General features: G+C 41.0%; 1 protein-coding gene and 1 long non-coding RNA gene across 2 annotated transcripts; one reads left to right on the top strand and one right to left on the bottom strand.

Moving 5' to 3' along the window:
• Nucleotides 1-17595: 17595 nt before the first annotated feature.
• On the bottom strand, nt 17596-70547 carry f8 (coagulation factor VIII, procoagulant component). The gene is made up of 25 exons (XM_055643841.1): nt 70228-70547; nt 69584-69687; nt 64220-64342; nt 61555-61767; nt 60647-60829; nt 58890-59111; nt 56678-56942; nt 55399-55579; nt 52870-52951; nt 49997-50208; nt 48752-48902; nt 46596-46805; nt 43793-44981; nt 41803-41971; nt 40675-40914; nt 40197-40425; nt 36739-36921; nt 35901-36017; nt 33360-33431; nt 30426-30511; nt 27317-27472; nt 24999-25143; nt 20456-20601; nt 20081-20263; nt 17596-17879 (listed from the first exon to the last, which is right to left on the bottom strand). The coding sequence occupies exons 1-25, from the start codon at nt 70377-70379 to the stop codon at nt 17724-17726; spliced, it is 5169 nt and encodes a 1722-aa protein (XP_055499816.1). The 5' UTR covers nt 70380-70547; the 3' UTR covers nt 17596-17723.
• Nucleotides 22252-56671, top strand: LOC129702201 (uncharacterized). Its single transcript, XR_008724342.1, has 3 exons — nt 22252-22500; nt 44896-45008; nt 56122-56671. It is a non-coding gene; the product is annotated as an uncharacterized LOC129702201 (long non-coding RNA).
• Nucleotides 70548-72089: the final 1542 nt, after the last annotated feature.

Genomic DNA, 72089 nt, shown 5'->3' with positions numbered 1-72089 from the left:
TGCTTTATATTCATTCAAAGAATGTGGTAGCTAATTACCTACCACTCGTTCTGATTGAAATGAGTGGCTTCCTAGAGCTAAGCATCAAATGACCAGCAGTGAGATGTGTCATGCAATCTGTTTTAGTAATATAGCAGGAGTGGTTGATTAGAGATGCAAGAACTGCAGATGCTGGAATCCTGAACATAAAACAAAGTGCTGGGTGGATTTAGAGGGTGAGGCAGCATTTTTGGAGAATGGACAGTGTAGCTGGCAGGATATATTAGCTTGTGAGATTGGATAGATGCTAATGGGCCTGTCCCACTTAGGCGACATTTTAGGCAACTGCAAGAGACTATGCAGTCGCCACATGTTCGCGGGAGGTTGCGGGGTAGTCACCTTCATGGTCGTGAGGAGTTCCCGCATTCTGGGAACTAGTCACGGCCTCATTATGGTCGCCGCAAATTTTTCAACAAGTTGAAGAATGAAGCTGCAATGGAGAGTAGCGAGAATTCTCGTGCTGTAGGTGGGTCGACAGGAGGCCCTAGTGGGAGGATATAGGTCTCGTAGGTTGTAGCCGGTGCTGACCAGTGAATTTCATTTGCTCATTGGGAAAAAAAAGGTAAGCAGTAGTTTTCAGAACCAAGGATAACCAACCGGTAATGTTAAATGTCCGCCAAGCTTCACAGCCGTGTATCTCTGGCTTCTTAAAAGTTGTCTCCACTCCTTATGTGACCCTTCCAATACACTGTGCTTTCACTGCCTTAATTACAGCGCCAACCTTCCTGTTCATCGCGGTGTGTGTCTGTATCACATTGGCTTTGCGCCGTGTGAATTTCACTCAGACAGCACTCCCCCCGCTTGCCCTGTTCCCTGCCTGCATAATGGGCTGGTGAAGGAAGCTGTGTGTGTGTGTGCGTGCGTGCGTGCGTGTGTGTGTCCTGAAAAATCGCCTAAGTGGGACAGGCCCATAAGTGTGCGAAGGTTTACTGAGCAAATGAATCACGTAAATGAGTCCTGATTGATAGCATTTGTTAGTGGCTGTTGTTCACAAGTTATAGGAATAGAATTAGGCCATTCAGCCCATCGAGTCTACTCCGCCATTCAATCATGGCTGATCTGTGCCACCTAATCCAATTTTCTTGCCTTATCCCCATTAACCTTGACACACGGTCTAATCAAGAACTTGTCTATCTTTGCCTTAAAAATATCACATTGATATCCTGTAAATCTTGTACATAAATGTGATGATTTGTTAGGAACAGTGAACTGCGATGTATAAATGTCCCTGTATAATATCTGCAAATTATATCAATTAATTGTATTTGGGGGCAAATAGTCACCATATGTTATTTATTTTGATATTTAATTTTTTGAATTTGTTCCCCAGCTGCCTTGATGGGATTTGAACTGATTAACAGTGTAGACCAGGGATCTGAAAAAATAATCGATTTGTAAAGCATGATTTCCTTATTATAAATTAATGTTGCTTCTGCCCAAGATAATTATTGTTTTTCAAGCGGCCTGTTACCATGTCCTGAATAACAGATTCTAACTATTTACTTACCACAAATGTCAGGCTAACTGATTTACAGTTTCCTGTTTTCTCCCTCCCAGTTTTTCCAAATAATATGGTTTACATTAGCTGTCATTCTATATGTGGGATTCCTTGTAGAATGCTTGAAAAATTAGAAATGTGACCCACAACTCCATGGTCAACTCCTTTAGATCCTTTGAAGTGTCATCTTTCAGTTCCATCTTGTAGCATATCAAAAACCATGTACACCATTTTCAATTTTGTTGCGTGGACTATTCTGGAACCGGGGGGGTAACTAAATAAGCTGGGGTAACAGAACTAAGCATAAATTTGCTTGGGTCATAGGGAATGCCAAAGGAGTTTCCTCACAAAAGGATCGAGGAATGATGCATTAGCATTATTGACTGTGCAATATATTGGAGCGTTTGACGGCACTGGAGCTGAGAAGGATAAAAGGGGACTTTATTTAAACTTTTCGAATAGTTAAAGGCCTGGATGGAGTGGGTGTGGAGAGGATATTTCCACTAGTGGGAGAGTCTAGGACCAGAGGGCACAGCCTCAGAATAAAATAATGTATTTTTAGAAAGATGAGGAAGAATTTCTTTATTCAGAGGGTGGTGAATCTGTGGAATTCATTGCCACAGATGGCTGTGGAGGCCGTCAATTAATATTTCGAAGGCAGAGATTGACAGAATCTTGATTAGTAAGGATGTTAGGGGTTATGGAGAGGTCAGAAGAATGGGGTTGAGAGGGAAAGATAGATCAGTCATAATTGCATGGCAGAGTAGCCTTGATGTGTCGAATGGCCTAATTCTGCTCCTATAACATGAAATTATATTTATGGTATTTTGCAATTAACTGTTTGCACTATAAATATTTTATTGAAAGACATCTCTTTAAACATCTCTATTTCTGTCCTGTTCTTGAATTACCAACCACTTTGGTATTTTGTTCAGCATGACGGATCTGTTTCTTTCCGTGTTGTTCCATGTGAAACATCTCTCAAGCACTTGGCCACCTTATTCAATCTGTGACACCTGGCTTGAGCAATGTGTCACTTCTGATATGTATCATGTACAATGAGCGTCTCTGTTTTCAGAAGCAGTGATAAATGATAATGAACTGACGACGATTTCACTTCATCTGTCACTGGTGAGGAACGTCACAAAAAAATCTGAAACCAATAAAGGGCATTTGATTAGGCTAAGTAAATGAAAAAGAAACAAACATGAGTTGCCGAGAATGATAAAGCGATTAATAAATTTATGATCACACTCAGGGGATTTTGCAGAGTTGATCGAATGCCAATTATTTTGGGACAGAGAGAGAATCTGGAATGTAAATTATCCTGGATTTTGCTCAACTGTGTCTGTAATACAACCAAATCTGCAATGATATAAGAAAAGGATGCTGCTCGTTCTCTTTAAGGTGAGAGGTACATTAATTAAACTAGGAATACATTTCAAAGGAAAGCTAATAATAAATGGCTTATCTTGAAAAATGTTTTTTAAAAAAACAGGTGTTTACTGCAGTATCTTTCTGACTTGCGCAGCCCAAGGTAAAGTGACAATTCTTTTCATGATGGCTTTAGATTAAATGACTGTGAACAAAAACAACCAATGTTCAAACAATCTTGGGTGGATTTAATTATGGCATTTCTCACTAGAGAAATTGGTAGGTTGTCTGCAATTTTTTTTCAGTTTTCATCAATTTAAAGGGCAGGCACCATCAAACACAGCTTAACTTTGTTCGTAGGATACTTTGTTCAATTAAAATTTCTTCCCCTTATCAAAACACACATACAGTGTACATTGAGTGTTCTAACAGAGCCATTGTTATTTGACATTTATCCAGAACTTTCAGGAAATTAATTAATATATAAGAAAATCAATTATTTTACATTGAAAGGATAAATTATAAATGGTCTTGTGCTCATTACTTACGTAAGGCAGCAGAGAAACATAATAAGGGCAACGACAGCAGGAATAGAGTATAGGACCGCCCGAGGTACTTTAAATTTGGAATTACCAAACATATTCATTCTGAATTTTCCGGCTTTAAAACCTATTTCTCGTTTTGTTCTGTGAAATGCTACAATTGAAGAAATTACAGGGATACACAGCTGTTATATCAAGAAAAATTGCCTGTCTCCATATTCAAAGCAAACATTTTCTATGTTGTAACAACTGCAGAAATACTTAAACATCTAGTATTTGAAGATATGCTGATGAGTTTTTTAAATACAAGGCTTTCTTGGTAGATTGTCCTTTTAAAAGTTGGATGGCACAGAAGTTGGTGAATCAGAAAACTGTCTGTTACATCACATATTTTACGTGTACAATGGAAGTACTTTGAATTGGGCCATCAACAGGAAATATTTTTTTATCAGTACAGTATATTAATGCTTAACTGTCCTTTGTTCAGCAGGTACCAGGTTTCGGGTAAGATAATAGAATTGTTGAAAGGGATAAAACTCAAAGCCTTGTTGTGTCGAGAGAAGGACAGAGGGAAGAAGACGGGTCTGAACCATTGTCACTTTAGGTACCTTCATCAGTGGTTTAATATTCCAATAGGATTGTCAACAACTTTCACGGTGTCTTTTAGTTGTCCGGGAAAATGGTTCAAGTGAAGTGAGAGATGGGTAATATGCACAGACCCATAAATGCTTAAGAAAAAGATGCAAAATATCTCAGAAATCTTCTGAGTGCTCTGATTGCTGCAGCTGGCCTTATTGATCACACATTAAGATAGAAAAGATTAGTTGGGAAATATATATCTATTGACAATGAAGGAGAAATGAATCAGGATTGAGTAAGATAAACTCTAAGGGTCTTAACACTTTTTCTTTCCTCAGATACTGCTTGTCTTCCAACATATTCAGATTTTATTTCAACTGGTGGCTGGAATCAATATTAGGCAGAGTGCTAAATACCCACTAACCACAGACCTGTGGCCTTAATAAGGATGAACAATTATGAAATAAAGTGCATTCTAATCAACGATGAAACTGTGGAAACTCTCCAAATATTCAGATTATACTAGACTGGTGCTCACATGTTTATTTAAAGTTGCATGCAAAAGCTACACCACATTGAAATAAAAACAGAACACTCAGCAGGTCAAGTGATATCTAAGGAAAAAATAGAATAAATGCTTCAGGTCAAAAACTCTTAGAGATTATCATTGATAGTCACAAAATGCCAGAGTAACTCAGCAGGTCAGGCAGCATCTCTTGGGGAAATTGATAGGTGATGTTTAGGTTCAGGATCCTTCTTCAGATTGAACCTGATTTGTTTCTTCATCATTGCTTTTGGATGTGTATTTCCCAAAATATATTTTCTTCCTGAATGCATGGACAGTGAGGCCTCGTGTAGAGTTCAATGCAATCATAAGGATTCTAAGATAGACCATACTGTCAGAGAACTGGATTAAAAAAAGAATGTTCCCACACAGTTAAATTATTTGTTAAATAACTCAAATGAGTGACAAAGTCGATTATCCTCTGTAACAGAAGGTAAGTGGGACAGGCCTGCCTTTTACTTTCCCCGTCTAAAGTTTATTCAGTGCATCTCATTTGTGACTTCCCAAAACCAGGAAACCTGTTCTGCAACAAAATTAAAGCACAACTGATCAACCTAGGCTAACCTTCAATATCATTCCACAGGAACAATGGGTAATGGAAAACCCATTGAATGAACTGAGGTGGCATAGGTTATAGTCATCAATTAAACATTCTGATCATTTTATAATATAGCCACTAGAGTAGAGAGTACTGCTATTAATCTATTAATTTTACTTTGGAGTCATGTGAGTGACTACGTGAAGAAGACCCCGGTCGTCCGCATGCGCGTCATTACGACGCTCGCATGGCGAATCACCGGACTGGCAGGCACGTCGCTCCTGCCAGCGGTAAGTTTAAACTTCAGGTAAGTCTGTATTTCTTATCTGTTTTTTGATTTTTTGCAGGAACCTCTTGTTACAGAGGTTTCCTGACGGTTTTTCGCGAAGGCCGACGAGGGAATCCAGCTATGGGCTGTGGGGAAACCCGGGTCCGACCGCAGAAGCGGGTAGCTGGCGAATGTCGGGTTCGCGATCCTAGTCACTGACAAGACAGTCAGTGACTTCCAGACGCTGGGGTTCCCGGGGAGGGGAAATCCAGCACCAATGCGGCGCCCAGACCGCAGTGGTCCCCAGGGTATGGGGTAAAACCGACCAGAACGGTCAGCCCTGGTGCCGGGAGGGTTTCCCCACCGGTAATGTATAAACATTTGGAGATTGGCCAGGATGGAGCTCCTAAGGGAGAGGATACTCCATCTAGATACACTAGCAGGAGTTGTGTCAGCGTGGGCGTATGGGAGAACCCGCGCCAGCAGCGCCTTGGACAGGGCTGCTTCATGTGGATGCCAAGGCTGTGGCAGCACCGGCCTATAGGAGAGCACGCACCCGCAGTGCCTTGGATAGGACTGCTTCATGTTCATGTCAAATCTGTGGCAGCACCGGCCTATGAGAGAGCCCACGCCAGCAGCGCCTTGGACAGGGCTGCTTACTGTTGATGCCAAGGCTGTGGCAGCACCAGCCTATGGGACAGGCCGCGCCAGCAGTGCCTTGTAACAGGGCTGCTTAATGTATGGCAGCAGCACCTGTAGAAGGGGCTGCATAATGTGTCCTTCATGGAGGAGGTGAGCTTACCGAGGTAGTTTTGTTCTGACCCTGAAGTTGGAGGTATTGCAGAGCAGCATACCTCAAGGCATGGAAGCCGCCGGGTCAGTATTAGTCTGACGCCGAGTCTATGCCAGCGCCGGCCTATTGGAGAGGCCGCGCCAGCAGCGCCTTGTAGCAGGGCTGCTTAATGTCTCCCTCATGGAGGAGGAGAGCATGCCGGGTCATTGTACATCTGACGCCGAGTCTAAGGGTATAGCCGTGGAGCATACCCCAAGGGATGAAGGGCACGTGTCAGAGGTACCATTCCTGGCAGCAAGGTTTGCCATCCCAACACAATGCAGTGAACACCGCTATCAAGGGGACATTAGAGCCAGCCGTCGAATCTTCTATTCAGGTAAGACCTATTCCACAAGCAAAACCTGGAGGACGAAACACAAGCTGTTGGACCAACGACGAGCAAAGCTTCATAGTTTCGGCGACAACGCACCCCACGTCTTCATCGGCAGTAAGCGGTTCACTGAAGCTGGTGGCAGCATGAAAGCTGGACAGAGGTTCCACGCACTCTACCAGTTCTACTCAACAACTAAGGGACCACTTACAAGTTGGTAAGATTTACACTTGGTTGTACAATGCACAAATGATTAAGACATTGTCATCTACTTAGAGGCATCTAACAATGTCAAACTGGACAATACTAGCATTCCAAGCAGGTTGGAATTGGGCCAGAATTGTGTTGAGGCAGGCTCAGTATTTGGCCAGGGTTGCCTTCGAGACAGGCTCGGAAATATGGGCAGAATTGCCTTTTGAGACAAGGCTCAGAATTATGGCCAGAGTTGTCTTTTTAGACAGGTTAGAATTATCAGATAGGCTCAGTATTATGGCCAAGATTGTCTTGCAGGACAGGCTCAGAAATTGGGCCAGAGTTGTCGTTCAAGGCTGGCATGAAATGATGGCAGGCGTGGCCTGTTCATTATGAAAGATGGCTGACTAACAACTGATGTCATAGGGTGTTCCCATTTACAGTGACCATCGGAGATATTTGGAGGAGGCATTGCTATGATGAGGCAATAATAACAGTATGATGACAGTAAAGCATTTAAAGCGGACTACTCAGAGTTCAAAACCACTTGTTATGTCTTGTCTGGATGATATTTTAACGCTGTATTTTGCTAAAAGCCACTGTTTCAGTCTCAAACGATATTTGAGCAATTGGGCTCCTCTATTCAGTTAAAATTAAGTCGTTATCAAATAGACTTGTTGGTCATTGGGATTTACCTGTAGTTATTAATTAGCCTATGACTCCGCCCTGGGCAACAGATTGGAGTTAATAGAAATCTATAACAGCCTTGTTGTTATAAAGCAGGTTTTCTATTCATTAAGACTAATTGGCAATATAATAGATGCGATTCAGCTGTGCAAATGGGAGAACTGACATGCTAAATGGCAAACTCTAAAGTGCCATGGAGGTCATTGATAACACACCTATGCTATTACCAACTGCCCCAGTGGTTTGGTCAGTAAATATTTCAGTTATATTGCAAAATGATGCTAATGGCCCTAACGTGGGTAATTGCGAATGTCATCTCTAGTTTGGAGGTGGAGGAGAATTGCATGAGTTACCAATTCTTCAGTATTGGTATCAGCTATCTATAGACCCTACGTGCATTCTATGGGTTAAAGAGTGATTGAGCGAATATGCATAATCTGCATGCTCAACTTCAGGTTGACACACCATGATGGTGGCATATGTTAGTCACGTAGGTGCAATCAAGTAAAAGGAGCCTGTAATAGTTACCTAATCTCATTTGTCACTGGAGTATCATCAAGTACAGGTCAATGACAACACAGAATGGGTGTTGGGTCACGCAGTGTTTATGAAATTCTGGTTTAATGGAACACCGAATATCGATATGTTGTTTTCATGCTTATTCACAGGTTGCAAAAATATGTGGTATAACAGTGGCGAAAGATACATTCTCGCTACAAGCAGGAGGAAAGGTCTTTTATGTCTTCCTCCATTTTGCTTCATCAGTCGGGTCTTCAAATAAAGTCATCAAGAGCCCACTTTAGGTTTTCCTACTGTCTGATTAGCCTTTGCAGCTTTGATTCCCGATTTGTCGGGAATAATAATACAACCTCATACGGTTATTCTAAATGTAAACTTTGCTGGTTCAGCCTGTGGCTCGGGAAATCAGCCATTGCATGATAAAATCAATTTATGTTCTGCAGATTCTCAATAGACTGCCCTACGGCTTGGGTTGTCACACTTATCCTTGTATGTGTTCAGAGTGCTGGGATAGCACCAAAAAAGCAGTACATTTCTTCAGGAGATGGGAAGCGTTTGTTTAATGCTCATGTTACATTTAAAACGGTACAGATTACTGACGTCTTGGAGTTCATTTTAAATGGTCTTTTGACAATAATTGAGTGATAGGGCCATTAACTGTGCCAACGGGTCTTCCATCATATTTGCTGCAGCAAACGAGACCCACTTTGTCGGGTTCAACCCGGATATTGAGTTTGTAAAGGATATCATTAACACAAGTTCTCTCTAACTGAACTCACTGTGGAATGATCAGAGACTGAGGCCTGGCTTCCTCGGCGCTTGTGACACGCCGGCTCTGACATGCTGGCTGTTCCCCCGCTGCTTTTCGGCCGAGGATTGAAGATCCGATGTTTGGCTTGAGGCAGCATGACAGAGCCGGGCTGGGCACCAGCGGTTGGGGAAAAATGTTGGCGTTTTTCGAGCAGAGCCGGGCGTCAGCAGCTGTTATGGTCGCTGGCCAGCAGGAGGCGACAAAATGAGTGAGTGGGGGGGGGGGGGGTTCTCCCCATATCCCCTGACTGCTATCTTTAAGAGCTCTATCTAGTTCTCTCTTTAAAGTATCCAGAGAACTGGCCTCTGGTGGCGGAGAATTCCACAGACTCACAACTCACTGTGTGAAAAAGTGTTTCCTCATCTCTGTTCTAATGGCTTACTCCTTATTCTTAAACTGTCGCCCCTGGTTCATGACTTCTCCAACATCACGAACATGTTTCCTGCCTCTAGCGTGTCTAAACCCTTTATAATCTTATATGGTTCAATAAGATTGCCTCTCATCCTTCTAAATTCCAGAGTATACAAGCCCAGCCGCTCCATTCTCTCAGCATACGACAGTCCCGCCATCCCGGGAATTAACCTTGTAAACCTAGGCTGCACTCTCTCAATAGCAAGAATGTCCTTCCTCAAATTAGGGGACCAAAACTGCACACAATACTCCATGTGTGGTCACTAGGGCACTGTACAACTGCAGTAGGACCTCTTTGCTCCTATACTCAACTCCTCTTGTTTATGAAGGCCAACATACCATTCGCTTTCTGCCTGCAGTACCTGCATGTTTACTTTCATTGACTGATGAACAAGGACCCCCAGATCCCGTTGTACTTCCCCTTTTCCCAACTTGACACCATTTAGATAATAATCTGCCTTCCTGTTTTTGCTACCAAAGTGGATAAGCTCACATTTATCCATATTAAACTGCATCTGCCATGCATCTGCCCACTCACCCAACCTGTCCAAGTCACCCTGCTTTCTCATAGCATCCTTCTCACAGTTCACACTGCCACCCAGCTTTGTGTCATTGCAAATTTGCTAATGTTACTTTGAATCCCTTCATCTAAATCATTGATGTACATTGTAAATAGCTGCGATCCCAGCACCGAGCCTTGAGGTACCCCACTAGTCACTGCCTGCCATTCTGAAAGGGACCCGTTAATCCCTACTCTTTGTTTCCTGTCTGCCGACCAATTTTCTATCCATGTTAGCACTCTACCCACAATACCATGTGTCCTAATTTTGCCCACTAATCTCCCATGTGGGACCTTATCAAACGCTTTCTGAAAGTCCATGTACAATACATCCACTGGCTCTCCCTTGTCCATTTTCCTAGTTACATCCTCAAACAAATCCAGAAGGATAGTCAAGCATGATTTCCCCTTCGTAAATCCATGCTGACTCGGACCGATCCTGTTACTGCTATCCAAATGTGCCGCTATTTCATCTTTTATGATTGACTCCAGCATCTTCCCCATCACTGATGTCAGGCTAACTAGTCTATAATTCCCTGTTATCCCTCTCCCACCTTTCTTAAAAAGTGGGATAACATTAGCTACCCTCCAATCCACAGAAACTGATCCTGAATCTATAGAACATTGGAAAATGATCACCAATGCATCCACGATTTCTAGAGCCACTTAAGTACCCTGGGATGCAGACCATCAGGCCTTGGGGATGTATCAGCCTTCAGTCTACCCAACACCATTTCCTGTCTAATGTGGATTTCCTTCAGTTCCTCCGTCACCCCAGATCCTCCAGTCACTACTATATCAGGAAGATTGTTTGTCCTCCTTAGTGAAGATGGATCCAAAGTACCTGTTCAACTCATCTACCATTTTCCTTGTTCCCCATAATAAATTCACTTTTTTTAGTCTTCAAGGGTCCAACGTTGGTCTTAACAAATGTTTTCCTCTTCACATACCTAAAGAAGCTTTTACTATCCTCCTTTATATTCTTGGCTAGCTTACCTTCGTACCTCATCTTTTCCCCCCGTATTGCCTTTTTAGTTATCTTCTGTTGCTCTTTAAATATTACCCAATCCTCTTGCTTCACGCTCATCTTAGCTTTGTTGTACTACTTCTCTTTTCTTTTTATACTGTCCCTGACATCCCTTATCAGCCACGGTCGCCTCGAGACTGAGATATTTAATTCTGTGTGTATCCGAGCCACAAAGTAATTAAAAACAAATACCTCAGTTTTCATATATTTTCTTTGCCATTTTGTGATTGGTGCCTGACATGTCTGTTTTCATAAGAGCGATGCCAATGTGGATTCTAATATCAGTCAACAGAAAGCAATTATTCTCCATACCAACATGCCTTCCTGTTTAGTACAAGGAAGAACTTGTTTAAGTTATACTAAGTTATTTAAACACTTTGCTTTAAATATTAGTTTGTTACCTCCCATTGTCACTCACTGTCAAATAATTTTACTGCTGCAGGTATTCTATGAACCACATCAAATGAATAGGAACTAACCTGTTATTAGTGGATTCTTTGCAACATGTGCATATCGTCTTGCTGCACCCGAAATTGTACTCTATTCTGCAGGCATTGTTTATCAAGGTAACAAAAGCAGCTAATTAGTACTACCATTCTCACATATGAAGATAGAGAAATAAGAATGTCTTAACTTACTTTTATTTTTTACATTTATTCCCAAAAAGTTTTGCAATCTTTTTCTAAAGGAAGTGATGTAATTTGAGGCTGGAAATAAAACATTGAAATGTTAATTGACTTATTCTCGATGCACAGATGTAAATAATAGCAATTACATTGGCATTTCTCTGTGGGCAGATCTACATAATATACTCCTGAATAAATTATAATTTTATAAGTTGCCATAATTTAGGGTGGGGTTTGCTATTACTTCCTACAAACCATGGTGGCTTGAATCAATGGCCGAGTTAGCTAATCTTAGGCATTTGGTGCTAAGAGTATCCAGCAATAAAGCCAAGGCGAGGTTCTTTGGTGGATGTTGACAAATATTGGCTCAACTGGGAATTCTCTGTGAGCTTTCACTTGGAAGTAAAGCATTGCTATTGATGCCACAGTTCTTTAGTTAACAATGTTGCTTTCCTGATGATAAAATCCTTCTGTTATGTATAGGATAAGATATTTGGAAAATCAGGGGTTGATTGGGGAAATTCAGCATAGTTTTGCGCATAGGAGGTGGTGTCCCATGAATTTGATTAAGCTTATGAAGAAGTAACCATCCTGATGAAGACAGGATCCCAGATATAATCTATATGGACTTCAGTAAGGCTTTTGATAAGATTCCATATGGTATACTTTCCTGGAAGTTTAGGTTGCATGGGATCCAGGGAGAGGTAGCTAACTGGATACCAAATTGACTTCATGATAGGAATTGGAGGGTGGTGGTGGATGGTAGCTTTTCAGAATGGAGACCTGTTGCTCGTGGTGCATTTCAGGAATCGGTGCTGGGCCCATTGCAGTTTGTAATCTTTATCAATGATTTGGATAAGAATGTAAAACATGCTTGCAGGTGACACTAAAATAGGTCGTATCATTGGCAGTGAAGATTGTTATCACAAATTACAGCGTGATGTTGATCAGCTGGGCAAATGGCTGAGGATTGACTAATGGAGTTTAATTCAGATAAGTGTGAGGTGTTGCATTTTCGGAAGTCAAACCAGGGCAGGACCATCACAGTGAATGGCCGGGACATTCACAGTGAATGGCAGGGACCTGGGGAGGTATAGTAGAGCAGAGTGAACTAGGGGTACAAGTACACCATTTTCTGATAGAGTATGAAGAAACCTTTCAGTATGTTGGCCTCCATCAGTTAGTGAATTTAGTATAGGTTGGAATGTTATGGTACAGTTGTACAAGACACTGGTGAAGCACATTTGTTTAGTTTTGATTACCATGCTATAGGAAAGATGCCATTAAGCTGGAAAGAGTGCAGAGAAGATTCATGAGAATGTTGACAGGACTCGAGGGCCTAAGCTACAGGGAGAGGTTGAGGTGTATTAAATCATGATGGGAATAAATAGGCGGTATTCAGAATCTTTTTCCCAGGGTAAGGGAATCAAGAACTAGAGGGCATAGTTTGAAGGTCATAAGGAATAGATTTAATAGGAACCTGGGGAGCATCTTTTTCACACAGATGTGGTAGTTATGGTAGTTATAAGGAACAAGATACAAACGGTAGTGGTTGATACAGATAAAAATCATTAAAAGATATTTGGACAGATACATGGATACGAAAGGTTTAGAGGGTTTATGGACCCAACACAAGTAAATAGGTCTAGCTTAGATGGGGCATCTTTGTCAGCATGGATAAGTTGGGCCAAATGGCCTTTTTCTGTGCTGTATGACTAACTATAAAGCAAAAGTACCATTAAAATACCATGTGATTTGCACATGAGAAAGAACTTAATTGACCCCTTGATTCTCCTGCATCTCTCAATAAGTTCGAGGCTGATCCAATCCTACTTTCTGCCCACTTAGGAAATGTAACAAGGTTTAATGATTATCATCAAAACAAATGTTTGTTAGTTGGTGAAAACAACTGTGGATGATTCATGCACAAATGACTTTTTATAATTACAAGCTTTAGTTCTACAATTTACTTACATTTATATTCATTTGCAGGCAAATGATACAACTTGATATCCAGACCAATTCTCCCTAAAAATACTTGATGACGAAGGGGAATATTACTAGTCTTATAATGAGTGGTTTCTGACTCCTGGTCCACTGCCTGTTTGGACTGCTGCTGCATCTTGAGCACTCTCTCTCCCTCAATGGTATATTGAGTTTATTCACGTACTCCATGCATCCTTAACAGAGCTTAATATTTAAATGAGCATAGAAGATAGGCACAAAATGCTGGAGTAACTCAGTAACTGGGACAGGCAGCATCTCTGGATAGAAGGAATGGGTGACTTTTCAGGTCGAGACCCTTCTTCAGACTGTCAGGGGAGAGAGAATTGCAGAGATAAGGAATTGTAAGAGATCAAAAGAGATGCAGATCAAGGAAAATGTAGAATGAGACCATTGTGTTTTTTGGAACCCTACTAATATGCGTTTTATTACAAGCAGGCTACAATTGCATGAAAATAGTTGGCAAACACGTATATTTACTAATATTGTTAACAGTATTTTGCAGATCATATTAATATAAATATCTGTAGTCCACTGTAGATTCTTCTCCGTGGATTGTCACCTTGTCGTGGTGATCTACACATTTTGTTTGTTAATTGTAGGCTTACATGATGCAATTTTATATTAAAACTAGACCAAGTGCAGACCCGTTGGGTCTGCTCCCCCAATGGTGTGATCCCCCAACCCAATATTCCACCATGCACCCGTCTCCTCCAACGGAACTGAACCCGTTCCCAAATGTAAGATTCCAGCACTCCCCTGCCTCCCTCAGCAGTGGATTAAAAAAAAAAAATCCAATTTCACCTCCCCTGCCTGCTGCAGCAGTTCCAATTGCAATACCAATTGGCCCTCCCCCTCCTGTTGAAGCACTTGCTGTGATATCCCATTGAGGTGAAAAGTTCAGAGTGTTCCTGTCTTGCAACTTCGTTTTGAAGTGTGTTGGAAGCTGATAGGAAGCAGCAGCGAGTCAAAAGGCAGAAAGGCAGCCGGACACCAGGCGGCAGGTGGCAGCCACACAGTTTTAATATATAACTAGGCCAAGTGCAGACCCGTTGGGCCTGCTCCCCCAATGGTGTGATTCCCCCAACCTAATATTCCACCATGCACCCGTCTCCTCCAATGGAACTGAAGCCGTTGCCAAATGTAAGTTTCCAGCACTCCCCTGCCTCCCTCAATTGCACCTCCCCTGCCTGCTGCAGCAGTGAAAAGTTCAGTGTTCCTGTCTTGCAACTTTGTTTCGAAGTGTGTTGGAAGCTGATAGGAAGGAGCAGCCGTCAACGAATCAAAAGGCAGGAAGGGATCCGTACTGCAGGCAGACGTCGGATGGATTTGAGTTTTATATATATACTAGACCAAGTGCAGACCCGTTGGGTCTGCTCCCCCAATGGTGTGATTCCCCCAACCCAATATTCCACCATGTACCAGTCTCCTCCAATGGAACTGAAGCCGTTGCCAAATGTAAGTTTCCAGCACTCCCCTGCCTCCCTCAATTGCACCTACCCTGCCTGCTGCAGCAGTGAAAAGTTCAGTGTTCCTGTCTTGCAACTTTGTTTCGAAGCTGATAGGAAGGAGCAGCCGTCAACGAATCAAAAGGCAGGAAGGGATCCGTACTGCAGGCGGATGCTTAGATGTGTTTGGTCCATTAACTCGCATGTACTTTTTAAGCACACATTTTGATTACTTTCCATTCTACCATAGAGATATAAAGTCTATAATAGACTTTATTTATATTTCTACGATTCTACAGACCTTGACTGGAACCTGGGGCTCACCAAAATTGTTCCCAATTGGGCCCCGCACCTCCTAAGTCCGGCCCTGTGTCTGTGCATCAGTCTCCCCACGTTAAACAAAGTCACACACTGGCGCCCTCCAGTCCTGGAGACACCCATGGTCAGCCATGACCGAAGGGGGCCTAAGACTGCAGATTGAAAATGTACTGTATGTCATTGTCCACACAAGAGACTACAGATGGTGTAATCTGTAGCCACAAAAAACCTGCTGGAGGAACTCAATAGGTGGGGCAGCATCTGTGAATCGAAAGGAATGGTGGCATTTCTGTTGGACCCCTGCATCAGGACTGGGGTTGGGTTTTGATCTGAAATATCAACCATTCCTTTCCATCCTCAGCTGCTGCTCATCCCACTGTTCCTCCAACAGATAGTTTATTGCTCAATATGTAACTGCTCTTCGCTTCCGTACTTTTTCTTCACTGATATTGACTCATTTGCTTTGATTCCTGTAGGGTTTATTTAAACGCACTCCTTACTCAAAATGATTAACATGCGAATTATCAGCTGGAATGGGTGGGACAAGTTGAATGCTCTGTGATGATGTTATAGTTCCAAACATATTACAACATGTCTTTTCAAAATGAGAACTGTACTGCGTGGGATTTATCTGAGATAGTCTCAGACCTAGACTATACTCAACCAGATTAATGTCATGTGCATTTCTGCTATAATTCTGCACAATTATATGAACAAAGAACATTTGTTGTATCAAGAATAGTCAGGATTGTCATGTGCACTGATATTACCTGCAGCAGTTTAACAGGTATGTAAAGGCAATACACATAGATAATATAGAATAAGCACCAAAAAAAAAGAATACATTAACAACTATTATACGTGCAAAAACCCAAAACCCTTAGTGAAACCAAAGACAGTCCATGGAAGTTCATTGTTAAGGTTAGTGTTGAGTCGTGTTCAAGGAGCCTGATGGTTGTTGGCAAGTAGGTATTTTTTAACTTGGCGGTCACCGTTCTGTGATATGAGAGATGTGGGTCTTTCATGATATCGGCTGCCTTTTTGTGGCAGTGCCGTTTAGCCCTTTGAGGTGGGGAGATCGGTACCATAGACAGGGCAGTGTCTGTCATTCTCTGTAATCTCGATTTGCTGAACCAGACTATAATTTAAACAGTCAATATGCTCATGTTGACATGTCAGTAACATTTGGATTAAATGGGCCATGTCCCTGCACTAAACGTACGGACGTGAAATAAAATACATGCATAGATCTATCTTACTGAATTTAGTGATGATTGAGCATCTAAAATCTAAACTATATTTGGTTTCCATTTATTCAATAATCTTAAGAAACGAAAACAGTGACTTAATATATTGCTACCATTTAAAAGTTTCATGCGCACTTCTCCTGAATCGGTCACATTTCAGAGATTATTTCTGTGTTATTACAGCACGTTTCTGTTACATCGGCCGATTTCTTATCAATGTTACCTATGATCCGCAGGTCCTGTGCCTCAGGAGGCATTTTCTTCCCTTGCAGGAGAGCACCAATGTCATTGGCGTCTGGAAGTGCCTGGACCTGATGGTCAACGAGCTGTAGGGTCAGAAGAACCTTCTCACATTTTAAACAGGACGTGCTTACTGCTGACACTGAAGAAAATCCAATGTTAAAGACCCACATCATAGATAGACGAGCAAATCCGACAGATGTAACTGCATGCTGGTGGCGTTGGGCAAATGGGCACCTCCACATCAGTTCGCGCAGTTTTTAAACACAAGTGAAATAAATGTTTTCCTGTCCCTTTACAGTTTCTATCAACGGCGGTAATTTAAAAAACGATGTTATTTTGCATTATTCGGAGGCAAAGAGTGTGTTCTTTGCTCGCTTCCTTGATGGAGGGACTGGTGTGGGTGATATTTCGTTATCGCTACACGGTTACTGTTGCGACCAACTATAGGCTCGTCACAAAGGGGCGAAGTGTCCAATCGGGCGGAGAGTCCTCACGAGGGGCATTAGTTTAGTTTAGTTTACTTTAGAGATACGACGCGAATCCCACCTGCCCCTCAGGAATATTAAAGAATGTGAAACAAAACATTTGGATGCTGTATGAATCAACGCCTATGAGGATTGGGAAGGAGGAGGGGATACACGTGGAATATATGGCTCATTGAGGCTGAAGAAGGCACGATATCATCAGACAGGTTACCCTTGAGAAATGTAGAAGCAGCAACCCAGTCTCAAATCTCTGTCATACTTTATTGTGCTTGCTTCTTTAAATAACACACATTTTAATGAAGGAGGGATTTTGCAAAGTCTGTGTATGTGTATAATTTTTTTATCTTTGTGATTGTTACTTAAGGTTTAACCAGTGCTCCAAATACTTATATATTTACTCTATTGCCAACAATATTTCATAATTATCAATATCAAAGCAATGGATGACCCTGATCAATACCAAATGGACAAAGTACCACATATAATGAGGTGAAGCACAAGAAGCGAGGCAGAATTCAGAAGCTTAGTTATTTATTATTATATTTTATTCAAATCAATTTTAATACATTTAATTTTGTTTTTAAAATCTCTGCTCAGTATCACATCCTAATATCTCAATTCGCAGGGCAATGTTTTTTCGCCAAGCTTGCGGAATAACTCTTAAAAACTGAGCAAATATGGGAGGATCGAAGGTGTTCTGAACTTGGGTATTACTGTCCACGTTTCCTATAAATACCTGAAAATAAACAATTCAGATATAGATCAGCATCTGGTCAAAACAAATATGATCAACATTCAGGAGACATATAAAGAAGAACCTTGTCTTCCATTAATAGCCTCTTTATAGCACCTTCAGTTATTTTGTTTTCTTGTCTTCTTTCCCTCATGAAAGATAGACACAAAATGGTGGAGTAACTCAGCGGGACAGGCAGCATCTCTAGATAGAAGAAATGGGTGACATTTTGGGTCGAGACTCTTCTTGACCCGAAATGTCACCCATTCCTTCTATCCAGAGATGCTGCCTGTCCTGCTGAGTTACTCCTCCATTTTGTGTCTATCATCGGTGTAAACCAACATCTGAAGTTCCTTCCTACACATTCTCTTCCTCACTATTCTGTTCATGTGGTGAAAGGCATAAGATTGATATCCAACTTAGTACTTCCTTGCACAGGGCTGATTTGTTACAGCAAAGAATTTTAGACAACACAGTTCTCCTAGGCTCAGAGAATTCTCTTAGGTCACTGTACTTTATGTGCAATGTGACGAAAAAAGAAAAAAAAGCAATATTACAGCATCAAGGTTTAGATTGGGATGCACAAAAAATAGTTTTGTTGTATAGTCAGAACCAGGGACCCATGAGATTAATTCGAGACACTAGACATTACATTTGCTGGAATCTTGAGCAAAAAAACCCCAAAGTGCTGGAGAAACTCAGCAGGCCAGGCAGTATCTTTGAAGGGAAATGGACTGATAACCCTTCTTCAGACTGGTGGAAGGAGTACGGAGTACTTCAAAAGATTGAAGAACGGAGTACTTCAAAAGATTGAAGAAGGGTCCCGACCAGAAACATCATCTATTGATGTTCATAGATGCTGCCAGGCTTGTTGAGATCCTCCTTACATGTCAGGAAAAGAGAGAACAATTCAACAGTAGATGCTACGATGATACAGTGATAACATTGGTATATGCATCCAGATTAGAGGAGCTGATTCAGATTGAATAATGCTATTTTGTATCACTCTGTACTCAGTCCCATTCCAAAGTCTCTGTGATCAATGAAACGTACAGCAGTAAAAGTCATTATGGAACCTTATTTATATTTACTGAAGAAGTGATTAAATGACCCGCAAACAGAGAAATGGCAAAATTGTCTGTTACTGTTTATTTTTGGGTGAGAGGTTTGTTTCCACGTATTAAGTTGGGCTAATTTCTACCTTTACTGTGTGATGGACGAGGGGGAATAAATGGAAAAAAAACCCGATCCAGTTCATAAAATAATGTGATAGGAGCAAAAATAGGCCATTCGGTCCATCAAGTCTACTCCATCATTCAATCATGGCTTATCTAAACCTCCCCCTCAACCCCATTCTCCTTTCTCCCCATAACCCCTGACACCCGTACTAATCAAGAATCTATATCTGCCTTAAAAATATCCATTGACTTGGGCCTCCATAGCCTTCTGTGACATTGAATTCACAGATTCACCATCTTCTGACAAATTAAATTCCTCCTCATCTCCTTCCCAAAGGAACGTCCCTTTATTCTGAGGCTGTGACCTCTGGACCTAGACTCTCCCACTATCTACTCAATCCAAGCCTTTCACTGTTCACTTGGGTTTGTCAGCGTGCTGATGTAATAAGGTACATTTTAAAATAATAACTAGACCAAGTAGGACCTGTTGTGTCCCTGTCACACGGGAGGCCTCCAATGCAAACCGGTCCTCCAACACAATATTTGACCACTATCCCATAGCCCTCATGGGAGGCCTGGTCCGCTAATACAACCCGTTCCCCAACGCAATATTCCAACACTCACCCATTTCCCCAACGCAACCCGTTCCCCCCCAACACAATATCGCACCACTCACCCATAGCCCCCAACTGCCGCTCATTTTGCCTTCATTTTAAACTTTAAAAAAAAATGCAATTGCACTTGCTAGCTAGCAGAACTCAGTGTACTGGGATAGCAACATTGTTGCGAGCAGGGCTACAATCCCATTGTGACGTCATAGCTGTAAGCACAGGGAAGCCATTTTTCTCAAATTTGGATTTTGTAAATTTGAAAATGTTACTAACGTAAAATATAAAATCAATCTTAACGTGTGCTGATGTAATAAGGCACAATTTTTAATAATAATGGTGATTGTCAATTATCCTCGCATTACAGTACATTTTAATTGCTTGCTTTGTAGTGTCTCATTACAATTTCACAATTTACCTTATTCTTCATGCCTTGGCCATCTTTAATTATAGTCCAGCTGTTACGATTATCGCTGTATGAGATGATATACTCCTTCACAAACATTGCCTGTTTCATGTGGCTGGCACCCTGGGTTATAATCCCCGTAATCTTTTTTCTGTGTAGAAAGTTAATCTGGAACCATTCATGTGGATTGTTTCTCTGTGTAGAGAATGTAGAACTTTAATTTCACAATTTGTCTTGTTATTGAAATTCTGAAACTTAACAAAATTAATCAAAACTAAATATTAAAGGCAGAAATATCATCCTTCTATACTATACTGGAATCATGTGATTCCAGTTTCTTACTATTTTATGAATGAGTAATTCATTTCAGCCACTACTTTTTCATACCTTTGGGACCCATGCATTAGTGAACCCTTTCTGGTTGAGACGAGCCAGTGATGGGGTCCAGGCACTCAAGCTGACCCAGAATGTGGAGGCACTGAGTTGATGATCTTTGATTATCCTATTCTCCATTCCAAGTGGCAAAGAGCAGCCTGAGGAACATAAATAAAAACTGAAATACAATATTGTGTTCAGGAGAAAACTAGGTATAATCTGTTGAAACCTGCTACTCAAATGCTCATTTTAGAAATCCAGGTCAAAACTAGTCAACTAAATCAAGAAAAAAGATGTAAACCAGCATCTGCAGTTTCTTCCTTAACATAATCATGTGGACTACAAAGAGATGGTTAATATCTTGGAGAAATCTTACTATGTCCATTTTTTGTGAAGTAAGAAAACTTGTAGGAAAGGTATTCTGGTCATATTTTTCTTTCTTCATGCAATTAATATCAACCATTCAACATTATAATCATCTTTTTTTTTCTCATCTTCAACTATTCTTCACAACTAATGAAAATATCTGTCGGGCTAGTATTTTAAAGAGAGCTACTATGCAATCTACAGGAAAGACCGAGTTTCCTATTGAAAATTACTAACTTTGCTGTGCTATTTGGAGAAATAAAGTCAATGGATACTATAAACCAATCCAAATCTTACAACATAGTAAAGAACTAACAACTTCCTATATTTGCAGACACAAGGAACTGCAGATGATGGTTAAAAAAGAAGACAAAACATAGATATAGAAAATAGGTGCAGGAGTAGGCCATTCGGCCCTTCGAGCCTGCACCGCCATTCAATATGATCATGGCTGATCATCCAACTCAGTATCCCATCCCTGCCTTCTCTCCATACCCCCTGATCCCTTTGGCCACAAGGGCCACATCTAACTCCCTCTTAAATATAGCCAATGAACTGGCCTCAATTACCTTCTGTGGCAGAGAATTCCACAGATTCACCACTCTCTGTGTAAAAAATGATTTTCTCATCTCGATCCTAAAAGACTTCCCTCTTATCCGTAAACTGTGACCCCTAGTTCTGGACATCCCCAATATCGGGAATAATCTTCCTGCATCTAGCCTGTCCAACCCCTTAAGAATTTTGTAAGTTTCTATAAGATACCCCCTCAATCTTCTAATTCTAGCGTGTACAAGCCGAGTCTATCCAGTCTTTCTTCATATAAAAAGTGCTGGATTAACTCAGCAGGTCAGGAAGCATCTTTGGGGAACATGGATAAGTGATGTTTCAGGTCAGAATCCTTCTTCAGACTGATTGTAATAGGGGGAGGGGTGGGGGAGCTGGAAGAGAGGTGGGGATGGGATAAAGCCTGGCATTGATAGGTGGATATGGGCAAGGGTTGTTTTTTATCGATAGATGATTGGACAAAGGCTAGAGATGAAAAGTAAAAAAGTGTAAGATAAGGATAGAAGCGTGAAAAGTAATGCCAGGTGAAGGGATATAGGTGGAAGAAGACGGAGGGGTGGGGATAGGGGGAAGGGAAAGAGAGAAATTAGTGAAGGAGGTGGGGGAAATCATTAGAACAAAGAACAGATTCAGTACTCTCCCTTCCAGCTATATCCCCCCTACCACAGTCTGAAGAAGGGTCCTGGCCCAAAATGGTGCCTAGATACATTTCTTCCTGTTTTTGTCGTAAATAATGATGTTTATGTAACTAGTGAAGCCAGTTGGTTTATGTTAATGTAACCCACACCCTAGTTTGTGTTTAGCACTGGTCTTTGTTTCTGTCAATACCATTTTACTCAGTCCAGAAGAATCGTTGAAACAACAAAAGATTACCAGCCATAGCTATTCCTCAGGTTTACAGGTGTCATTTTTCTTCCTTGATGAGTCGGTTTGAGGTGATCAATTTGAAAACACTTGAATTTACAACATTGCAAAACTGCAGCGTGATGCAGTTCCAACACGACATATTGCTAGAGCCAAGTATTACATTTACTAATAATAGCTTGTTGAAAGAAGAAATGCCGCAACGCCTGGCCTCTAGGCTTAGCTTTGTCATACGCAAAGCCGTGTCGAAAAGAACCAGTCAGGTAGGAAAAAAACACTTGAGTTTCACAAGCTACTGCTCTTTATGTGCTGAGACATGCCGTCTAGCGTATGACTATTGATTTAACTGCCTCTCTGACTTAACCCTTCCTTGTTAGTTATAGAATATAGAACAGGACAGCACAGGGACATTATTAGACTTTTCTTCTTTGAAAAGGCTATTCGTGTTGTTGGAAGTTTAATGCTTGGGAAACATAATGTAACATGTTGGTGCAGCAAAATTTGGCCCAAAACGTCTGCGCTGAACATGATGCCAAGTTAAACTAATTTTCTCCGCCGGTGATCCATTACCGTCCATTCCCCTCATATCCATGTGCCTATCCAAACGTTTCTCCTCATATCTGCCTCCACCACCACTCCTGACAGCAACTTCCAGGCACCCACCACTCTGTGTAAAAAACAAATACCCTGTAGATCTCCTCTAAACTTTGCCCCTCTCTTTACCACTCCATCTACTTGTGTTGCAACTTTCAGGGAGCAATGGACTTGGACTCTGTGATTCCCCTGTACTTTAATGCTGTTAAGCGTCTTGCCAATAATTGTATACTTATCACTAGAGCCAGGATGTTTAGGCGCCAAAAATCTCTGAAATAGGCAGGCAAAAAGGCATAATAAAAGTACAAAAAATGTACAAAAAAGGCATCTATTCACAAAAAAGCCATAAAAAGGCATTTGTTTCCACCACCAAAATATGGTTAAAAATGATCATTATAAAGGTATACCACATTAAATGACCGAGTTGCCTGGTTACACATTACTACCAGCATTATTTCAAATTATCTGGTGTTAAACTATGTCGTCTGTCAGACAGAATATGCTACAGTTGTGAAAAACTTATTTTTACCCCAGCTGAGGTCACTGGTGCATACCTGAAACAAACTACAAACTCTACATTCATGTCAATATCTTGTGCAAGAACAGGTCCCAGCACAGGTCCTTGCAGAATTTCACAGATCACAGACCTCTAGCCTGCAATGCACCCTTCTACACACAACCCTTTGTCTTCCATGAGTAAGCCAGTTCTGAATCCAAACAACAAGGTTACCATGGATCCCATGCATCTTAAACTTCTGGATCAGCCTACCATGAGGAACTTTATCAAATGCTGTACTAAAATACATGTAGGAACATCCACTGCTCTATCCTCAATGATCACATTCGTAACCTCAACAAATTCAATCATGTTCCTAAGATGATCTGCCATGGATGAAACCATGCTGTTTGTCCCTAATTAGCCCATTATCTTCCAAACGAGAGAAAATCCTATCCCGAAGAATCTTCTCCAATCCAATCTTCAACAACCCCAACACCACCTTCTTGATCTCAAGAAACGTTGTGGGGGAGGGGGGGTGTGGGCGAAGGGCGGTGTGGGGAGGGGGATGTGGGGGGGGGGTGTGTGGGGGAGGGGGGTGTGTGGGGGAGGAGGGGACGAGTGTGGGGGGGGAGGGACTCCACTCAGCGGCCACCGGCCGCAGCACCACACTGCACCACCCAGCTCCACTCAGCGACTTCCACGACTCCACACAGCGGATTCCCCGACTCCACACAGTGAATTCCCCGACTCCACACAGCGGATTCCCCACCTCCACTCTTGCGAACCCAATCAGCGAGGCTCACGGACTCAGCCCCGCCTCCGGGGGTTTTATTCTCCTCGCCTCGGTGATTGACAGTGGGTGCCGGAAGGGGCGTACCTTCATGGTGACTGACAGGCAAGAAGACCAATCTGCTGATCTCACAATTTTTTAAACCTTCATAACTTTTATAATCGATTGGAACAAACTTTGCGTGTGGAGCAAAGGAGAACGGTGAGTATGGTGGCGAAAAAATCCTAGCGATATAGGGTACCGTTTATGTGCAAATTTGAAAACAACGCAAACCGGAAGAGGACAAGATGAGAGTTTCAGTAATGGTATAGATATAGATGAAATGTCTGATTCCAATCACCAATGACATTTTGTGACCACTTTTGACTGTTTGAGTTGTTTTGCCTGCTTGAGTTGTTTTCAACTTGCTTAAAATTCCACAAAGGGCCTGCCTGATTTCATCTTTCTAAACCTTGCAAACGTTTCCATTATCTTTTTGACCTAATTTTCGACCTTTTTGGTCATCCAAGATTTCCTTATCCATCCATATTTTCCTCCTTACAATACCATGCCAGTCCTGAATCCTGACTTGCTGGCCTTCAAATGACTCCCCCATTTCAGATATGGATTTGCCCAATAATAACTGATCTCAATTTACCCTCCCTAGCTCCTGCCTGATAATGTAATCTGCCTTGCCACAATTTAGTACCTTCTCCAAAGTCCAGACTTTTCCTAATACATAACTATCTTAAAATCTATGGAGTTGTGATCACTCTTCTCAAAATGATCTTCCACAAAAACACTGGACACTTGGTCAGCATAACCTTTAAGTACATGGCCTGACACTAGCCAGACATGTTCCTCATATTTTCAATCATAATGTTTCTTAAGGAACTCACTCTGCAGATCACAACCCAGCAACTCCATTCGTAATGCCAGAGAGCTCACGCCAGGTTTTGGGTATACTCTGATATACTGGGCGACAATTGGTGGATTGAAATAATTCTTCATCTGTCCTGTTCCATCAGTGTTTCCTTTAAATATCTGAAATTTAAAAAAAAATCAGGATGTTAAAATTGCACGTAAGACACATTTAGGATTCTTGCTTGTGGCACAGAGCACAGCCAGTAGAAATACTTTCTCTCAGCTCCAGTGACCTGGGTTTGATCCAAACCTCCGATGCTGCCTGTGTGGGGTTTGCAGGTGATAGCATGGGTAAACAGGCAGGTCGGTATGTTAGATAGACACAAAATGCTGTAGTAACTCAGCGGGATAGGCAGCATCTCTAGATGTTTCGGGTCAAAACCCTTCTTTAACCTATTCTCTCCTGTCCCACTGAGTTACTCCAGCATTTTGTGTCTATGTTAACTGGCCACTATATATTGCCTGTAGTGTAAGTGAGTGGTAAAATTGATGATAATGTGGAGAGAATAGGTTACAGAAAAAAAAATAATTGCCACATAGGATTGGAAAAAGGAGAAAGAATGGAACAGGAACTTTCTGTGTCTTAATAATAATGAAATTAAAGAGATTTGCTTATAAAATATTTAAATTGTTAGATCCAGTACATTATAGTATTGCCATATTAATAAATCTATCTATTTATTTATTTTTCATGTACCTTGTGAGTTGTGACTTGGCAGACCAATTTCCCTCTGGGGATGAGTAAGGTTTTATCGTATCGCATCGTATCATAGAACAATATTTTAAAATTATATGAAGTGGAGAAATTGTTAACAACTTCTCTCACCATTTTTCATATTCTCTCTTATTTTACTTTTAGTTTTAGATATACAGCATGGAAACAGACCCTTTGGCCCATCGAGTCCATGCTGCTATCGATCATCCATTCACGCTATTTCTTTGTTATAACACTTCCTCATCGACTCCTTAAACATTGCAGCAATGTTACAAAGGCCAATTAAGCTACAAACTAGCACCTAATTGGGACGTGGGAGGAAACTGGAGCACCAGGAGGAAACCCACACAGTCACAGGGAGACAGCACCTGAGATCAGGATCAAACCCGGGTCTCTGGTGCTTTGAGGCAATAGTTCTAGCAGCTGTGCCTCTGTGCTGCTCCATTTCTGGTCAATCAGTATTGAAAGGGCTTTAATTGATACCTTGTTCAAGTGAGGAAACGTCATGGCCAAAGTGTTTTCTGTAACTATCTAACAAAACCAGTTCAATATTAATTTGGAAAGCACTTGGTTAGGTGCTACAGCAAGGTCAGTATTCAATCACTAGCCTCTGTTTGCATGGCATATCCACACACAGAGGCCACTAGGCCTGCAGGATGTGGCAGAAACCATGTTAGCCTCAACTACAAGAACATTTTCCTTGGCAGGAAGAAGGCTTGTTGTGGGAGAACCTGTCCTCATAAGCTCAATACCCCATGGTGACCCTCCAGAACTGGCCATCAATTCTTCATCAATGGATTAGTTTGCCAAGACAAGGCTGACTTCTTTCGTTTTTTGAGGTGTTGTGGTTAGTGGGGGCACCAGTGTTCCATGTTGTTGTACACCTCTGGCCAGGATACCCGATCATCCATTGGAGAGAGTGGGTTGTATGCCCATCATTCCCCTCCTGATCTGGGTGTTGGCTTATGGAAGCAGCTGTTCCCAAAGAGAGCCGTTCTTTTAAGTAACCACCCCTTCTCTCAAACATTAATCCTTAAAATGACACCCAGTTTCTCAAGAAAAAGTCAGGCAGTATCCCACCCAAAGATTTTAAGAAATAATGGGGGAAAAAAGATGATACTGTATAGCTGGAATTGTATCACCCATTTTATAATGTCACCCACATTACCACATATAATGTAGAATAGTATTGGAAAGTAACTTTTGGTGCACTGTATATGCGCTGACCATGATGCCAATCTAACTAATCTATCTGCTGGCACTTGGGCCATATCCTTCTATTTCCCGCCTGCTCATGTCTGTTTAAATCATTTTTAATGTTGCTGGCATATCTGTTTTTACTACCTCCCCTGTTAGCATGTGCTTGGCATGTACCACTCTGTGTAAATAAAATTTCCACACCACTTCCATTTTCACGTGGATTGAGTGCTATGATTTTTTGGGAACTGTGAAGTTCTGTCTCATTCCGAGCCATTGGTGAGAGCGACACAGTGTATCAGTTCACTCTGCTTTTATCATTACCTACCTTTACCAACCAGCTTCAAAGACACGAAAAGAAGAAAGAAAAAGATTACCTACCTTTGTGTCGCTTGTAGTATTGCTTTTATAATTTTTCCAGGTGTGGGTGTCTGGGCTGTAGGAGATATAGAAATGGTCCACAAAGAGGTGCTTAAAGTAATGACGCACTCCCTGAGTAATTATTCCATGGATTAACATCGTTTTTTTTAAATCAACCTGTAAACACACAATTAATAGTCATTAAGCAAAATGAAAACATCGTCTTGTCCAAAGGTTTGAAATTCAAATACACAATTTACATATAAGGCAGCAGCAAGTATTCATGATTCATAATAAATTGGCGAGGCGCTCATGTGCACACAGGACATGCATGTCCAGAAATTCAAGTATGCCTTGAATTCTCTGTCTCTTAAATGACTAATGTACTGAGAAAAAGTACATTCTAAATGACTAATGTACTGGGCTTGTACCTTCTGGAGTTTAGAAGGATGATAGGGAATCTCATTGAAACATATAAGATTGTTAAGGGCTTGGACACGCTAGAGGCAGGAAACATGTTCCCGATGTTGGGGCAGTCCAGAACCAGGGGCCACAGTTTAAGAATAAGGAGTAAGCCATTTAGAACGGAGACGAGGAAACACTTTTTCTCACAGAGAGTGGTGAGTGTGGAATTCTCTGCCTCAGATGGCAGTGGAGGCGGGTTCTCTGGATGCTTTCAAGAGGGGGCTAGATAGGGCTCTTAAAAATAGCGGAGTCAGGGGATATGGGGAGAAGGCAGGATCGGGGTACTGATTGGGGATGATCAGCCATTATCACATTGAATGGCGGTGCTGGCTCGAGGGCCGAATGGCCTACTCCTGCACCTATTGTCTATTGTCTATTGTCTATTGTCTACAAAAAGTGCCCTGAAATATCTTTACAGAACAAGTCAGTCCAGTAATTTGAAGAATGAAAATTAGTTAGTTGGATTTGCTTTTCTAAATATACACCAGATATTCACCCAGAGAGTTGTGAATCTGTGGAATTATCTGCACAGAAAGCAGTGGAGGCCAATTCACTGGATGTTTTCAAGAGATAGTTAGATTTAGCTCTTAGGGCTAAAGGAATCAAGGGATATGGGGGGAAAAGCAGGAATGGGGTGCTGATTTTGGCTGATCAGCCATGATCATATTGAGCAGTGCTGGCTCAAAGGGCCAAATGGCGTACTCCTGCACCTATTTTCTATGTTTCTATTGATATGAATAGGGACACTGCACTTTGATGCATCAACTTTGTGATGTGTGCACACGCTTTATTTGAATTACTGTATTTGTGCCTACAAACTGAATGGTGTATGTTTAGCCACATTAAACTATCAGTATGCAGCAGGAAAGTTCGCATTTTGTATGAGCATCTGCAACCAGAAAATGAGCCCAAAGGCATTGTTTGTTGCTGGATCAGTCATACACTGGCCATGACCTTTCTTTTTTTTGTGCCACATCATTGGGGAGGGAACAGAGGAAATCTGATAAGTTGGTCCTTAGATCAGAGACGAGAGATATTGGAGGGGAAGGAAGATTGTGGATCTAATGGGTGGGAATCTGGCCAGGACAGAAAGTTGGTTATTGAGCTGGGAATAAGTAAAGGCATTGGAATGAAGGTCGGCTGCTGCAGATTAGTGCGAAAGGGTAGTTTCTGATGGTTGGCTTGGATCAGGTCAGCTGACTGGCCTTTGCAGCGGTAGGAATGGGGGAAAGACAGATAATTACACTATCATTCCTAAGGTGGGCTCCTAATACCAAGATCACCCCCCCCCCCCCCCCCCCCCCCCCCCCCCCCCCCCCCCCCCCCCCCCCACCCCCCTTCCCTTTATCAGTGAAACAGGCCTTTAAAGCACTGAGAAGTTCTGTATAGTGATAGTGAATAGCAAGGACCATTCATATGTGGAGTGAAGTCCTCGTGTTCAGGATTTGGGCATTACTCTGCATGTTTAGATCCTCCATTAATTTCTGCATCAGATACATGGAGGGGTTTGAGGAAAATCACACCTCACAGTGAGTCCCCAATTATGTTTTATTGAAAATGAATCGTAAAGTGTGAAAAATGTGTTTATATTTCCCTCAATAAACTCTTTATTTCAGTAAATGTTATGTCTCAAGCTACGTAATGTGACTTCTACATGGGAACAAAAGGGAGAGAACTATCTGGTGCAGATAAAAGTCAAGCAACAGTCCTCACTTCCATTGTTGTTCCTGTACCCATAAATGTTTGGTGACACCAGCAAATATGTGGTTAAAATAATTTGTGTTAACAGATTCTCTTAGGCTGGAAGGTGTGCCAATTATTATATTGCCGATTATTAGCAATAATCATTCCACTATTTGATTGTGGGATGAGGAAAACACTTTGTCCAAATTGCTAGTAGGAATGGAGAAAGAATATCAGCACAAAGATAGACACAAGAAGCTGGAGTAACTCAACGGGACAGGCAGCATATCTGGAGAGAAGGAATGTGTGACGTTTGGGGTTGAGTCCCTTCTTCAGACCATCTCAACCCAAAATGTCACCCATTCATTCTCTCGAGAGATGCTGCCTGTCCCGCTGAGGTACGCTAGCTTTTGTGTCTATCTTCGGTTTAAACCAGCATCTGAAATTCCCTCTTACACAGGAATATCAGCACAGTGACCTAACTGTGACAGTGGATCTTCATTGCCAACATGTGGTAGAGAAAAATTGTATATTGGCCCATCCGGAAAAAATGTTATCTCATTTGGACCGAATAGCATGGCTTGTAAACATGCAAGGTTACTAATATTAAACTTGTAGAAAAATTAATGAAATTAGCTGCAGGAATTAATCATTTCTGTTGAAAATGTGTTATTCTTTTCCCAATTTAACTATGGTGGCATTCTCCACCACTGAACCTGGCTTTTTTAAATTCTCAATTTAAAAAAGGAAAACATTTGGCTTTTTTTTAAAGCAGCCAATTCCCTTTAGTTTATGTCTAGTCTTAACAGACATGAGCATTCTCGCGTATCAATAGTAACAAATCTCTGCATAGTAATATTTATTTGTAATAACAAATTACAGAATAGTCATGAATCAAGGGTATTGTTGCAGTTTCATCATAATAGTTTAAACACAGCTTGCAGTCAAATGAATTCATCACATTCCACTTTAGCATATTAACCTGAATCCATGGTCGGCTTCCTTTCCCCCGCCACCCATTGGTGAATGCAGAGTTGTGCAACCTTGCTAATTGAGGCGTCCATTTCCCTGCAAAATCCAGAAAGAGAAAATCTAAACTTCTTTATCAAACTCAACTTGCCGGTTGGAGCAAAATCATGAAATATGCCTAGTTCACCGATTACCTTTTAAAGAGACAGAGGTGACATATAATTCAGTTTGTTCCTGGAACTGTCATATCATACCCAGCTCTGAGCTGATTACAGGAACATTGCTGTGTCTTATTTAATCATGTAAATGAATGGACATCCATTATAAATTATCAATGTATTTGCACTTTTAGTGATATATTTATTATGAGCCGGTCAACCTTTATTCACATTTGTGAATGGGCATACATATTTATTTATTGTTATATTGGCATCAGCAAAGGCAGATCAAATGCAATCCCTAAAGCTCTGGGGTGATACATCTCCTGAAAAATAAATGCTGAATAGTACAATTGAATAAACAGGAACAAGATGATATTGGATCATGATGGAGAGGGGGTGCTCATGCATACATCTTAAAAAATGGATCATGAGTTTCATAAAAATATGCACATAGCCCAACATAAAGCAAATCAATCCCAATTATAGGCATCAGCTGTGAAGGAGAATATCAAATCATTGAGAAATTGCATGTGAGATTCCCTACAATGTTTCCAGGCAATGAGCGGGTAGAGGTACATGACAGAAGAAGCTGGTATAACCAAGGACAAATGTATTATGGGTTTAGATAGGGTGACTCAAGTGAAGTTGTGCCCATTGGCAAGTTCAAGAACAAATGGCAGAAATTTAAGAAGATAGAAAGGCGATAAGAGGAGTTTGTTCTTAATTCAGGAGCTGTTCTGATATGGTTCATACTGCCTATATGAATATAAGAAACTATCATAGAAACATAGAAACATAGAAAATAGGTGCAGGAGTAGGTCATTCGGCCCTTTGAGCCTGCACTGACATTCAATATGATCATGGCTGATCATCCAACTCAGTATCCTGTACCTGCCTTCTCTCCATACCCACCTGATCCCTTCAGCCACAAGGGCCACATCAAACTCCCTCTTAAATATAGCCAATGAACTGGCCTCAACTACCTTCTGTGGCAGAGAATTCCACAGATTCACCACTCTCTGTGTGAAAAAAATTTCTAAAATGGAAATGGATGGGCACTAGAGTGAAAAATAATTTGAGAATTGGGATATAGGATTATTGGGAAAGGACAAATGAATTTGAATGACCAGATTGCCATTCAGAGAGGCAATACAGACTCAATGGTCAACTATATGCCACGATTCCCCTCAAAGCTGTCCAAAATAATGCTGTATAATAATACTTTTAATCTAATGTTTAATTTTAAACACTTGAAGTTGTTATTAAGTGACAGTTACCAAATGCTGAAGAAGTAACCATATACTTCTAATCTGATTTCATTTTGATTCTCAGTGTCTGAGATGGGTTTTGGCATGGAGGCCTTGACATTCCACACATCTGTCACCATTGCACCTATAAGCATTTGGAATTAGTTCACTGCAATTAGTTTTCTAACCAGAGATACATGAGGTGGTTGATGAATTACAAGATATAGATAATGTTGCCTGGGTTTCAACAACTAAGTTACAGAGATAGGTTGAATAAGTTAGGTCTTTATTCTCTGGAGCGCAGAAGGTTAAGGGGGGACTTGATAGAGGTCTTTAAAATTATGAGAGGGATAGACAGAGTTGATGTGGACAAGTTTTTCCCTTTGAGAATAGGGAAGATTCAAACAAGAGGACATGACTTCAGAATTAAGGGACAGAAGTTTAGGGGTAATATGAGGGGGAATATAGATGTGGCCCTTGTGGCCAAGGGGATCAGAGGGTATGGAGAGAAGGCAGGTACGGGATACTGAGTTGGATGATCAGCCATGATCATATTAAATGGCGGTGCAGGCTCGAAGGGCCGAATGGCCTACTCCTGCACCTAATTTCTATGTTTCTATGTTTCTATGAACTTCTTTACTCAGAGAGTGGTAGCGGTGTGGAATGAGCTTCCAGTGGAAGTGGTGGAGGCAGGTTCATTGGTATAATTTAAAAATAAATTGGATAGGCATATGGATGAGAAGGGAATGGAGGGTTATGGTATGAGTGCAGGCAGGTGGGACTAAGGGGGAAAAAAAGTTGTTCGGCACGGACTTGTTTCCGTGCTGTAATTGTTATATGGTTATATGGTTATAACTGTCACAGTTAGATTTGCAATAATGCTTAACAATGATTAAAAATTATGACGAGGGAACATTGATGTTGGCACGGATATACTTCCAGTGAATTTGTATGAATTTTACAGAGGCAATGTTCTTGATATCATTCAGATGGGTAGGGATCACTGAGTTTTATGTCAGATCGTAATCTTTAAATTTGTCTTTCCTTTACTGACAAAGGCTAAGTTTTCTTATTTCAGGAGGCTAAGGTGGCACAGTGAAAGTGTTGATGAATCACGTCGGCCTTGCTGAGAAGTTGCTCCTGAGGCATGGGAAGTGGTCTGTGTTTTCTAGTCATGCCATGAATGTTTATTGGCAGATTTCGGCTCGGGGTACTGTCCAGTGGAGGCAGTTTGGGAGAGAATGTTTGTCTTCTAAATGTTGGACAGTGCACGGCCTCCTTTGACATTTGCTCAGTGAATGAGTCAGCAATAACTTGGAATTTCACCTCTGCTCTGAAAAATAAAAGGTTTCCGTGTTACGCAGCTGAGTGACTGAATTCACGGTAAGTCTGCGTCTGATGTGTCGTCACCTTAGGTTAAGCCATTTCCCATTCATCCTGAACCACACACCTGGTTTCTGTAAACACCAGAATTGTTCTAGTTACCCCATGGCTGAGGAATTCAATCTTGTTAAAAATAGAATCTTAAAGTTTACTAACCTACGTGACCAGACGCTGTGAGCTGTGAATCTGCTATTCTTCCGTTTGCAAGACCTAGAGGCTCTTTGCAATCTGAAACGTGAATAACATTGTCAGATTAATTACAGAACACTGGTGCATTGTGCTGCTTCATGCTGTTTTTGGCGATGAGCTGATATTTAGAATCCAATTTAAATTTGTTTCACTGACATAACTGGCAATTGTCTCGCCTCATTAGGGAGGTTTAAAATTTCTGATTTAATAAAATTTTTGAAGATTATTTGAAAATCATATTTTGATAAAGGATTATTTATCCAGTAAAGTATTCCATTAAACATTGGCATTTTGGAATAAAACATCTGTTCAGCGCTTGCTTTGGACAGACTCAAAGCAAGCGCTGTCTGCGGAGGGCGCTCAGCATCGCCAAGGACTGCTCTCACCCCAACCATGGACTGTTTACCCTCCTACCATCCGGGAGGCGCTACAGGTCTCTCCGTTGCCAAACCAGCAGGCCGAGGAACAGCTTCTTTCCGGCGGCTGTCACTCTACTCAACAACGTACCTCGGTGACTGCCAATCACCACCCCCCCCCCCGGACACCTTATTATTTCTTTTTTTTTTTTTAATTCAAATCGTTTGCTATGTCGCTCTTCAAGGGAGATGCTAAATGCATTTCGTTGTCTCTGTACTGTACACTGACAATGACAATTAAAATTGAATCTGAATCTGAATCGGATCTGTTCAGCACTACGGACAAAGATAAGCCTCAATGGCCTGTCTCACTTAGGTGACTTTTTAGGCGAGTGCAAGAGACTCTGCGCTCGCCGCTTGATCGCTACTTGGTCGCCACATGTTCGCTGGTGGTCTCTGGTGAGTCTCCTTCAAGGTCGCGAGCAGTTCCCACATTCTGGGAACTAGTCGCGGCCTCAGTATGGTTGCCGCAAATTTTTCAACATGTTGAAAAAATGTTTGCAACCAAAAAATTGGTCGCCATGGAGAAAATCGATAACCCTGTAGTCATAGGTGCAGTTGTAGTGGGTTCACCATGTAGTTATGGGTAGTCGAGGTTGTTGTAGGTTGTTTTATTTAATTGCCTTTGCTGAACGGGCATTTTTATTGGCTCATTGGGGAAACATTTTTATTGGCTCATTGGGGTAAGCACGAGTTTTCAGAACCAAGGATAACCGACCGGTAATGTTAAATGCCTGCCAAACTTCACAGCTGTGTATCTCTGGCTTATTAAAAGTTGTCTGGCTTCTTAAAAGTGTGTCCATTCCTTCGTCCCCCTACTCCTCCCTTCTCCCCCTTCTCCCCCCTCCCCTCCCCCCCCTCTTCTCCCCCCTACCCCCCCTTTTAAAGGACTTACTGACTTACTGTGCTAGCCATCTTAACCTTTCTGTTCATCGCGGTGTGCGTATCACCTTGGCTTTGCACCGTGTGAATTTCAGACAGCGCTGCCCCGCTTTCCCTGGCCCCCGCCAATGTGTTTGTGTATGTTTGTGTGTGTGTGTTCCACTCTGACAGTCACCGTTCCAGTTCCCGGTTTTTCAGGCGAGTGCTGCGAATTTGACAGTCGCTGGCAGTCCGCTGAAAAATCGCCTAAGCGGGACAGGCCCTTTAGCTTCAGATAGTCCCAGCTCTAGCTTTGATTCTGGACTGACATCAAACAAGATACCAATGATCACGGCATAAGTGTGGATATTAAGAAAATAAAAATTTGTCCTGCTGCAATTGCCAAGGAAACCTATTTTGGCAGATAATACAATTGTAATGTCCATTGGCAGGGGAAATGCATGCATGATGCAGCCCCATCAGACAATTAAACTGTCTGCAAACCTCTCCACAACTTGACACTATTCACTAGGGGAACTAACATTGGAAATATTTTGTTTCATCTGAATGAAAGTTTATGGTACATTACCACAGCAGAGATCACTGTATGATGTCAGTATTTGCAGAAGTCTAGTTTGCTTTGGAGTGGAAGTATGCTATCCGATTAATAAAAATTAAAAATACATTACTGATGCTACAAATCTGAAATAAAAAGTGGAAGTATGCTCACTAGGTTGCACGATCTTAAAGAGAAAATTAAAAATACGTTACTGAGGGGCTACAAATGTGCCAGAAGCCATCCAAAACAGATGACTGGAACCCAGTGCCTGAGAATGGGCTCACTAGGTTGCTGTTGCAGTTGCTGTTATTGTGATTAAAAGAGAAATTACAAGTTAACAGATCAGGTCCACATCCTTCTTCAAAACTGTAAGAAATTTGTGACTGATTCTCTTTCCATAGATGCTGCTTAACCTACATGTTTCCAGCATTTCCTGTACCAAGTTGAATTTGGTTATCAAGCCTCTAGCAATAAAATGGCTGACTCAATGAAAATAAGAATTTCTAAGCATAATGGTGATGTTTTACAATTTTCTTTATGATACCCACTCTTATTTTTGCTCAGAAAATAATGCATTTTTTTTCCCGTTAATATGTTAATTATTTTAACATTATCTAATTTAACCAAATTTGTTCCATGGGTGAATGGGTAACAAGAGCAAATAATACCCACTGGAGTCGTAGACTAGGAAGACGGCTCGCATCCCTTCCTGCATGTATTCAGCAGTCTCGCAGTCCAAACGCCAGTAGCCCACTTTGCTTGGGACCATTTCAATGGTTCCAAAGGAGCCTGCGATAACGAGCATGTTAACAGTTTTCACTTAATTAAAACATATGAAGAAAAAAACTAGAACAATCAAATTTACTGGCTGAGAAAAAAATATATAGTGCTATTTGGCTTCCCCTCAAAAGCACATCCAAGTTGTTTAATGTTGAATGGCAATAGACTAATGCAGCAAATCATGATCTTTATCGGCAGATTTAATATCTGTATATCTTTTTCCTGGAATTAAGAATTGTGATCAAAAATAGGAACCTGGGCCAATTTATGTTCTCCACACCTCAGTACGTGGGCACTGCAAGATTAACTGTAACCTGACACTGTTACTGACATGCAAGGTTTCAAAGTCATAGGTGTGTTATTAAAAAACAATCCTTCCTTCCCTCCACCCATCCTCCTGAAGTTTCAGTATCAGAAATCTGGAAATATTAATAAAAGAGATAGCTAATGTATCAATTGCTTCCAAATGTCACTATTTGCCCCTTCAGCACATTATCTTACTCAACAGGCTAAATAGGATCTGGGAATAGAGCAGAAAATCTGTTAAATCAGAGGTCAAACATTTTCTGTGTACAGGAACAGAGCCATTTGTGTACATTTCAGTAAAAAGCATTTGGTGTATTGGTGCACAGTAAGTCAGTGGCAAAGGATATCAGAGAGTACAACTGCAAAGGATAGAGGATGCATGAAAGATTGCAATAATTTGAAGATTAGATTATGAAATACCCACCAGGAGGTAATGTGTAAACTCCCATCTTGTGCTCTTTGCTTCTTCTTATTGTAAAAGGTTGGCCATGGAAATGCACACTATAGATATCAGCAGATCCAACAGTGTTTAATAGATACCACCGAACTAACCGGTTCTGAGCCATTACCAGGCCTGGTAGTGTTTCTGCCACATGCCCATTGATTGCTGTAGGGAAAATCAAGGCAAGAATTAAAGTTCATAAGTCATAGGAGCAGAACTCGACCATTCATACCATTGAGCCTACACCATTCCATCATGGCTGATCTATCTTCACTAATCTCTACACTCTTACTAATCAAGAACCTATCAATCTCTGCTTTAAAACTACCTAATGACTTGGCCTCCATAACTCTCTGTGGCAATGAATTCCACAGATTTACTGCCCTCTGCCTAATGAATGAATGAATGAATGAATGAATGAATAAGTTTATTGGGCTTGAATTCACATACAAGGAATTTGCCTTGGTGCTCCGCCCGCAAGTGACAATAACATACAATGACAGTTAGGAATGACACATAAAACATTAAACATTAATAATAAAACATTATTGATTAAACATGTGAATTAAATAAAATACCAGAGCAAAAGGTGGCTACAGATTTTTGGTTATTGAGTACAGCTACTACTCGTGGAAAAAAAGCTGTTTTTATGTCTGGCTGTGGCAGCTTTGACAGTCCGAGTTCGCCTTCCAGAGGGAAGTGATTCAAAGAGTTTGTGGCCAGGGTAAGAGGGGTCAGAGATGATCTTAACCGCTCTCTTCCTGGCCCTTGCTGTGTACAGTTCATCAATGGAGGGAAGGTTTCAGCCAATAACCTTTTCAGCAGATCGGACGATTCACTGCAGGCTCTGGATGTCGTGCTTGGTGGCTGAGCCAAACCAGACCATGATGGAGAAGGTGAGGACAGACTCTACGATGGCCGAATGGAATTAGACCATCATTGCCTGTGGCAGATTGTGCTCCCTCAGCTGCCGCAGCAAGTACATCCTCTGTTGTGCCTTTTTGACTGTGGAGTCAATGATAGCTCCCCATTTAAGGTCCTTGGAGATTATGGTTCCCAGGAACTTAAAAGACTCCACAGATGTGACTGTGGTGTTGTTGATGATGAGTTGGGGGAGGGTTAGCTCTCCTAAAGTCTAAAATCAATTCCACTAAGATCATTGAGCTCTAGGCTCCCTTTTCAGGAGGGTGATCCACCGACAAGAGACAGTCAACTAGTTTGGGGGAGACAATGGTGTTGAAGCAGAGGAAAACAAAATCCTCGCATAGGTTACAGTACAGGTTTGCAGGCCCAGGTTGGACTGGACCCAATATGCAAAAATGTCTGTGTAGCCACACAGCCTTTGATCTTCATGTGATGTCAGTCAGGGTCAGACCAGAGCTTTTTGGGGTAAAGGAGAGTAGAGGGGGTAAACAGGGACTGGTAAAATAGACCAGTGTCGGCACAGAGCTGGAGAGTAGAGGGGGAAACATTGTCCGGTCCTGGAGATTTCTGGCTTTTCTGTCTTCTGAACAGCTTCCCCACCTCTTTATTTTTATTGTTGATGATGGAGAAGTGATGTTGTGCAGCACGGAGGGGAAGGGTAATTGGGTGTGAAGTGGTGATTGGAGAGGGGTGGGTGGGAAAGAGTTCCGTCTTTTCAGACTGGAGTCTTGCTTTAAGTAGGTGTGAAGAGGTGATTGGGGAGGAATGGGTGTAGAAAGGTCCAGTCTTTGCAGACTGTAGTCTTGCTTACAGTTCAATAAAAATCTTATGAAGCACAATCATACTTAAGTACAATAGTGTAAGCATAGTAGATGACACAGAGGCAGTACCCATGGGGCGTCACATTACTGGTGCCATCTTGCATCCTTCAAGTTTCAAAGTTCTTAAAAATGTAGAGTAATTTTAATATGGCCTTAAAGGACTGTTGTCGTGGTGGTGGGAATGAGATTGTGGTTGGCTGCTGAAGGAAAGGGCCACTGGGGATATAATAGAAAGACATGCAAATGTCTGCTGCACACTGCATGCATAATTCTCCACACATTAGTTTTTGATACTCATAATATGGAAAAAAGATTTTGCCTATCCTATCTAAGCCTGCCTGAATCTTACACACTTCAACCAGGTCAGCTCGCAGCTTCATCTGCTTCAGAATTCTAAAATCTTCAATCAAAACAGACCTTAACCTTCTAACATTCCACTTTCTGTAATTCCTCGTTTTAGTTTGAGCTTTGTTTAGTTTAGAGATACAGCATGGAAACAGGCCCTTCGGCCCAACAAGTCCGCACCGACCAGTGATCCCTGCACATTAACAGTATCCTACACACACTAGGGACAATTTACATTTACAACAAGCCAATTTACCTACTATCCTGTACGTCTTTGGAATGTGGGAAGAAATCGAAGATCTCGGAGAAAACCCACCCGATCACAGGGAGAACGTACAAACTCCGTGTTGACAGCACCCACAGCCAGGATCAAACATGGGTCTCCGGTGTTGCAAGTGCTGTAAGGCAGCAACTCTACCGCTGCACCACAATGCCACCATAACTTTACATATGACAACATGATGGTGACGCTGGGAAGTCCATGGCCTGGTGCTTATCTGTGGGGTCATGGTCTAAGGATAATGTAATGGATATCTGTTTCTTCATGGAACTTTTAAATGTTGGAATTTGCAATTTGTTATTAAACATATTAGATTAGTAAATTAATTATACATTTTGAAGAATGTGATTGAATAATAACTGCCCATGGAATATTCTAACTATGAATTGGGGTCTTGATATCCAATGCTGGAAATTGCCAGCATAATTCCTTGGATAGGGTAGAGAAGAGGTGTCTTGCCAACTGGATTAGAGGGTTTTATTTGGAAGGAGAGGTTGGACAAACATGGATTGTTTTCTCTGGAGCATGGAAGGCTGAGGGAAACCAGATGGAAGTACATAAATTTGTGAGAGACATAAGAGACAGGAGCAGAATTAGGCCATTCAGCCTATTGAGTTTACTCCGCTATTAAATCATGGCTGATCTATTTTTCCCTCTCAACCCCATTTCTCTGTCTTCCCCCTGTTGAAAGGGTAAAGTCAGAAACTGTTCCCCAGGTTGGAAATGTTAAATAATAGAGGTTATAGCTATAAGATGAGAGAGAGAGAAATTATTATATATGAGACAAATTATTTTTATGCATAAAATGGTAGGCGCCTGGAACGTGCTGCTAGGGGTGGTGGTGAAAGAGGATATAATATATTTAAGATGCTTTTAGATAGGCAAATGAATACTGTATGCAGGGAACATGCAGACCATAGACCATGTGCAATCAGAAGAGATTAGTTTAATTTGACATCACATGCTCTACAGCCATCTATGTGCTGCTATATCATAGCAGTCAATGGCATTGTAAGGAATAAGACAATCACACATACACAAATGCTGAAATTAACGGGATAGGCCCTTACCATGAAACTTCATGCTGTTTTGAAATGCAGTGCTCTCTGGTTTGATATAACATGGATGTTTGCAGAGCGTATGGAGGTTGTCTTCCAAATACCAGCTTTTGTTTTCATCAAAAGTCATGAAAAGCAAAGAGAATTCCTGAACCTTTAATATCCCTCGGGCGATCTTGTGCAGTGTCCCTTTTTTACAGATGATTAAAGGACCAATCAATCCGGTGTGGATGTCTCGTTCCTGATCAGAAAAACAGCAAAATGTGACTTGCAGGTCGCTCCAAATAACTTGGCATGCCATTGCGAATTCCGAATTTGAAGCAATTGTAAATTCAGGAAGGTACAGTTTAGCTGTGTTAAAGTTAATTCAAGAGACTGGTGTTGAAAGTTCTTTGAATTCCCTCATAAGAGCAAGCTGGAAGGCTAACTAGCTAATAATTGACACAACTGATTTGAACAAGAAGTATGCTGTAAAGATGGATTGACTTACTGGGTTGACATCTGAGTAATATGACCAGGCTCTGCAGTCAAAGTCCTTATCAGTGGGTGCTGATCCTTTTGTTACACGCCAGATGTAGTCCTTTGTCTGACCTGGTTGAACTATATCTTCTTCCTTTCTAGGCCAGTCGTTTAACTCTTCTTCCTCATATGTGTATTCAATTGGTATTTCACGTGGCACGCCATGGGTGTGAATAGAGTAAGGTCTGGTGGCCATGTTCTTGAACTTTACCTATGTGAATAAAATTGGTTACACCAATTACTGGGACAACTTTCAAACCTGCATCTTACTCAGCAGTTTTCCCTCTGTTAAACTACTTGTGATTCTTCAATCTAAAAAGAACACTTAACATTCATTGATGGACACAAAATGCTGGAGTAACTCAGTGGGTCAGGCAGCATCTCTGCCGAAAAGGAATAGATGACGTTTCGGGTTGAGGCCTTCCTTCGGACTGAGAAGGGAGAGGGAAACTAAAAGTATGAAAAGTATGAAAAGGTACAGAACAAATTAGAGCCGGCAACAATAGCCAAGGAAAGGTGGAGCCCACAATGGTCCATTGTTGGCTGGGGAAAAGGTGATAATGAAGGAATATGAACAGTGAAGCTAGCAGGATGTCTATGGCTGGGGTAGGGACAGAGAGAGGGGGAGAGGGGGGGGGGTGCTGGGGGATGCAAGTGGTACTTGGAATTAGAGAAATCAATATTCATATTGCCCAGTCTGCACTTGGTCTCGCCAATATATCGGAGTCCACACTGAGAAAAATGGGTACAGGAAATGAGGTTGGAAGAGGTGCAAGTGAACCTCTGCCTCACCTGAAAGGGCTGTCAGGATTCCTGGATGGAGTCAAGGGAGGAGGTATAGGGATAAGTGTTGAATCTCCTGCGGTTGTAGAGGAAAGTACCTGGGGAGGGTTCATTTGAGTGGGAAGTGATGACTGAAACCGGGAGTTGCGGAGGGAACAGTGGAGATGGGAAGATGTGGATCACCCCATCAGCCGTCGCATACAGCACAAAATTCTCCGAAATTTTTGCCACCTCTAATGGAATCCCAACATATCTTTCCATCTCCACCCCTTTCTGCTTTCCCCAGAGACCATTCCTTTTCAAATAGTTGACTCACCACAATTATATCATTGATCTCGGCACTGATGACTGGTCCGAGAATGCCCAAGTGTTTTTCATTTTCTCCTTTGATCATGGGTTGTTTGAACATGCTGTCCTTATATTGTATAAACATTGCCTTCTTGAATTTACTGCCAAGTCTTCGTCTCCGTGATTGCTGCCACCAACTACATAACATTGGCATGTTAAACATGATTCTGCCCCAGCTGGAGGCATTAATGAATATAAATACAGTGATTTCCATAAAATATCATGAATATCCTGAAAAGGGCTGTCATACAGTTCTATTCACAATGAGGACCGTGAATACCCACCAGAGAAAGCAGGGACTCTGCAGAAGGAATTGGACAGATTGGGAGAATGGGCAGAGAAGTAGCAGATGGAATATAGTGTAGCAAAATGTGGTCATGCATTTTGGTAGTAGAAATAAAGGCCTAGACTATTTTCTAAATGGGGAGAGAATCCAGAGATCGGAGGTGCAAAGGGATTTGGGAGTGCTGGAGCAAGATTCACAAAAAGTTAATCTGCGTTGAATTGGTAGTAAAGAAGTCAAACGTAATGCTAGCATTTATATCAAGAGGGCTAGAATGCAAAAAAAAACAGGGATGTAATGCTGAGGTTCTATAGGGTGCTGGTCAGGCCGCATTTGGAGTTTTATGAACAATTTTGGGCACCATATCTGAGGAAGGAAGTGCTGGCCCTGGAGAGGGTCCATTGGAGGATTACAAGAATGATCACAGGAATGAGTGGGTTAAGTTATGATGAGCTTTTGATGGCATTGGGCCTGTACTTGCTGGAGATTAGAAGAATAAGGTGGGACCTCATTGAAACGTACCGAATAGTGAAAGGCTTGGACAGAGTGGATGTGGAGAGGATGTTTCCACTAGTAGGAGAGTCTAGGACTAGAGGTCATAGCCTCAGAGTTGAAGGACATTCTTTTAGTAAGGAGACGAGAAGAAATGTCTTTAGTCAGAGAGTGGTGAATCTGTGGAATTCTTTGCCACAGAAGGCTGTGGAGGCCATCAATAGATATTTTTAAAGCAGAGATAGATATATTCTTGATTAGTACAGGTGTCAGGGGTTATGGGGAGAAGGCAAGAGAATGGGGTTAGGAGGGAGTGATAGATCAGCCATGATTGAATGGCAGAGTAGAGTTGGTGGGTCGAATGGCCTAACTCTGCCCTTATCCCTTATGACCTTATGAGTAGAGCTGAACAATTTCCAATAATCAGCATTATTGCACAATTATGCACATATCATGTATTTAACAAATAAATTGAAAACAGTTGACTTTTTTAATTGATCTTGTTATCATTTTATCCAGTAGTTGATCTCTCCCATGAAGATGGGCGCTTGCTGAGACTTTGTGCCTTCATTAATCATCCACTGGGGCACATGTTAAATGGGTTGGGCTCCAGAAATGTGAGCACCCCAAGTTATGACTGTACTGAGAAAGTCTTCCTTTGTAAAAAGTGCCATCTTTGGGACGAAAGTCTGAACTGAAATCCTTACGAATTTTGAGATAGACTTAAAGCATCCCAATGCTGATCTCTCAATTAAGATCACCCTGTCAAAAACAAATTACCTGGTCATTTTCAGCTTGTTAGTTGAGAGAATTTGCAATATAATAATTTTCTGCCATGTGGTCAACATTGCAATACTGACCACACTGCAAATATACTTAAATGACTGTTGAGATCTTTAAATATATTTAGGTGATGTTATGCATTTACAAGTACAGCAAACCCTTGGTATAATTGAGAATGGGGGTGGGGTGAAATAGTGTCCGTTATGGCTGATTGCTGCTGTAACTGGTTAAGGTATTATCAGTTCTTGTTGCCTGACACGTTAAGTTACTCCAGCACTTTCCGTCTATCTTTGGTCCAAACTTACATCTGCAGTTCCTTTCTACACATTTCAAAAGGCTGAATGGCTTACTCTTGCTCCTATTTTTCTATATTTCTTGTTATGCAAAATTAACCTTTTACCTGTACTCGGAAGCTCTATCGGTTTTATCGTCTTCATAATCCCAATTCTTCTCGATTGCTGCAATGTAATAATACTTAGACTGTGAACTGGACGTTCTTACGATGTGTTTTGGCACCTCCTCTGGGCATGACTCTCTGCTAGAGGTTCTTCTGGACTTGGTTTCATCCTGATCTCTGCTGGATTCATCGCCAGCTCCACTATAAGTTTCTTCTTCATAGTCATCATATTCAAGTGGCATTTCCTCAGCTAGATTAGAATTGGATTCAGCTTCTGTTGTTGAATTTTTGTCAAATAATGTTTGATTAGGTGTTACATCTTCAAATTTCATTAACTCTACAGTTGTCTCATTCTCCCAGAAATTTATTCCCATAGTTTCATTGCTAAACACATGTTCAGACTTATTTGCTTGAAGAGAGAGGTTATTTATGTTAACCTTATCCACCAGCTTCAGACTTTCATTGGATTTATGTGTCTGATTTGCATGGAGCAAATCTGGTTCTCCATCAATTCCAGCTGTCAGGTTAGATTTCAGAAGATCATGTAATGATATATCTTTCATTCGGTTTGTCAGAATAAGGTAATCTGAGCTGAATTTTGCTTTTAATAACTCATCTATATTTTCACTTCTACCGTCTTTGTCAGGTCTGTTGACCTTCTTGAATGACGAGTTATCATGTAAGTTATCAGAATCTGTTAAGATTTGATTTTTGCTGCTTTCAGGTGTATCATCGAAATCCTTTCTAATTGTTCGATTCTGATCATTGGCGTGCTTGGAAAATTGTTTGTCAATCCCACTTTTTAGAAAGTGAATTTCTTTCTTTTCCCTACTTAATTGTTTCTTAAAGGTTTGAGATTGCCCTTGCCTACAGTGGGACCAGACTGGATCGATATCAGTCATATTTTGCCCATCATCAGTAGCATTCATTACTTCTTCCAGGTCAATTGCTTCATAAAAGTTTGTTTGATTATCACTGTGTTTATTGAATCCGCGTGGTGTGTAAAAAAGCTTTTTGATTTTATTTTTAAGTACGTTTCCCACTGCCAGGTCAGGTTCATCTTCGTTCGAATCAAGGTCGATGAAAATGTCTTCTATGTTTTCTAGATCATTGTCGCAGTTCCGAACGCTGTACTTTGCCCTCATGCCCTGTATTTGAAAATGATAATTAAGTGGTTCCAGCTGCCACACACCTAAATGATTGGGAGATTAATGACAAGGTAAGATGGTAAAATGATAAATATAAATTTTTACTTACAATTAACTAATCTGAGGGGATTTGAGGAGGAACCGGGGGCAGCAGGTGAACCAATTTCATTGAGAAATACTTCAATTACAGAAGTGTTGTAGATATACTTCTCTGAATCCAACAATACAGAAATAAAACCAGACCATCAAATACACGGAGTGTTGCAGTGGCAATTGTGACAATCACCATTTTTAATCCAAATACTCTTAATGCCAGTCGTAAATCCTTAGCAACAAAACTCACATATACTTAGCAGTTTCCATATAGAAATACATTGTAAGGCCCTCTAATGGAAATTATAATAGACCAGTCTGAGCCAGACGTTTTGGAGCAGGTCTCAAAGGTTTGATCAGCATGATGAATATAAAAGGGTCTTAAAGAAAGTAGAATTGAAAGATGAGGTTTAAGAAGACAGATAATCGAACATGGGGCAGTAAATATGTTTACAACTGGTTTATTCTATCTGAAACTTGCCAAAATATTGTTATTGTATGAAGCTCCAATTAAATATATAGTTTAGTATTTGTTGCTTAAACAAGGGCATTGAACTTTCACTAGGTTCTGGGAAAGCATGTTTGTAGTCTGTCATTCTAGTATAAACTTGCCAAAACACTGTCATTGTATGAAGCTCCAATTAAATATATAGTTTAATATTTGTTGCTTAAACAAGGGCATTGAACTTTCACTAGGTTCTGGGAAAGCTTGTTTGTAGTCTGACATTCCAGTGTAATTTAGCACTAATCATTCTGTAGCACCAATAACGTGGAGAGCTAACTTCAGTCGCGGAATTAATACAACTACAGTAAGTCTGGTTGTTATAAAAAGTCTTGCACATCAAAAATAGCATTGCCAAAAAAATAAATCCACAAGAATACCTATTATTTAATGATGTAGAAAAGAACAACTATCTAATTTTTTTTGTTTTGTGCAGGAAGAGTAACGATGTAGAAATAGCCGAGAAGAATACTAATGAGTAAACCAACCTGTCATAACTGTCAAGAACATGGCAGAACACATCAGTTTGAGGAGTCACAGTGGTGCAATGGTAGAGTTGCTGCCTTACTGTGCCAGCGACCTGGGTTCAATCCTGACTATGGGTACTGTTTGTAAGGAGTTTGTATGTTTTATCTGTAGGTTTTCTCTGGGTGTTCCGGTTTCCTCCCACACTGTAAAGACCTACAGGTTTATAGGTTAATTGGCTTTGGTAAAAATTGTGAATTGTCCCTAATGTGTAGGATAGTGTTAGTGTTGGTCGGCACGGCCTCAGTGAGCCTAAGGGCGCTGTATCTCTAATCTAAACTTAACGAAACGTTTGATAATTTTCAATATAAGCTGGAATTTGTGATGAAGTTCTGGTGAATCACCCTTCAATGCTGGGTTCTTATGAAACATTAACTCTGGTTCTCTCACCGCATGTACTTCCTGACCTACAGCACATCCTACCATAGAGTGCTAGAGAATATGATCCCAAAATAATGCCTGGATCATATCACCGTGAATCATGGCAGCTCTCTGTCCCCTCTCCTTGCAAAGTAAAACAACCATTTCCATTACTCACCAATGTTATCCATGTCCATACGGATTGTTTCACTGGAAAGTGGAAAGAGAGTTAACACATCTTCGTACACCTCATCGTTCTTAAACGTTTGTCCATGGAAGTAGATTGAAAGGAACTTTTCTTGGGCACCAAGTATTACGTGCCAATAAATCACTTCATTCAAACAGAAATTCAACTTGGGGACATTTTCAAATACAAACCCATTTATACCTACAAAATAGGAAGATGCACACAAATCAATATCTAAAGGATAACAAATAATACATTTCAATAGTACAAGAATACACAAAAATCATAACTCAAAGGTAGCATAAGACACAGAAAAAGGGGATGCTCATGCACCATTTAGTAAGATAATAGCTGATCTTTACCTCATTGCCAATTTCCAGTAATAACCCTACATCCCTTAATTCCATCAATATCTAATATTCCATTGATCTTTGTCCTGAATATACCCAGTGGCTGAGGCCCTCTTGGGTACGGAATACCAAAGTGCACCAAATGTCTAAATGAAAAAATAGTTTCTCATCACAGCGCTGAACAGACACTCCCTCAACCCTAATCCCTCACACTGAGAATGTTACTTCAACTGATTCCAGACACAGCAGCCTGGGTAAACGTAATCCCAGAATTTACTGCAGAAATGGTATGTCCAAGTATATTGTCTAACTGTATGATAAATTATACAACCACATATCCATAGAGACAAATGAATACAAGTGATAATAAAAAATGGTGGAGAGCAGGTTGGATTTATACGGAATTGTCACTGACATTTTTGATTTTATGAACCATTAATGACCTGCTACATGAAATCCGTTTCTCCATGGAAGCTGCCTGTCGTGCTGAGTATTTCCAGTATTTTTTGTTTTTGGTTCAACTTAAGGGCATTTGCAATATATTGATTTTCACACCTGCAATAAATGATTCCATACCGAATGCATCTAATAACAAAATGGAAAATAGTCTTCGACCAGGGTTTTGGCTCATGTGCGTTTTTTCTATTTGGTTTGGATCAAAATGTTCTGAAGTTAATTGAGAAAATATTTTTCTCTCTATTCATTTAATGAGTATCTCCTTTAATTTCTGTTTTCATTATAGACTTCCAACATTCACAGCATTTTAGATTGTATTAATGGTGTTAAACGGTTGACATAAATTATAAATGTATGGCCCAGCAACTAAAAAAATATACATACTTATAAATCAGTACCTATATATTCTTCAATTGCAATTGGCCTCTGGCAGGAAATTTGGAGTATCATGTGCAATTCTGGTTGCCCCTTTTCAGAAAGGATGTGGGACACATCGGAAAGGGTGCAGTGTAGGTTTACCAGATTATTGTCTGGATTAGGTGGTATTAGTTACAGGGAGCAGTTGGACAGACTTGGATTGTTTTCTTTGGAACGCTGGAGATTGTGGGGAGACCAGTAGAAATAAATAACATTAGGAGAGGCATACATATGGTAGCTAAAGTCGGAACCTTTCTGCAGCATGGAACAAGCAACAATTAGAGGTCATATCTTTAAGTTGAGAGGAGCCAAGTATAAAGGAGATGTGGGGTCAAATATTTTACACAGAGGGTGGTGAGTGCCTGGAACATCTGTCAGGGGTGATGGTTGAGGCAGATACGATAGTGGCATTTAAGGGATATTTGTAAGGGCACATGGATATGCAGGGAATGGGGGATATGGATTATGTGCAGGTAGATAATAGTTGGTCTGGGGATTATGTTTGGCACAGACCTTGTGAACCAAAGGGCCTGTTCTTGTGTTGTATTGTTCTATGTTCCAATTAGCACCTGAAGTTCCCACTTGCCGATTTTTTTCGGCGACTGCCGGCATCATTGACTGAAGTATCAGGTCACCGAAAAATGTGATGACGTATTGATGCGCAGTGTTTTTTCAAGTGTCGCAACATTTTCTTTGTCGCCGCTGGCGACACTGATATGACGCCGGCAGTCGCCGAAACAATCGCCAAGTGGGACAGGCCCTTTACAAACATGGCACTTTAAATAAAATGGTTGTTTTACACATAGATAAGCCAAATTACTGCTACCTTGAAGTCAAATAGAAGTTTCCTATAATTCCTGTAACGATTTATTATTGGGGGTCTTTTTGGAAGCTGCATGATACTCAAATGTTACAATCACTTACTGTGCATTAGATTGGAGGCATAGAATTCAGGGTCATCTGGGTTAACTTGCAAAGGGTCTTCACAGTATTTCTCAATGTTTTCATTTATGTACCAACTCTTATTCTCATCAAACAGGGAGAAGTAAAGATATTTGGCTTTGTCAATCTTCACCTGTGAAGCAAGTTAAAACAATTTTGTCACAGATAAGATACAATACCTTGCTTTACAGGTAAGCTGAAACATGATATTCTAAAGTATAGAGTGAGCCACTTGCTTTGTGTAAAACATTGCTCGCAGAGGAGAATTATTGCTAATCCATTGATTGCTTACTGCAGAGCTACAACAGTACTTTACAATCCAACAACATGTATTTACTCTTTGCCCCAATGTATGTTCAAATGTGTTTTCTATTGCAAAAACATGTCATATTCAGTTGACCTTTATTGGAAAAAATGAGTTGAAGCACTGAAGACCAGAGTAGGTGTCATCCACATTTGGATCATAAGGTCATATGTGATAGGAGCAAAATTAGGCCATCAGGTCTACTCCGCCATTCATTCATGGCTGATCTATCTCTCCCTCCAAACCCCATTCTCCTGCCTCCTCTCCATAACCCCTGACACCCGCACTAATCAAGAATCTATCTATCTCTGCCTTAGAAAAGAGTACAATGTAGATTCTCTATTTAAAATTGTGCATTGTGATATTTCAAATCATATTAATATGTGGGACTTTAATCTTTGTTTTTGTTGACTTTCTATTTAGATCTAAAGTTTCTCTACATGCCATTTATTATTCATCTGTGCTCCAAGACAGTTTGCATATCAAGGTTGCTTGAAGTTGGTCATGACAACCAGTTCTATTTCTGTCTTTGGCTAATCTCCCCAAGGATAAATGTCCAGCAGTGCTCAATGGGTGGAGATACGGAGTATTTCTCCTCATTATAAATGGATTGTCTGTAGATTGTCTCAGCTTTTGGCAGGATCAGGTACCAGCTTTCCTTGGACTGACCTCATCTCCGTGATCAAACATTCTTCCCGCCAACACTTACTGCTAACGTCTTTTCTACCCTTTTATTTCTTGTCAGTGAAGCTTTAATACATTTCGTATAGAATGACTCCTAATCTGTTTCCTAGTATCAACAAATCAAACAGCTTCTCTCCATCAGGTTACCTTAGTTATTGAAGCTACAACTTGGTAAATATCAACAAAAGCTTGCAAACAATGTATTGATAATGGCCATTTATTAACAATGAATTTCTCACCAGTCTTGCATAAGAATCAAGCATGTTTTTTGCACAGATCAGTAGAGGCCCAATGAGCCCTGAGGCTAAATCACGATCCATGTCCACATTACTGAAGTAAAAGCGGGTCAGGCAGCCCAAGTCAGAGCCAGTGGGTCCATCACTCCGGGCCATCGTCCAGAAATAAGTAACTGTTTCATTGGGCTGAACAGCATGGTTCCTCACATCGAGACCTGAAGAAATAATCCACACAAAGATTATACAGCACCCAGAATATGACTTAGGACATGCATAAATGTGTTACATTTTACATTACATTTGGAAAATCCAATAATTATTAACAGTGGTACGATGGAACGATGAGTTATAATGTTCAGCGACACAACAACTGCAAATGCTGATTTAAACAAAAAGAGTCACAACATGCTGGAGTAATTCATTGCGTCAGGCAGCATATCTGGAGAACATGAATAGATGACATTTTGGATCGGGAACCTTCTTCGGAAGTTGAGTTACTCCCGCACTTTGTGCTTTTTTAGTTATAATATTCACCTGTCTCTTCAGGAAAACAAGAAATTGAAGGAGGAATAGGCTGTTCAGCTCCTTCCATTTGCTTCAATATTTTTTTTTCTGCTATTCTGTGATTTTTTTTCCCCCTTTTTATTTATAGCATATTTGACTGATTTTACCCTCTTTTTCTACCTCTTTCCTCATCATCATTTTGATTCTCATTTATTTAATTCTCAATTTTCTCAATCCTAGGGCATACTCCTCTTGAAAACACTATCAGTTTTTTTCTTAACTATTGCTAACTTTCTTTTGTAAGGCACAGTTGGATAACTTTTTCTGTTGATTTATTCTGCCTCAAAGGGCTGTTATATGTCTGAGAGCTGGATGTGTGATTATATCAATCCACAAGTATTATTACTGATAACACTTCACATTGATTTGATTACCAGAATGCAATATTTCCAATGTGCTATAACGGTAAAATTCGCCAAATCTCTTACTCAGGTGTGCACATTTTATTTACTTCATAAAAATGTCTGTTTTTAGTGTTCAAAGCCAGAACTAACCCATGCCTTGGTTATTCTAACTTTCAAAACTATGAGTCACTATAATTGTTCAATCATCTTGTTGTACTTAACAGGTAGTTGTGAATGTGTTGAGGATAAGAGCAGGGAGGTTCTACTGCAGTTGTACAGGGTCTTGGTGAGGTCACACCTGGAGTATTGCATACAGTTTTGGTCTCCTAATCTGAGGAAAGACATTCTTGCCATAGAGTACAGAGAAGGTTCACCAGACTGATTCCTGGGATGGCAGGACTTTCATATGAAGAAAGACTGGATAGACTCGGCTTGTACATGCTAGAATTTAGAAGATTGAGGGGGGATCTTATAGAAACTTACAAAATTCTTAAGGGGTTGGACAGGCTAGATGCAGGAAGATTATTCCCGATGTTGGGGAAGTCCAGAACTAGGGGGTCACAGTTTAAGGATAAGAGGGAAGTCTTTTAGGACCGAGATGAGAAAATCATTTTTTACACAGAGAGTGGTGAATCTGTGGAATTCTCTGCCACAGAAGATAGTTGAGGCCAGTTCATTGGCTATATTTAAGAGGGAGTTAGATGTGGCCCTTGTGGCTAAAGGGATCAGGGGGTATTGAGAGAAGGCAGGGATGGGATACTGAGTTGGATGATCAGCCATGACCATATTGAATGGCGGTGCAGGCTCGAAGGGCCGAATGGCCTACTCCTGCACCTAATTTCTATGTTTCTATGTTTTCTATGTTTACTGAGGCTGAACAAATCAAATTAATTCCTTGGAACCAACATTTAGGGAACAGTTGAATGGAGAAGCTGGAAAGGGAGCTTGTGTATGAATAAAGCAGCAGTAACAGGAAGAGTATGTCCCACATAATCATGAAAAATATGTTACTTTTAAACTTTCAAAGGGTGCCATTTTTTGCTGTAAAATCAGGTCCACCATTAAGGTGGAGCGATCATTATTCATTACCCTTCGACTTGGAAAATGACGCTGAGATTACCTTGCATTTCACAATTATTATGAGGGAGTGTCCAGTTACGTGTGAGCAATAACAAAGGAAAAGCTAGAGTATTTCCTTGTTAATTATATGTCACTGTGTGCAAACTCTGTAAATGAACATGACCCTCAATAATTGATTCATTTTCCATTGTGTATAACCGAAGAAGGTATTTAATGAAATTGCATTTTCATAAATGCTAATAGAGCAGGCCAAATCGCAGTTAAAGGGCGGCGAGACCAATCCATTCTAAATGCTGTACATTTAAACCATATAGTTGACTGGGCCATTCCAGAAGAGCATTAAGAATTTTATAACTCTGGGATTGCTTGTAGGCTAAACTGGATAGAGGTGGCAGATCTTCTTTCTTTTTCCTTTTTCATAATGACCTGATAATTTCCTGGTCACCATTATTGATGCAAGCTTTTTATTCCAACCGTATTTAATAATTCCTCTTTAAACTCCATTGCTGCCACAGTAGCATCCAAATTCAAAGCATCAGCTCCAGATCTCTAGATCTAGCTCAGACAAATAACCATTATGCAAATGTATCCCCAGTAACCAGTGTTGCTTCCTGGTGTCTTGCCCCATGCATGACTGATCATTTACAGTGGATTTATTAAACATTCTTGTGACTCTTACCTAACTTATTCTGCTTCTTTAGGTGTTATGTTTGTATGTATTTGAAGGTTTTTGTTAATTGTATACACTACTTCACCAAGTTGGACCAAATGTGTATATTTTTACAGCACTTACAGATTTACAGAAAATTGATCAACGAGATGCTGGAACTATTACAGTATTTCTGAGGAAGATTATTTTGACTAACATTGCAGTCATTTCCTTCTTACCTCCAGCTTTGTCCATCTTTATTTCTGTCAGTCCATGTGGAATAATATTGTATGGTCTGCTGGCAAGATTCTTAAAGATGATCTGTGTCATACAAAATAGAGGCTCATTTAAAGATGAAGCAAAACATCAGTTATCTCTAACTTACATGAATTATCTGTGGGAAATGGGAGGTATGAGTTCTGGCAACAGTGTTCTATGGTCTACAGCAAAACACTGGACGTTTCTGAAGATTAGGGCCTGAATTATTTGTGCCAACATGTAGTTTTGTGAGGACTATGCTGAATTCAGATGTGTGGATGGACCCAGTAATATTGGAATCTCCACCTTGGAGTTCAAGGGCAAAGAATCTGTTCATAATTCCAAAGTTTTGACTATAATAAAAAGAAATTGCAGATGCTGGTTTATACCACGGATAGATATAAACCAGCATATTTATCCATTTACTCTAGAGACGCTGCCTGACTCGGTGAGTTACTCCAGCAGGTCTGACAGCATCTCTGGAGAAGATGGATAGGTGATGTTTCGGATCGGGAACCTTCTTTAGACTGATTTTAGTGGGTGTGGAAACAGGAAGCAAGAAAATAATCAGGACAAATTTGGGCCAGCAACTAATGACCTTTAATTTGTATGTGACCTCCTGCCCCTTCTCTCCCCTCCCTCTCCCCTTCTATTTGATATTTTCATGCTGTCAATTATGAGAATGAGTAATACATCAGATGAATAAATGGGTAATTTTGCAGTGGCAGGCTGTATCACATGGCGATAACAGGGATCAGTGCTGGGGTTTCATTAGTCAGAATATATATAAATTATTTTGATGAGGGAATCAAATGTTTCTAAGTTTGTCAATAGCACAAAACTGAATGCAATTGTGAGTGTGTGGAGGCTGCATAGTCTTCAAAGCGATTTAAACATGTTGAATGAGTGGGGAAAATACATGGTAGATGCAGTATCACATGGATAAATGTGAATTTATTCACTTTTGTAGCAAAAATAGAAAGGCAACGTATTATTGAAAATGGTCAAATGTCCTTTGATGTACAGAAGGATGTCAAGTGTCAAGTGTGCACCAGTCACTGAAAGCAAACTTGAAGATGAAGCAACAGTTAGGAAGTCAACTAACACGCTGGCCTTCATTGTAAGAGGTTTTACGTACAGGAACTTGCGTACTACAAATATAAATACCTTTTGTAAGACCACAGCTGGAGTATTTGCCACAAATAGAATGAAAAGGAGGTTTACTGGAATAATTCCTGAGATGCTATGATAGTGGTGAAGGAGAGATTGAGTTGATTGGACTAGAGCTTAGAAAACTGGTAAGATCCAGGGAGGATATTTTCTCCAGGCAAGGAAATGGAGGTGGACAATGGCTATAACCAGGAGTTACAGCCCCAAGATACAGAGATGAGGTAACATTTCTTCAGTTAGAGTGTGGTGAACTCGTGAAGATCTCTCCCACAAAAGGCTGTGGAGGCCAAGTCATTGTATGTATTGAAATAGACAGGTAGATATCTAGATAGAAGAGTCATGAAGAAGTATGGGAAGAAAACAGGAATATACTATTGAGATAGATGTTAGCCATGAATGCATTGAATGATGGAGAGTGAAATGGCCTATTCCAGCACCCCTGTATTTTTGTGTTTCTACCAAGAGGAAAACCTAGTAACACTGTTCCGTAACCTTGTAACCAGAGTTCTAATTTCTCAAGGAACTTTCACAAACAGCATTCTGCTGTCCCACAATGCTATTTCAATGTCAAGAAAACAACAGAGCATTCACTTTGCATGTGGCCTCACCCTGGCAGCAGAGGAAGCCCAGGATAGAAAGGTCAGTATGGGAATGGGAAGGGGAGTTAAAATGGTTTGCAACCGCGAGATTCCGCATGCCTTATGAACAGGGCACAAGTGTTCAGCACGACATGTTCAACTAGTCTAAGCAGTCTCGCCAAATTAGGGGAGGGTTCTTCAGGAGCACCAAATGCAATGAAGAGGTCGGAAGTTACTGAGACAGCAGGTCCACTGCATTGGAGTTGTTGAGGCTGGAGGCTATGTACATCAATAGTTGGACATTATTTCTTCCTTTCTTTTTTGCACTAATAATTTTATATCTACACAAGTTTACACTTATTCCACAGGGGGATGTGGTCTGCATGTGCTGCCAGGGACTACATGTTCAGCCGTTCATCTGCTATCACATAACCATCTCTGGACTCTATGACTTTGTCCAGGTCCTTCAAGGATTAAGGGTTGTGCACAAAATGAATCAGAAAATAAATCCGCAGCTCCTTGAAAACTAAGTTTGGATCTTGTTTTCACAGAAGATATTTGAAATAAAGGATTTAATTTGTAAAATACTAACACTTCCTTCAACTGTGGCATTATTAAACTTCAGATGGGCTTTTCTACTAAATGTAAATTAAAAATAATTCAATTTTCATTCATAGTTGCTAGGCACCCAGGTTGGGCACGTCAATGACTTTCCCATTCCACGACCATTAAAATCTTCCCAAATGTATTAAAGCGTTGTACCTTAAAACGATCTCCAACTTCTCCACGTAGAACTGGGCCGAGAATGCCTTTTGACGATGTCGATTCTGATTTATGTTTTACAACTGTGAAGGTATGGTCAGTATACTCAACATAAATAGCCTTTTTATAGCCCTTCCCAATACGATGTGGACCCTTTTCCAGATACTTTGCTCTTAGCTTGCTGAAAGTAAAACAAAAAACATGGAAATATAGAGAAGTGAGTCTCAGCTCCTATACGCATAAACTCCGATCTTTAGATTTTATTTCATTTTGTTTGATGGTTTACTGTGGTGTTCTTTGTTCAATACCATTCCTCACTCACTGGCAGAGGTAAAATGTGAGTGCCTGTTCTTTTTCTCGCTTAACTTGCTCAATGTCAAACTCCTGAGACAGAGACAAAGTGACCAATGAGACTGAGGGGTTAAAATGTGTAGGAAAGAACTGGAGATGCTGGTTTAAATCCAAGGTATACACAAAATGCTGGAGTAACTCAGCGGGACAGGCAGCATCTCTGGAGAGAAGGAATAGTGACATCTCTGGTCGAGTCCATTCTTCAGGCAGAAGAAGGGTCTCGACCCGAAACGTCCCATTCCTTCTCTCCAGAGATGCTGCCTGCTCCACTGAGTTACTCCAACATTTTGTGTCTACCCAGACTGAGGGGTTATGTTGAGTTTATCCTCCTCTATATTTTTTCTTAATATATCTTCCTTCCTCTTCACCTAGATATATAATGAACAGAATAACAATGACAATAATTGTTATACAACAATGCGTTATTATTGACTAAGCCAACAGGAAGCTTCAGTTGCTTCTTAATTCCTCACTGTGGAGATATTTATTTGATTGCCAGTATCCTAATGCTCCATGCTCTGCAGCTGGACTGCCTTTTTGCCTGATTTACAAGCACCAACACACTTTTAGAGATACCATACTGGAGACTTCCTGCAAAAGAATGTTATACGGAGGGTAATGTGGCGGAAGGAACTGCAGATGCTGGTTTACACCGAAGATACACACAATATGCTGCAGTAACTCAGCGAGACAGGCAGCATCTGTGGAGAGACGGAATGGGTGATGTTTTTGGTCGAGACCTGTCGTCGTACTGAGGGTCAGGGGAGAAGGTGACCAGAGAGTTGGAGTGATATTCCATATCTCTAGTCTCCCTCGCTTCCAGAAGATGTGTCCGTTGGCTAGCTCCAATCATCATCTCCCCTCAAAGACTGATACATCAGCATGCACTTTAGACATAGCAATGAACACATAAATATAAGGACTTTACCTGCTGATATCATCGGGAATGGTTGGAGCATAATCCCAATCACACTCCTCAGCGGCAATGTAATAAATCCATTCCATTGACCTACTTTTGGTAACGATTGTCCGTAACATGTATTTAATGTTGATCTTAAAGTCCGGTTCATCTGTCTCATCATCCTCAAATGTTTCATTTTCATCAGTATTCTCCATCCCTGCTGTTTCACTCAGAGCAAGTGCATTGTCATCCACACACATTCCCTTTATATTAAAGTAGGCTTTCATCCCAGCTGTTGTAACAGAGGAGAAGTAAAAATGGAGCGTTCATTTTTAATCTCTAATTTGGCAAGCAAAACATTCTCTTCACCTGTACATCCCTGTAAAGTAAACTTCACAATGCATATTTAGACAATATTGGTCTGTCCATATCAATGCCCGAGAACAATCATTAGCCTCTGCTGGGTTATGTAAAGATCAATTAGCAAAAACACTAAGTGGTTGACTAACTCAGCGGGCCAGGCAGCAGCCGTGGAGGGAATGGATAGTTAATAGGGGGGAGGAAGCAGGAAAAGAGGTGATGATGGGATAAAGCTTCCCTTCCGAGTGATGTGATCACTTGCCAGGCTTGTCCTGTTCTTCCTCAACCTCCCTCACCTGCACGCACCTATCAGCTTCTTGAATCGGTGATTTTTCTAGTGAAGGTACTCCCAATGCATGTTTCGGCCGACAGATCTTGGACTTAGATCCGATGATGATGGAGTAACAGCATTTCAAGGTCATGATAATATGCAGAGTATCAATCAAGGAAGGTTCTTTGTCCTGGATGGTGTGGAGTTTCTTGCAGGTTGTTGGAGCTGCAGTCAATCAGACAAGTGGAGAATATTCCACCCTATGCCTGATTTGTGCCTTGTAGATAGTGAAAAGGCCAGGAGGGTGTCATTCTCCTCAGGATTTAGAGTGCTGTAAACTAACTTAAAGATAACCTATTTTGCATTACTAGATTCAATGGTGGTACCATGGCCAAGATTTATTCCGATTTTACCACAAATAGCAACACCAAACAATGAAGGTCGTGTAAGGTTTGAAGATGGGATTCTGTCTCCATGAACCAAATACTCCCATGTATAGATAGATGCATTTTCTATCAATAGATTAGGGTGGACAAGTTCCAATTGGTTTAACCCTCATGTTGCTTCAATCAGCCGCTGCCATATCCCCAGTCTGATGGCTTTGACTTTCAGAATTTAGCCACATCAGTACCAAATTGCTACCAAACCATATTTGATGGTGGACATTGAAATCCCTCCATATTGAGTATATTCTGTGCCTTTTATTTCATATTTACAATACATTTTTTCCAATAGTTGTTCAACTTTCAACAGAACTGATTCATCAGTTTAATGATAAGTGATTAAACAGAATGAGGTTCCTTGCTATGTATCACCTCATGCCATGAGACTTAATAGAGACTGGAGTCAATTCTGTGGACTTTCAGAGCTACGTTCTTCTGCCGACAAACTATTTTGCTAATAGGTCTTTAAGATAGAATCTTAGAATCATAGAGTCTTAGAGTGATACAGCTTGGAAACGATCCCTTTGGCCCAACTTGCCCACACACCGGCCACCAAGTCTCAGCTACGCTAGTTCCACCTGCCCATGTTTGGTCCATATCCCTCCAAACCTGTCCTATCTATGTACCTGTCTAAATGTTTCATAAATGTTGGGATAGACCCAGTCTCAACTACCTCCTCTGGCAGCTTGGTCCATACACCCACCACCCTCAGATTATTATTAAATATTTTCTTCTTCACCTTAAACCTGAGTTCTCTGGTTCTCGAGTCACTTACTCTGGGCAAGAGACTCATGATTTTAAACACCTCAATAAGATCACCCCTCATCCTCCCGCGCTCCAAGGAAAAGAGTCCCAGCCTATTCAACCTCTCCCAATGGTCCTGGCAACATCCTCATAAATCTTCTCTGTACCCTTTCCAGCTTGACAACATCTTTCCTATAACATGGTGGCCAGAACTGAACACAATAGATCTTTATTTGATTATTTTAAATGCCATTCGGCTTGCTCCATACGTAGACGAACAATGCACAATTACACAGTCACACTACTTTTTCATGAAGGAAAGTTTTCATCCTTACACATGTTAAAAGAGGTTTGAATGGTGAGATTCCTTTTTTTTCACACCAGAAATTACACAGATCATATGTCATACCGTGATCCTTACCTTGTTGATGGATTGGATTTTGACAAGTCAATAACCACGTATCCTCATAACTGGGAAGCATCTCAGCTGTTGCAAATGCAGTTGGAGCTAGTTCAACCGAAACAACCCTGTGGTCACGCAGTAGAAGGCTGTATCCACCAAAGTAAATGGAGTATTGGTCTCGAGTGGAGCCCATTGCTATTAAATGCCAACTGACTGGTTTGTTTTTGCACATATTCAGATCTGAAAAGTAATGATAACATTTGAAGTCATGAATTGGAAAATTAATGGATTCAACGTCATAATCGCCAAAGATTGGAAGATGCCACGCTGAAGGTTTGAAGTAAGATCCATATGAAGCCGAGCCAAATTGCACTGACCGTGGGATTAAGTTACAAAGTTTACCAAACAGTAACCATACCACAAAACTAAACCTTTACCAAATACTCCCTATCATTCCCAGTTTAAAATTCCTGCTTTTTAAAACTTATTTCGGACAATGCTGAACAATGACATAAAAGACGTGTAAAAATGTCAATATTTGCTTTTCTGGATGTAATTGGTTCTTGAGTGGGCATACAAGCAGGGTTTGTGTTTCGAGAAAACAATATCCATCCAGCATTTTCAGGGAGCAATTCTCTGAATGAATTTCAGCAACAACAAATCTCTTAGAGATTTGCCCTTCTGTCTATGTACACGTTGTTGCAACCAAAACCTTAGCTCCAGAGAAGGGCATGGACTGCCTGTTAATAATAATATTGATAACATTTTGCAATTTTTTCATCCGTAACAGAGGCTGTCCTTTACCAAGGCACGCCTAACTGGCCTTCTACTTTTCACCCTTCATAAGCAAAAGCTCATCCAAAACTCTGCCGCTGATATTTCTGGCCATCCATTCATCCACCCTCTGTATTGGTTCTTTGAAAAACAAGGCTTTAAATTTCAAATTATATTCCTTGCCATGGAGGTTTTCAAACCCTCTATAGCCTGATTCTTCTTCAACTAGTGATCTCATCCAATGCTACCGTTCAGCAGGATCTCTGTGTTTTTCTATTATGTCCCCTTAAACATACCTAATTTTCACTTTTAACAGCTGTGAACTATATATTCTCTTGAATCTCTCTGACTCACCACCGTCTCTTCATAATTTGAACATCCAAACCATAGTAACATTCTGATGAATAGAACATAGAACATAGCATAACACCGCACAGGCACAGGCTCTTTGACCCACAATGTTTGTGCCGTCAAACTGATCTAATTTGCCTGTACATGATCCATATCCCAATATTCCCTGCACTTCATGTGCTTATCTAACAACCTCTTAAAAGCAAGTATTTGCCTCCACCACCACTACCCTGGGCAATGCGCTCTAAGCCTCCACAACTCTCTGTAAAGAAATTCACCCCATACATCTCCAATAACCTTTCCCCCTCTCATCTCATGCCCTCTAGTGGTGGACTTTTCCTCCCTGCGAAAATGGTCTTCCCTATCCATATCTCTTATTATTTTATATACTACTATTAAGTAATATGTGCAGCACACTCCTGCCCAGAGCAATGTCCTTTTCCAAAGTGCAATGTTCAAGTGACTGTGTCCTGGAAATGTTCTGGCTAAAAATCTAAACAAATCACTGATCATATAATTTGCTTCAGCGTCCTTGAGATGAGAGGCTTCATTCCATCCGGACTTTGTTTACTTTTTGTTTTTGATTCTGATCTCACCATTTAATAAAAATCTGTCACTATTACTGGCCAATAGCATGTGTTTGTACCCACCTGGTAAGGAACCATTAATGTAGCCATTGATGGAATACATCATCCCTTTCGTCTTCTGAGTGCCAGGAATCTTATATCTAATTCTATCTGTTTCATGGTACATGCTTTTACTTTCATCAATTGTCGAGAACAAAAGCACAAACTCTTGTTGACCAATCTGCATCCCAAATTGGTTTAGAGTTCCTGGGGAGAAAATAGCATGGAAATCATTATTTTCAAATTTAAAGTGTTTTACATTTTAAAGAAATGCCTGGATAGAGTGAATGTGGAGAGGATGTTTCCAGTGGTGGGAGACCCCAGGACCAGAGGGCACAGCCTCAGAATAAAAGGACATACCTTTAGAAAGGAGATGAGGAGGATTTTTTTTCGACAGAGGGTGGTGAATTTGTGAAATTGATTGCCACTGATGGCTGTGGAGTCCAAGTGAGCATTTTTAAAGCAGAGATTGACAGGTTCTTGATTAGTAAGGGTGTCAAATGTTATGCAGGAGAATGGCGTTGAAAGGGAAAGGTAGGTCAGCCAAGATTGAATGGCGGAGTAGACACGATGGGTTGAATGGCCTACTTCTGCACCAATTACTGATGAACTTACAAAATAATTTACCCATGTGAGATATATTCATCTATGGTTTATTTTAAGCAGCAGCTATATATATACTTGAATATCTCGAGATTATAAGTCCTGAAATAATTTCAGTATTGTCATTCAGCAAAGTAGTGAATCTAACGCTGTCACACCCTAAGAAAATAAGTGATCTTTTCTGACTGTTCTGAAATATTAGCAGATACCATTTCTCGAGCAGTCAGTACTGATCTACGCTGTAAGGAATGACTCAGAATAGCGCAAGATAATAAACAGCAAACCAATTTATCATTCGAATATTGTCCCTCCTTATTACTCACACTCACCTTGTTTACACACAAGCACTGCTCCGATTAAACCCGAGTTGAAATCCCTCATAGGGTCCACACGCGAAGAGTAGGCATAGGTGAGACATCTGGAATCACCATTCATCGGGCCGAGATCCCAACTGATGTCCCACACGTAGGTGTATTCACCTTTGGGTGCCACATTGTCGTCTTTCTTTTCATATGTGGAAGTGTGGTCATTGTACGAGGCTCCTTCATACAAAATGTTCCTCATTAGTAACAACATAAAGACCGTTTTGGGGGAAATTGAAAGCAAAGAAATTGCAATATTCTGTGTTGATACTCAGCAAGTTATCCAAAACATTTTGAATATCATTTTAAATTTGAAATAATTGCACCTTGAACAAGGGGTTGAAAAATAATCCTGAAAAATTCAATCTGTATTAAATGCCTAAATGTAACCATTGAGTCATAGAGTTATCAGCTCAGAAGTAGACCCATTGGCCCATTGTGCCCATGTCAACCAGCAAGCATCTTTCTATACTCATTTCATTATCAGCACATTGGTCTATAACCTTCTATGTCATGACAATCCAAATGCATGTTTGGATGCTTCTTAAATATTGAAAGAATACTTGCCCCCACCACCTCACCGGCTAGTACATTTCCGATTCCAACCAACCTTTGGATGAAAAAGGTCTTCCTCAATCTCCTCTAAACCTATTATTCCAGACCCTAATCCTAGCTTAACCCATCTCGACAATGTGGAAACGTTTCTTACTACCTAACATATCTTCTATCTTTATGAGACAAATCTTTTTTGTCTATGAGGTTCCTCCTCGGCCTTCCCTCCAAGGAGAATAAACCCAGTCTGTCATAATTCAAATGAACCGCATTTAATCGCAGATAATATCCTGGTGAATCGCCTCTGCATCATCTCTAGTGCAATCACATCCTTCCTAGAGTATGGTGACCAGAACTTCACACACAGTACTTCTGCTATGATGAAACTAATGTTTAATAAAATGTTACTGTAACACCGCTGCTCTTATTCTCAAGATTCCAGACATTGCGTGCCTTGTATGCCTTCTACACTTTCTTATTTTCCTGTGCTGTATGTAGCCTTGTACACTGAGATCCTTCTGGTTTTTTTTATACTTGCAAGGGCCCGACCATTCATTGTACGTAATCTTTGTGAATTAATCTTCATTCAGATCTATTTGGTTTCAATCTTGATGCTCACAGTTGCAACAAATAAATATTGAATTTGACTGCCATGGGAATTTATTCCCATAGTAAATGGGGGGAGAAAAATATTTAACTCCAGTATTGCATCAGTGTAGCATTATCGTGCAATAATTAAATACTTCTTGAATTTGTGACAATCTCTGCCTTCATCGCGTCCTCAGACTGTGCATTCCAGAGTTCAACCTGAGTGAAAACATTCTTCCTCGTCTCCCTTCTAAATTCCCTTCTTACCTTAAACGTATGACCTATCATTATTGGTACGTCTATTATGGGGGGAAACACCTCATTAACTATCCCATCTATGCACCTCATTACCTAATCTGGAGAAATAACAGACAGTAATCACTCAAAAACTCATAATCATATGATTACAAAATATAGCGAGGCTTGTGCATGTCATCATTATGTCTGCATGTTCAACTCAACCCTTGTTGGGCAGAAGATGGAAATGAAGTATCAGGATGTTTCTTTGGTTCCTTGTGAAAAGATTATGTACAGTTTCAGAAATGCATATTTTTATGGTCAAGTTATTTTAAATTGTTTATTTGGTCACCATATCGAAAAGCACTTCTTCTCACTGTAAACCGGGTGCAGTTTCTAAGATTTAGTCTCAAAACCCACTCCAGAACTTGATCACATTCACTACAACACAATACTTGCGCTCGGTTTGTTTTGCTGAATGGAACCTGATTTGCTGAATGGAATCTTAAACTGCAATCTCCATGACTGCTCCAATAGTTAATGGTTGTGAAAGATGTCATGGCGTAATTTACTCATTGTGGATAGGTTTCTCCTTTCAAACAGCAGCTCCAAACATGATTAGGCCGTCATGAGAGTTTAGTTACTTCCGAAACAATGAAAGACAGACTGTGGAATGAAACATAAATTATTCCACCAATCTCCTATGTGTGCCTCTGTTTACTACCATTTAGGGTTAGTCTAGAATCAAAACATCCTGGCTGGATTTCGCAAGATGAATAAATTGGCTGCAGCCTTGATTGGAGAACATCCGGATTTATGTTAAGCCTAACAGATGGAGTTTATCTTAAGCTGGAGTTCAAATGATACACTGGGAGGCCCGGACATTCTTTACAATGTGGCTCAGGAGGACAGGCACGTCAATAATTTAATTAACTATGTAAATGGTTCTTTCTTCATCTGTTTCTCCAGATAAGAAATATGGCAAAAGAATATGTCTGCGATAAGGCATAATATCAACACCATGTCATAAAATAAAATGTAGCAAAACCACTTAATGATGTAAAAATTAAACGTAAAGCCTTATGTGAGCATGCAGCCATTGATACTCTGGATCAGTTTGATTGGTCATACTTATAAGCAGTCCATGAATTGGCAGGGCTGGTTGTCGAGGTGGACTGCTTGTACCTTTATCACATTTGGTGCTTCTGGAAGCCGATTATCTCAAAGATAAAACATAATTAAAATTGGGGTTCACCTTCTGACATCTTCCAATAGGAGATCCCAAACGGATGAATACTGTATGGACGCGATGCTAGATTCTTAAAGTGGATTATAACTTTGTCGTTAACTTCTGCTCGAATTGTGGGACCAAGAATCCCTAGAAAAGATAATAATATGTGAACCACTTGCCTGTAGCATAGTATAGCAGAATAGTATGAAGTACAATAGTAACAGTAAGAATTTGATCAAGCTCTACACACATTACACAATGAAAGTGAAGGAGAATTCCTGCACTACTTTGATTTAGTTCTCCTAGTCTGGTGCCTAAATTACATCCAATATCCCGTATGAACATAGACAGAAATGATCCTGTTTTAACACCTTATCCCTCTAAATAAAACCTTTAATATGCCAAATACTCATCTGAGCTTCAATGAAATAAACGTATCTCTTAGATGTATTCTTGGTGTTGTGAGGATTGCCTAAAGGAGCCATTACTGACCCCAGGGGATCAAAACATTAAAAAAAAACAGAAATGCAATGAAAAATTAGAAATGGCATGTGAAGCACATTCCAAATACCTGAGTTGAATGACTTTGTTTCACGATTCAGATCTATTGCAGTAGAATTTGCTGGATATTCTCATTGATTTTTCTGCTTGCAAACCTTGCTGAGTTCTTTGGATCATGAGCTATCCTTTGACTTGGGCTACAAGTTCAGAGCAATAGATTTGCTACGAATCAAAGGCAAAGTGGAGTGTTTCTCAAAAGTGAAAGGGATATAGTGCATTTGACTTAAACTTGTTGGTCACCAGTCATCTTGGCTAAATGATACGACAGGGCACTTGCTACCTGCATCTTTTTGTTTAACTTGTGAAGTTCATGAAGGAGATTGCATGTAATGTAAGGGTGGGGGATAATCATTGATGTAGTTTTCATTACAGTGGTGATGAGACAATTGCTCTAAAAGTGGTCACATTGGTCAGTAAAGGGTCAAAATCTGATGGAAATAAAAAGTCAGACAAATTCTGGACAGCAATGTATAAATAGATGTTAACAAAACTCAGTTTTCAATATGATCCTTTGTGACATTATTCAGCAAAGACCAATAATACTATTTAATTTGTTTGTAATATTTGTTTATTCTGGTTGCTCTGAGAGGAAACAATGTCAACTGATACAGTAGATTGACATTTTTTAACTATGAGACTTGTCTATTTTACTTGGCAGTAGTTTCTATGAAAACTTGGAAGCTAAATTAAACTAAATATATGAAAAACAATGCAAGGATATATTGGGGTCAATGTCTATGGAGATGTCTAAGTATGAGTAATAGATCAGGACCATATGGCTTTCCGTACTGAAATGTTAACTCTGTTCTTTCCTCCACCTGTGCAGTCTGACCAGCTGAATATCTCCAGATTGTATTCTGTTTTTAATACACATTTCTGTGCACTGTGAAAACAATTTTTCACTGTGTGCAAGAAAACACACACACGTGCACGCACACGCACTTGGATACAAACAACATTTGGACAGACATAGGGATAGGAAGGGTTTGATAAATATGGGCCAAATGCAGACAAATGGGACTAGGTCAGAATAGCAACTTGGACAAGTAGGGCCGAGTGACCCTGAGGAACCTGTTTCTTTGCTGTACAGCTCTGTGGCTCTATCACCCGGGCATACACAGGCGCACACAAGCATGCGCATGCACAGGCACACGCACACACACACGCGCGCACACTCACACACACACATCTGGTTATATAGCAAAATCTGTAATCAAACTGATAGCCAATGCATCGTTAAGGTGACTACTCAAAGAACCCAACTAATGGCAGAAATCTGGCTGGTGTCTTGGACTACAGAACAGTAATATCTGTTTGGAATAAGCGATTTCGGTATTCCGACTGGGCATGCCCAGGTCATAGGTCACTAGTCGGACACCGAGATCCTGCTGAAGACGGGCAGCCGCCGGCCCTGCGTGAAGACAGGCGACTCGGAGCTGCTGCTGTTGGAGTCATCCTGGTCACAGAGAGAATCTGCGGTGGGCTCCTGCTGGCCATGAACTGGCCGGGCGCCTGCTGGAGCTGCGGGTACTGTTGGTGATGGTGGTGCTGGCGGCAGCAGCAACCTCCTATCCCTCCCTTGCCCAGCCCCAAGCCCAGAGTCCGGACCAGCTCCAACTTCAGGTTGGGGTTTGGCGGCCCAGTCCAGTGCCGGACCAGAGGAGACTGAGCCCAGGCCGGTACTCTGGCGCAGGCGAGGCCAGGGCCCTCGCTCCTCCTTGGGGTTGTGCATGAAGTGGCAGTGGGTACCGTAGGGGCAGTAGCTGGTGATGTGCAAGGTACGTCTTGTACTTGGGGTGGCAACTGAGGGAGTATAGCTCGGCCAGGCTGTGGGAAACTGGCACTTGTTGCCGTGGCAGCCCATCAGGGAGCGATATCCTCTTGAGTTGGAGCAGGGTTGGGCTGGAGTTGGCGCTGGCTGTGGGTCTGTGGATTCTCCGTGCTGGCTGTGGGCCTGGGGCCGCTGGTGTCATCGGACACGGCTGTCGGTTGGCCCGGCAGGAGAGGCGGAGGTGATGTTGTGTATTTGCGCTTGAAACAGACCTTAAAATAAGACTCGGAATAATTAACAAGCTTCTTGTTTTTGCGATCGGCAAGTTGAGTCTCCCTGCGCATGTGTACAATTGCGCAAGACCTTAAATATACTGCTCATATTTTCATACACAACACTCCTCCCCCTTTAACTTGGAGGCAGGTAACAAAATTTCACCTTCACGGTATATGATCTTTTACCCCAAAATATAATTGACTAATACACTGTTCCCAAGTTGTATTGTTAAAGTCATCTTATAATTACATCATCATAACCGTAATAATCATGCATAAACTTGGCACATGATTTTTACATCTTCCTTAAACATGGTATGGCAAACCAAACAAATGACACCTTGCTTTATGTGTTTTTATTTATAAAGAATAAAATCGTCAAATCTTTTAGGTGTTCTTACCAGCAATGTCTCTCTGTCTGAGTTGGACTTTGCATGTTATCTGCAAAATCAGGCTTGGGTTGTGTTTCTGGTTGTGATGTTGCGTTATCACTATGGGCTGGAGGTTCGTCCCTCTCTGAAGTTCTTTCAGAAGTTTGTTTACTACTGAGCTGTTCAATGTCCAGGGTACTTCCTCAACCAGTCTTTTTCCAATAGGCTTGTACCTTTCTTTACTACCACTAGGGTCAGCGTTTCTGGCTTCCTGTGAGGTTCGAGCTGTACCTGTACCTCTGCTTGTCCGTAGATGTCAACCTTCTCTCCCATGTAGGATTTCAGCTTAAGGCTACAGAGATCTAGTCTGGGGTCCTGACCGAGTTTTCTGAAGACCTCTTCTCGTACGATAGTCCATGGACTTCCAGTGCCAACTTCTAGTTGTACCTCCCTGCCGTTCACTATCACAGTGGCTGTATATGGGTCAGAGTTCGTCAACCTGTTGTTCGATTCATCTTCCAAGTGGCTCATACAATCCTCTGATGAATTCGAATCAGCCTCCTCCAAGTGGTTTGCTTTTTTCTGGAATCGTCTCCTCCTCTGCTGGTAAGCTCTAACAGCATCACACTGGCTTTGGGTGTGACCCCTTCCCGAGCACCTGAAGCACCTACCATCTCGGAATTGACACCGCTGGCTTATGGCTGCCGCCACATCTCCAGCACTTCTTGGAGTATTGAACCTTGTGTCTGGATGCCCTTGGTGGACTCCTTGTCTTCTTTAGTCCAGGCTCTGTCCTTTGAAGCTGACGGACGGAGATAAAATCATCTTGAGGCCTTCCGATCTTCTTGACCTGCTCTACATCTTGTTTAGCAACCTACATCGCAATATTGACTGCGTTCTCGAAGGTTAATTTCGGTGTACCCAACAGTTTTCGCTGGATGTTAATATCTGCACATCCTACCACCAACCTATCCATTAGCATATTCTCCAGTTCCTTAAAATTACACCCCTCACTTAACTGTCGAAGCTGTGCTAGGAACTGTGGGATTCTTTCACTTACATGCGTGCATGTATGAAACCAATATCTTTGCACTATTTCTGTTGGTTTTGGCGAGAAATTAGCAATTAATGCCTCCTTACATTCCTTGTATGTTTTACTAGCTGGCTTCGCTGACTGCAGCAACACACGTAGGGTGTGATAACCCTTGCTTCCTATAATTGTGCAAGACCTTAAATATGCTACTCATATTTTCATGCACACCAGGTGAGCTGGGGTTGGTGCTTCTCTGCGCTGGTGGTGGGCCTTGGGGTTAGTGTCCCATCGATCTGTACGTCTCCGGCCACCCTGAGGCACACTTGAGTGGGGGGGTGGGGGGGGGGGGGGGGGGGGGGGGGGACCGTGGATGGTCCAGTGGCGGTTCGGCAGCGCTTGCGGCGTGCTCCCCCCCCGGTCTCCCCCCTCCCCCGGGTCTCTCCCCCCCCCCCCCCCCCCCCCCCGTCCCGTCCCATCCCCCCCCCCCCCCCGGTCTTCCCCCCCCCCCCCGTCTCCCACACCGAAAAAGGACAAAAAATCGGACCCAAACTATACTCACTGAATCTACAGCGCTTTGTTCGATTTTTATTTATAGCATTCGCCCTTTGACAAATCCCATAATTCCTTGCGTTTTTCGGACTACCAAACTTGCTTAATCTAACTTCTGTGACTCAGCTACTTATTACTGCCATGCCACTGAATGAAGCTGGTGTGGTAAGGCACAGATATTTTCCCAGGGGTGAGAGGGGTGAGAGGGGTCATGGGGAAACACTGGAAGGTCGCTCTCTGACAGGACAGTTTTAGTAAGGACTTGCCCAGACTGTTTTGTCCCTAGTTTCGTCCGGACTGGACAAAACTAGGATAAACTTAAATTACAATGTGTACATGACCATGATCAGGTTGGTGAGGAGGTAGGGGAGAGGGAAACAAGCACACAAAATCCAAAAAGGAAAATTGTTAAGAGAATTCTGTTTAAAAAAAACAATAATCCAAAATAGAATCAAACTTTATGTTTTACGGTGATTTTGTATCGTCAGTTATAATTATTGAGAATAATCTTTAATTCAGAATAAAGGAATTTTCATCGATTTCTACATTTTAGTTAAATTCAAATGCAATAGATCTAAAATATTGTGCTGCCAAACTGCATTTATACATTTATTCCCAATTCCATGAGTGAAGAGATTAGACGAGGCTTTGCTTGAATTATCCCTCTCCTGCATCAGTAATAAATGGCCCTCACCAAAGCTCTTCAAGGACCATGGAAGAATTGGTCAATTGATTGATCCAAGAATGTGTGGACCAATAGTTGACGAAGGAAATCGCCACTCTGGTAACACCATGCTGATTCTCCCCATGTGAAAACATATTTCTTACCCATCCACGTAGGCTTTGTTTCTGGTATGAGAAATGAAGAATCTTTGAATTCCATAAAAACTGCCTTCCTGTACAGAGGAAAGGTTCTGGAAGTAAATGGTGGCCTGCAGAAAAACAAAATGTGGGCATTTATTTATTTTCAGCTTTGTTGGGTAATCCTGCATTCTTCGTTACTTCTGATTAACCAATAACTCTAAAAACAGTCCTCAAAGACAAACAGCAAGGATCCGGGATTTAGTCAGTCTCACACTCCTGGTCTGTCTCTCACCCCAGATAGTTGACTATAATGTGGACTGTAATGCTGATTCTCCCCATATGAAAACTCTTGTTCCATGCCTTTCAGGAAAGCGATACTTAAATACAGCAAACAATTAATTACTGTGACAAAAAAAGGAAAGGTCTGTGCTGGAATTCAATATTTCAAATATTAATTTATTTCCTTTTTATCAAGTACTCACTGGATGGCAAAAACAGAAATTAAAGAATATGCCTCAATATGTTATCAGTTTATAAATGTAACCATGCTTGCTCCATCCCGAAATACAATGACAATTGTCACCTATACTAGCAGGTCTGTGATACTGGGTAGTATGGAAACACATACGCCATACTTAAATTGCCTGAGAATAAATGTTATCACTTACCTTGAGTTTCCAGTTCCATGCCATGAGAGGAGATTGCTGCTCCTGTAATCCCAGTTAATTTCCACAGCTGCGATGTGGTGCTTCCTAATTATCATTGAGGAATCCTTGACCAGGCAAGAGACCAAAAGCACAAAGAAAGCCAGTGCCCTCATTCTGCGTTTGGCAATTAATGCCTGCAAAATGGTCCCGTGAGTACAACAGTTTCCCAGCCGTTTGCAAATCACGACAATCGCAGCTGGTTGAATTTAGGAAGGATTGCGGAAAGTTGAACTACTTAAATGAAGAAAGCAAAACAACATCAGGAAGGCAAGTTAATGACAGGAACTCTGAAGCAACATTGGGTCAGCATCTTGGCATTGGTTCAAAATATATTATATCTTGTAATTAACAAGGAAGTGTCGAGAACTTGACTGAAACCAGTAACTAGTGCTCGCTGCTCTCGAAATATGTGGTCTTACATCAGTAACTGGACTTCTTCCGTGGGAAAATATGAAATAAACGGGTGTTTTCAAATATTATTTGATAGTGAAACACGTAAGGAGATTTTGAAGCAGGTGCCCAAGAGGTTCGTTTTAAGAACAATAGACTGGTATTGTTTTGTATTCGTCAAAGAGAGAATTTAACTTTCCAACTAACATAATGAATGTTTCCAGGGTCTGTTGTGTCTTTGTTGTCTCTTTACAACAATATATTTTAGTTTTCATTATCAGTTAGACCACTGAAGGATGATTTTTGAACTTGAAATGGCAAGTTGGCTTTTTGCCTATCAATGTTTTCAGTGCAAACGTTATGCTGCAGAACAATAAAAGGAAGAGCAAATGCTGAAACTCTAATGGGAAACAGAAAATCCTGGAAATACTATAAGGTCAAGACGTATTAACCCTGTTTCTCTGCCTGTTGAGAGAGAAATAATATTAATGTACCAGTGAAATTATTTTTATAATGATCCAAGTGCCAAATATATTGAACTGGTCTCTGAACTGTGCAACAGTTCCTGTTTACAGTCATAAGATAGTGTGGTAATGCTATTGGTTCAGTGCCCCATAGATGCCAAATTGGATTTTGAGTCATTGGTGAATGACAAGCATTTACTGCACCTAAACATTCTAACACATATGACTGATTTCAAATATTGCTTCAGAGTGAAAAATATAAGGAGATTTTGAAATAGATGCCCAAATGGTTGGTCAGAAAGTTTTGTTTCAAGAAAATTAGTCAGAGGGGAAGATTTGAGAGATTTTGTGGGAGAACAGCTGAAGCCACAGTTGCACTTGGAGAATGATGTGAAGTTCTGGTCATCTTGATGTAGGAACAATTTCATAAAGCTGGAAAGAGTGCAGAAGGATCTCAGAAGGATGTTACTAAGGGGACAATTCTAACGATACTCATCAGAATTTGTGATAGAGACAAATGGCAGTGGAACTTGTCCTCTAAATATTTGATATTGTCTTATGGTGATAATGAGGTAAAGATAGAATCTGATGTTTGCAGGAAAGAAGAAGAAAAATGTGGTGAGGAAATACCTCTGTGCATGACTCCCTTGTTTGTGTTTTGTACACGGCTGTGAAACATCTGTGATACAGTAGCAAATTTGCATTGGACTTTGTTTTCAAAATCTGCATCTATTGAAGACATAAAGCAAATGGTAGACACAAAATGCTGGAGTAACTCAACAGGACAGGCAGCATATCTGGAGAGAAGTTAATCAGTGATGTTTCGGGTCTATACCCTTGGCCTTGACCCAAAACGTCACCCATTCCTTCTCTCCAGAGATGCTGCCTATCCCGCTGAGTTACTCCAGCATTTTGTGTCTATCTCTGGTGTAAACCAGCATCTGCAGTTCCTTCCTACACATAAAGCCA

The sequence above is a fragment of the Leucoraja erinacea genome, chromosome 12 (assembly GCF_028641065.1).
Source record: "Leucoraja erinacea ecotype New England chromosome 12, Leri_hhj_1, whole genome shotgun sequence".
In the NCBI taxonomy this organism is placed as follows: domain Eukaryota; kingdom Metazoa; phylum Chordata; class Chondrichthyes; order Rajiformes; family Rajidae; genus Leucoraja; species Leucoraja erinaceus.
This window is presented reverse-complemented; position numbering and strand designations above follow the sequence as displayed.

Coding starts and splice junctions, on each gene's coding strand:
- f8 (XM_055643841.1), bottom strand. CDS start 70,379: ATGAGGGCACTGGCTTTCTTTGTGCTTTTGGTCTCTTGCCTGGTCAAG. Junction 52,952..55,398: donor AAGTTGGAGATCGTTTTAAG/GTACAACGCTTT, acceptor TGTATGACACAG/ATCATCTTTAAGAATCTTGC. Junction 46,806..48,751: donor TGCCTCCAATCTAATGCACA/GTAAGTGATTGT, acceptor CCTATTTTGTAG/GTATAAATGGGTTTGTATTT.